General features: G+C 46.3%; 4 protein-coding genes, 1 non-coding gene and 1 pseudogene across 9 annotated transcripts in view; 3 read left to right on the top strand and 3 right to left on the bottom strand.

The window, feature by feature from the left end:
• Trim40 (tripartite motif containing 40) overlaps nt 1-6,497 on the top strand; it is a 9,715-nt gene extending 3,218 nt beyond the window's left edge. Inside the window, exons 3-6 of the mRNA XM_032889312.1 lie at nt 4,535-4,630; nt 5,376-5,594; nt 5,968-5,990; nt 6,165-6,497. Of these exons, the coding sequence (XP_032745203.1) occupies nt 4,535-4,630; nt 5,376-5,594; nt 5,968-5,990; nt 6,165-6,231 (405 nt within the window). The 3' untranslated portion in view covers nt 6,232-6,497. The remainder of the gene's footprint in view (nt 1-4,534; nt 4,631-5,375; nt 5,595-5,967; nt 5,991-6,164) is intronic.
• A 3,625-nt stretch (nt 6,498-10,122) lies between these two features.
• LOC116887616 lies at nt 10,123-10,675 on the bottom strand (annotated as a pseudogene).
• A 530-nt stretch (nt 10,676-11,205) lies between these two features.
• Trim10 (tripartite motif containing 10) lies at nt 11,206-19,063 on the bottom strand. The gene is made up of 6 exons (XM_032889222.1): nt 18,635-19,063; nt 16,261-16,544; nt 14,582-14,697; nt 14,407-14,505; nt 13,356-13,388; nt 11,206-11,747 (listed from the first exon to the last, which is right to left on the bottom strand). Exons 1-6 carry the CDS (start codon nt 19,061-19,063, stop codon nt 11,206-11,208), a joined length of 1,503 nt encoding a protein of 500 aa, XP_032745113.1.
• Nucleotides 19,064-22,279: 3,216 nt separating this feature from the next.
• Trim15 (tripartite motif containing 15) lies at nt 22,280-30,111 on the top strand. 5 transcript variants are annotated; one of them, XM_032889305.1, is made up of 7 exons: nt 22,280-23,191; nt 23,520-23,615; nt 25,393-25,623; nt 26,236-26,258; nt 27,864-27,979; nt 28,396-28,428; nt 29,270-30,111. In XM_032889305.1, the coding sequence occupies exons 1-7, from the start codon at nt 22,826-22,828 to the stop codon at nt 29,281-29,283; spliced, it is 879 nt and encodes a 292-aa protein (XP_032745196.1). In that variant the 5' UTR covers nt 22,280-22,825; the 3' UTR covers nt 29,284-30,111. The 5 variants fall into 5 exon arrangements, 4 of the variants coding, with proteins under 4 accessions (XP_032745196.1, XP_032745194.1, XP_032745195.1 ...); XM_032889306.1 differs by having other exon boundaries at nt 22,563-23,191; nt 29,180-30,111; XR_004386233.1 differs by having other exon boundaries at nt 22,557-23,191; nt 27,864-28,428.
• On the bottom strand, nt 29,754-52,564 carry Trim26 (tripartite motif containing 26). Its single transcript, XM_032889315.1, has 10 exons — nt 52,429-52,564; nt 52,112-52,200; nt 39,400-39,903; nt 39,208-39,303; nt 37,809-38,039; nt 36,383-36,400; nt 34,451-34,473; nt 33,913-34,028; nt 33,678-33,710; nt 29,754-33,301 (listed from the first exon to the last, which is right to left on the bottom strand). The coding sequence occupies exons 2-10, from the start codon at nt 52,136-52,138 to the stop codon at nt 32,619-32,621; spliced, it is 1,731 nt and encodes a 576-aa protein (XP_032745206.1). The 5' UTR covers nt 52,139-52,200; nt 52,429-52,564; the 3' UTR covers nt 29,754-32,618.
• On the top strand, nt 47,366-47,499 carry LOC116887791. Its single transcript, XR_004386286.1, has one exon. It is a non-coding gene; the product is annotated as a small nucleolar RNA SNORA51 (small nucleolar RNA).
• Nucleotides 52,565-69,923: the final 17,359 nt, after the last annotated feature.

Raw genomic sequence — 69,923 nt, 5'->3', positions numbered from 1 at the left:
ATCTGACAGTAATAACAGGGAGAGAATTGTGCTCCCTGGCAATGACCTTAGTTCTTAGAACTCCTCTGACTTCCTCTAACTGGCAGGGTCATCCATAGTTTTACATATTAGAGGTTGTGTGTTACAAACATTTTTCTACAGTTCCAAGGCTATTTGGAGCCGGCAGACCAAGATTAAGCCTGTAACCTACTGGCACTTCTGGGGCATTTGGTGTTTCAAATAGGGGAATTGATAAGTCTGTTGACCATGTCCTCCCCGTGAACGCTTTTTAAATCCAAAGTTGTTGGCCTAGAGTATCAGGGTAGAACACCTGAGGGTCTTATTCACTTTCTTCTTCAGAAAACCCCACTTGAGAGACAACTTGGGGGACCGCCTTTCATTATGTGTGCTAGAGGAGAAACAGCAATACATCTGTGCTTCTAAATGTTCGTTAAGAATATGCTGTTTAGAAATATTTTGTTATGATTTTCATTGAAGTTTTCCTTTTGTTGTTTAATAGTTATATGTTCTTGTTACAATTTTCGATTTTTAAAATACTTTTAAATATTTATATTAATTCATTTAATCCTGTTCTGTTGTTAATTGCATTCCTTAAGAATAAAAATTGATTTTTTTTATCTGTTGAAAACACACACACACACACACACACACTCAGAGAGAGAGACAGGCAGACAGACAGACAGACAGACAGATAGAGAGACAGAGAAACACACACACTAGGGATGTAGCTCAGAGGTAGAGTGCCTGCTTGACAAAAATGAAGCCATGGGTTCGATCCTCAGTACTTCAAAAAAATAAAAATAAAAACAATGAATTATTGTGTGTCTATATGCTGTGTTGGTCGGGATGTGTCATGGCATGCACATGGAGGCCAGAGGACAGCTTTATAAAGTCAGTTCTCTCCTTTTACTATGTGGGCTGTAAAGACCGGGCTCAGATTGTGAGACTTGGTGGCAAGTGCCTCTACCCACTGAGCCATCTTTCTGCTCCTGCCACCTTTCCCTATGTCTTGTTTTTACCATCTAAAAATGTGTTTTGGACATTTCCCCATTTTCCCCCCATCAGTGCATCCAGATCTCTTGGACATCTTTCAACAACTGCCTTTTGCCTGACCCCATGAGTAGAGCAAAAGTTAGAAAACTGGGTTGCTCACAGGCTATTGTTTTTACGTTACACAGAATGTCATGATGAATATATTTTAGCGTGTGTTTTGGAGAAGTTAAAATATCCAAGATAATTCTGGTGAAAGTATAAGCTAGAAATGTAACTTTACCTTTTCCAAATTATAGCAAATTGTCCCACCACCATTTGTTGAGTCCTCCATGTAGATCTTGTCCTATCCTATTATTCCTTGTATCCTGCCTGTGTGCCAACCCCCTCTCCTCTTCCTCCTTCTCGTCTCCTCTTTTTCCTTCTTTTTTCCATTCTTCTTCCCTTCCTCTTCCTTCTCCTCTTCCTCCCATAGTACTAAGGATAAAAATTAAACCTAGGGTCTTGTACATGCAGGTGAGGTAAGCATGCTATGCTAAATATACAGTCTTCTCTTTTCCTTTTTATTTTGAGACAGAACCTTACTTTTTATCCCTGTGCTATAGCCTCCAGAGTAGCAAGACTAGAGGCATATGCCACCAGATCCACCATGTTAAGCTGTTATATATTTGTAATATGGGCAGGTTCTTTTTTTTTTTACTTTGTGTAATTTAGTTTATTTTTACTACATGGTGCCTGCTATATGTGCACAAGTGTTTTGCCTGCATGTGCATCACGCGCATGCCCGGTATATGAGGAGACCAGAAGCCATCAGGTCCCCTGGAACTAGAGTTAGAAGCGGTTGTGGGCTGCCATCTGGGTTCCAGGTCCCCTGCAGGAGCAGCAAGGGCTCTAACCACAGAGCCATCACTCCAGCCCCATTGTTTGTTTGTGTTCCTCCAGACAGGACCTCACTCTGTAGTCTCAGTTCTTCTGTAACTGATGGCAATCCTCCTGCCTTAGCCTGCTGGGTGCTGGAATTACAGATATATGTTACCACACTTAGCTTTTCTTTTTTCCGCCATTTTGCCCAGCCCAAAACTTCTTGCTAGGTTCCATCATTTTCTTTCCAAACCTTAGTTCTTTCTTTCTTCTCCCATTCTTTTCACAACTAATCGTAAAACTCAGGTCTAGGGTTTGAACTCAAGGCCTCACACGTTATACCTCCTTCTCAGCATTGGTCTATTTTTCTTGTCAGTTACCCAGAAGATTAATGAGTCAAAGGCATACCTTGTATACCTGCTAATCTGCTAGAGAAACCTGTGTCCTCTGGGGACGTCAAAATGGAATGGTTCTGATATTTCCTTATGATGTCATATCCTTAAGATGAGTTCTAGTCATCCAATGTCTCCCGTAGAGTGGCCTCACCCATTCCCTCATCCTGCTGTCTGTATATTGTGGTTGCATCCCCAGCCCCAGGATCCCAGTCTCTAACTCCCCTCTGCTTCAGAAGTTCTGACCAAGCGTCTATCGTCACTCAGCTTCTATCTAACTTCTGTTGTCAGCCAGATCTGCATATTAATGCCCAAGACTGAGAATGACCGTTGCCAAGCAGATACACAACCTGAAGCTTCAGGGACATCATCATGGTGGAAGCCGAAGCTGACCTCTCCCTGTCTGCCCTGTATATACTTCTCCATCAGGTCTTTCTATCCAAGAGTGAAGGCTGAATACTCTTTTATCTTCTTTTTCCTTTTTTTCCCTTGTGGAGCTGTGGTTTGAACCCAGGGCCCCACACATGCCAGGTAGATGTTCTAGCACCGAACTCCTTCCTCAGCTCTGAAGGGTAAACTTCCAAAATCTTTCAGATAGTTGGCTTTTAAAGAACGTTGTCACCTTGTGGAACAACAGACGAGGGAGTCTAAATCAAAATTGAATGTACAAGATGATTCAGAAAGGTAGAAGAGTCATGTTCTACTGTGACTATTAAGTCTATAGTAGGGGAGCAGGGCTTCCCATGAGTCAGGTGTGCAAGGTCAGGGCTCCTCCATTGTTGAATGATTAACTCAAGTCTGTGCTGTCTGTACGGTGTCATGCCAGGCATTGGGAGGAAGGGCAAAGGTGATTCATGACTTCAAGTCCACCTGTCAGTAGTAACAGGAAGTGTAGAAAAATGAATACGGATACTTGGTCTTATAAGGAAGACGGTGAGCGTCTGCTGTGCGTACGTAAACAAAACCAACCGCACTTATCAGAAAGGCGGACGAGAAACCAAAAGAACTGCAAATGTTTATGCTCTAAGAAGGAGAATAATCGGTCCTTCCTAGAGTGACCAACCAAGGCCTGGCGAGAAGTGACTCGGAGGCTGAGACCAGACAATGAACTGCACCAGGACGAAGACAGGGTGTGGGGAGCAGAGGCAGAATCCAAGTTCAGGGAGAATTCATAGTTAGGGTTTGTTTAAAATTTCTTTAATTACTTTCTCACGTTCACGTCCAAAGTAATGGTTTGGAGCCAGGTGTGGTGGTGCAAACCTTTAGCCTCAGCAGTTAGAGGCAGAGTCAGGCTGATATTTGAATCCCAAACCAATTTGAGCTACATTGTGAAACCCTGTCTCTGCAACAACAACAGCAGACAGACAGACAGACAGACAGACAGACATGTACACGCACATACACAGAGAGAGAGAGAGAGAGAGAGGAGGAGGAGGAGGAGGAGGAGGAGGAGGAGGAGGAGGAGGAGGAGGAGGAGGAGGAAGGGGATGTGTGTGCTTTTGCAGGAGTTGCAGGTTAAGCAGTTAAGAGGGAATATTGCTTTTCCAGAAGACCTAAGTTTGGTTCCCAGCACCCACACCAGGTGGCTCACCTCACAACCACCTGTAATTAATTCTGTCTCTATGGGATCTGGTGCTGCTGCTTTTCTAGGGCTCCTTGGGTACCCTTTTACACATGCACATATTCATATACAGACACATATTCGTACACATAATCGAAAAATAAGAAAAACATCTTTAAATATGTTTATAAAAGCAGAACTCTATCTTACTCGTTTTAAACACGGTAAATAGTATCTTGCTTCACCCATTTAGAGTTACTGACATTATTTATATCTGCTTTCTTTAAAAAGCATTGTTTGTATGTATGTGGGGTGTGTGTGTGTGTGTGTGTGTGTGTGTGTGTGTGTGTGTGTGTGTGTCTCCTTGGAAGTCAGAAGAGAGGAAGGTATTGAATTCCCTAAAACTGAAGTGACAGGCAGTTGTAGCTGTCTAATGTGGGCAGGGGGAACTGAACTCAGGTCTTCTGAAGACCAGCAAGTGCTCTTATGTGCTGAGCCATCCCCCAGAAATGGCTTTGTCTTGTTTTTTTAAAACAGGGTCTCACTACGTAGACCTGGCTGGCCTCAAACTCAGTACAGTTGCCTCCGTCCCCGAAGTGCTGGGATTAAAGGTGAACAGCACCAGACCTGGTTTTGGTGTTAATTCTTAGTATCACCCAAGGGCCCACTGTGCTCTGTGGAGGATTCCCCTGTGGATACTGCCTCACCCTCCACCTGTGTCTATCTCTAGGAAAGACTCAATCGTAGAAGCAGGAAGCTCAGAAAGGACCTTGGGGACCTTCAACGGCTGAAGGCTCAGGAAGAGAAGATGCTCCAGGCTCTGCAGGTAGGTGTCTGAGTTGCAGGGATGGTCTAGTTCTGCAGGGCCTCTCCCTTTGTTGTGGACAACTGTCCCTGGAGCGGTCACAGTTGTGGAACTGTGATCATGCAGGTTGAAAAACTTGGTTTGGGGCTTGGTTTCAAGATTGGTGAACAGAACGAGAAGCCTTCTCACCTCCTTGCATCTCTCTCTCTCTTTTTTTTTTTTTCCTTTTTTTTTCCGGAGCTGGGGACTGAACCCAGGGCCTTGCACTTGCTAGGCAAGCACTCTCACTGAGCTAAATCCCCAACCCCCTTGCATCTTTTTTTTATTTCCTTAAGGAGGAACACCTATTTGCCTTGGTACTCGGTGAGAATCAAGACAGATAGTTGATTACTCATGAGACTTCAATCTGTTCTTGGCAATCATTTTTCTATCCCCCTCACTCACTTGGGTGCTCTTTCCTCACTTCCAGGGTTGAAATCAGACATTAAAAGAACATGGCTGAGTGGTGTGTGTGTGTGTGTGTGTGTGTGTGTTCCACTGTGGCAGGACCCAATATCTATAGATGTGCTTGAAACTATGAGGTGGGAAGCAGGGGGCTTTGTGAAAAGTCCAGTTGCTTCTGAAGTACAGTGCTTGCTGGTGAGGCAAGGCTGTGTGGGAAGAGGAATTGAGGACAGTATTCCCACCTAGCTGTCCAGTGCATAGAGAGCCAGGAGAGAGCCCTCTACCAACAAATCTCAGGGTAGCTCCTCTTCTGTGCTTTCAGGTTGATTGGGGGAGCCACAGGCTAAGAACTGAGCAGCAGAACCAAGACCAAACCGAGCAACAGCAGAAGGCCCTCCCTCGGCATTGGCTGGACCAACGAGAGGACCCACCAGAGGAGGTGGCCAAGGTCTTTAACTTCTCTGAGGCAGTAGCACAGCTCAGCATCCTGGTTTCCAGTCTGGAAAGGATGGCCAAGGAACTGGACGCCAGCACCCTGAAGGTGTATTTCTTAAGACACCCCCAAACTCAGAGAGGGATTCTTTGAATAGTAAACAGCCTGCCTATAGGTTCCTTCTGGGAGGTGTAAGGGGGGTACTTCTGAGATGTGTGGTAGTTTCGGTGTGGACATGCATGTGTGTGGGTGCACGTGGTCTCTCTCTCTCTCTCTCTCTCTCTCTCTCTGTGTGTGTGTGTGTGTGTGTGTGTGTGTGTGTTGAGTATGGCTTGTACAGGGCTACACCATGATACAACGGAGTGAGAAGGGGTGCTATGCTCTCACGGCAGCACGCAGAGTGGCTCTCCAGCATGAACTAGGAAGGGTAGTCAGTGGCGAGAACCTAGTAACTGACTGATTGTCATCTTATTTTTCCCAGGATGCCAGCGACTTACTGGACAGGTATGAACCCCTTTCCCTCGGTCCCACATATGAAGACACACGCAAACCACACAACATAAATGTGTATATGGGCTAAATTAAAGTCAAGGAGACATACTTGGTACCATCATATACTACATGACCAGTGGAAGAGTCAGTAGAATATGAATGAATGAATGATTTCTTTGTCTCTAGGAGCTCGCAACAGAAACTAGAAGGACTTCTCTCTCATGTTCCTCCAGCCAACTCTAAGCTCAGTTAGTTCTTCTGGTGCGGTCTCACCCCCACAATTCTCGTCTGATGCCTTCGCTTCTGACACTAGGACATAGTCTTCTTCCTAAGCCAGACTTGAACCTGTGGCTCCCACTGCTTCGGCCAGGCATTTCAGATCTTCATCATGTCCAGGGATATTTGCACAATCTCCATGTGGCCGTGCACTGGTGGTCTTACCTGCTGCCCGTGGTCTCGTGTGGGTATCAAAGCATTTGGACGACACGACAGAGTGAGCTGGCCTCAGCTTATGGAGCTTGGCAGATTAACTAGGGAATATTCCTTCTGACTCTGAGAGAACCTCCTGTCTGTACAGCCTCCATTATTGTTCATTCATGATGACCGTTGAACGCGGGCTCCAGGGTGATTTCCACAGTCTTCACCCTCATGTTCCTGTACATGTAACTTTGTCCTCTGGAGTACGAGTGGCATCTATGACTTGCTTCTCATCAAAGGAAGACAGCAGAAGTGGTGGTGGTCCCTGTGGTGACCACGGACTCTTTCCTGCTGAATGGACTCCAGATGCATTCCAGAGACTCTTCTTGCTAACGTTAGTGATGTTGAGGGGAAAGATATGTGGGCAGTTTCTTGTTTCCTAGAGCAGCCTCCATTTTCCAGATGACAGGAATCAGGGGGTCTGGGGCTTACAGTTGCAGTTAAACCCTTCTAACACCACAAGTAGATACTTCTGGGAACTGAAAAGGCCCCTACTAATCACCCTGTCCCCGCCCCATAGTTTCCATAAGGTCTGGAAAATGGTAGGTTTTTTTTTTTCTTATTTCTGCATCTGTTTTTACAATAAACTCTCTTATTATTTAAACCAACTGGGATGAGCCTCTTTTCTCTGTGATAGAAGCCTTTTGCAAGGTAAGTAAAGAAAAATCAGGAGTTAACCTGCGGATGCCAGGTAAAATGTGTGACACTTCTCTGGGGTCTGGTAATGAGCAGTTGGGAGCCTGGAGAGTGTAGACAGACTGTAGCTCTTCCTGGGGAAGCAAATGGAGTGTGACTCCAGCAAGAACAACCTGGAGGTTTATCCATCACCTTACTGGGAAGCCATCAAATCCATCTACCCCCTTTAAAAGGGAGTAAGCTTCAAGTTACCCAGGGAGGAGCATACACTGATAGATTGAAAGAGTATCTTCACTCTAGAAGTTTTACTTCTCAGTTTAAGAAATACAAATCAAACGGGGTTGGGGATTAACCCCCGGGGTAGATACCTTGCCTAGCAAGCAAAAGGCCCTGAGTTCGGTCCCCAGCTCCGAAAAAAAAAAAAAAAAAAAAAAAAAGAAATACAAATCAAGGGATAGAGAGACAGCTTGGCTGTTTCGGAGCACAGACTACTCTTCCAGAGGACCAGGGTCCAATTGCCAGCACCCTTATAATGGCTCACAACTGTTTGAAATTCCAGTTATAGGAGATAACACTTTCCTTGGGTCTCCACAGATAGATACTAGTCACATAAAAGTAAACAAATCTTTTTAACTTGAGAGGTAGAGGCAAGGAGATCTCCATGTTCCAGGCCAGCCTGGTCTACATAGTGACGAGTTCCAGGACATCCAAGGATACACAGAGAAACTCTTAACTTGAGAAACCAAAAAAAAAAAAAAAAAAAAAAAACCAACCCCCAAAACAAACAAAAACAAAAACAAAAACAAAAAAAAAAAAAGGAAGAAGGAAAGAAAAGAAATACAAGTTTGAATTGCTGTCCCTTGTAGTGAGCATTAAAATACTCACCATGGCCACTCAACCACCAGTTTCCAAACAAGACAACTTGGAATAGTGTTTAAGAGCTCGGAAGTCAGACTTGGACTATCAAGTTCTGGTAGTATGATCTCAGATGTGCAAACAACCAAATTTCCCAAGCCTCAACTCTGTTCTCCTCCTCTTTCTCATTCACTACCCACCACCATGCATGTATGTAGGCGTGTGCATACAGGTGAACACACACGCGCACACACACACGCTACCTCTCTTCCCTCCTTTTCAACAGAGATTAATGTAGCTCAGGCTAGCATCAAATTGCTATCTCACCGTGTAGCAGACTTTGAATTCATGGTCTTCCTGCAGACCTACAGACAGCACATGCATATAATACTGCACACACCTGTTTCCTTCATGTTAAGCAGGTCATACTAAAGACCAGGGAGATGGCTCGGTCAATAAGGTGCTTGCTGTGTGAGCATGAGGACTGGAGTTTGTAGAACTCCATATGGAACATATGTGAACATATGTAAAAGCTATGCAGCTGCCTGTAATCTCAGCAGTTGCAGGGAAAAGTCAGGAGAACCCCCAAACCAACCTGCTAGCTAGACTAGCCAGAACTTGGGGGGTGAGCTCCGGGTTCAGCAAGGGTGAGCTCCAGGTTCGGGAAGAAACACTAAGTGGAGAGTGATCGAGGGCAATATCTGACATTGACCTACCTCAGCACCTCCCACACACCCCCACACACATGCACAACACACACACATGCATAAGTGTACCCACACATATAACCATGCATACACATAGACAAAGCACACACACATAAAAAAGAAAAAAATGAGAGATGATAATAGAGTATATCTCACAGAGTTACCAAAATAAGTACGATAGGGGGTGCGATGTTTTATAGCAGGAAGAGAACTTCATTTGCACATACCTTAGAGGTTCATGGTCATTTTAAAGACTCAGTACAAAGAAACAGGAAAATACATTCCATTTTAGTGCATCATGAGGCTTAGGGGCTGTGAGCATATTTTGGCATTATGCAGACACTCATGTATACCATTATACATTTTACATTATACATTTTTAGATATATATTTTGTAGGAAATATTGTACACCCTGAAGAAAGTCACTCCCCTGCATCACTCCCTCCTCTGAGCAGCCATTATGCCCAGGCAAATTCCTTTCACAGCAGCCACCACACTTTTACTTCACTGTCCTCCCAGTACCCCATTTCATCAGATTACCAACGGCTACCACGGGGGGATGTTTCTCTCTTCTTTCTGAATTCCAGAACCGACTAGCTAGCCATTGTGTTACAGATAAGAGCAAATAAGTTTCCTAAGTTAAACATGACCAAACTTTAGAGGTTAAAATTAAATCTTTCATGTCTGTCGGGTAGGTGTGATGGATGACCATGACTCAGCATAAATAGTGAGTCACGCCGATGTATGTGGATCCTAACAGAGCCAGCTTGGCAGTCCTACAGTGTCTTCTCTGGGTGTTGTATTGATTCTGTAACCAGTTTTTATCTGAATTCACCGAAGAATAGGATGGTATGGTGGTTTAAATATGAATGGCACCCCCTATAGGGGCCATCTACTTGGGTCCCAGCTGGTGGAATTGTTTGGGAAGGATTAGGAGGTGTGGCTTGGGAGGGCTTTGAGGTTTCAGAAGACTAGTTGTGTTCTGAGTCTCTCCTCTGCCTCATGCTTGTGGATCAAGATGTAAGCCCTCAGCTACTGCTCCAGCACCATGCCTGCCTGCCTGCCTGCTCCAGGTCCTCTACCATGATTCTCACCCTCTGAAACTATGAGCTCTAAATAAACATTCTTTATAAGCTGTCCTGGTCTTAGTGTCTTATTGCAACAGAAAACTACTAAGAGAGACATTTTGCTTTTGTTTCTTGCCAGGAATCTTTTGATTCTGAATGTCTGACCCCACCCCATCCCCCTTTTTACTGCATTCAGTGCTTTTTATTTTTGTTTGAAGCTGAACAGACAGGATTAACACACCAAGCAACCCCACTGGGCTTTGCTCATACTGGTTTCATTGGGGACATGACCCTAAAAACATATCTTTGAAGATGCACTGTGCCTGGACTCAGAGTGTCTCCTTGTTGAACTTCTTATAGATGATACTAGCCCTTTGCCCTCCCCACGAGGAGGGAAAATATCATGCTTTGCACAGCTTGACAATATGGGATCCACAGCATCTCCACTTCCCAGACAGATGCTAGTACAGCTTGTGCACATAGTCATCCATTCTGCTTGGTAACACGTGCCAGCCACCAGGGCTCTTAGGTGGTATTTCTTGTATGAGGCTGCTATATCGAACTTTCCATGGTGATCTTCAAACCTCTTGGTAAGGATGAGTTTGTCACACTTCAGTCGCCTGTCCCATTTGGTACAACAGCCAGACATAGCAATGGAGGCTGATACCTCTGGGAGGCCCAGAGTCCACATAAACCAAGAGGACTGTGCTGCTGCTGTTGGCCACCAGAAACCCGTGCCACTCCTTATATTTGGAGTCCTTTCTGTGGGGACCATGTGGGTTTGTGAGGACTAAGGTGTTGAATTTCCCTGGGTCAGCCCTTGAAATGGGATGGGCCTATTCCTAACCCGGGTGGGCACTGTACCTACACATCCACCTCCACCTGGTGCTGGGGCCATTCATTTACCCTCTGCAGGCTCAGCAGCTCAGCCCACTGGCTGATGTCAGCAGGCATGGATGTGGCTAGAGCCTGTGGGAGAGTCCACACTGGCCCTGAAAGTCTTGCAAGAAGATGTGTCGAGAAGTCACAACAGAGGTATGATGGCAGATCAAAGAAGATGCTTCCTTTTCAAATAACATTTTTATTTATCCTTCCAGTGTTCTTGAAGATATGAATAAATTAGCTAATATCTTTTGAAGAAGACAGAATGAAGAGGCAAAGTTTTGTTTGAAATCACGCAGCCGGGCGATGACAGGGCTTCATCTGGAATCCAGGTCTTTAGGCTTAAAACCCAGCACTGTTTGTACATCCATGTCTGTGCCCATTGATGACAATGGTGAGAACAGCCTGCAGCAGCCAAGGTCCCAGACACCCGGAGCATCTGATGGACACCGGGGAAAGGCTTGAACAATGAAGAAACTAAAGGTCCTACTACCTTGTCCCTTACTAACACACGCCATCCCAACTATCTAAAAAATTCACGTTTGGGCCTGGAGACCCAGCCAAGGGTCTGCTCCCAAGGGTGCTTGATTCTAGTCTTGTACTCAGAGGAGGGAAACTGTACTTTCCTGACAGCTCAGGGAAAAACTGGACCCTCTGCCCCAGAGTCCAAAAAAAGGAAAGACCTTCTGCGTGAAGAAGGCAGTGAAGGTATAGATATGTTCTTGGGTGTCGGCATTGACAAAGGTCACCCAGCCTACCTCATAGTCAAGAGACACCTGCACCTTCCGGGGTTGCTCCTCCAGGGCTAGCCTTGTGGGGAAGGAACCCAGAGCTGAGACAAAGCCCCACGCCAGCCTCACTGCCCATATTCCCTCCTCTGGCCTCAGCCTCACTTCTCCCTTTCTTCGTACATCTTCTTTGACCACACCTATAGTGCAGCTGCCTCCGTGGGCCAAGTCGACATTCACCACCCAAGTGTGTCTCCCCTCTGTAAAGCCGCATTGGGCCAGAACGCAGGTGGCTCGATCAAAGCGTTGTGGAGTATCTGGTGAATTCTGCCATTTGTAGGAGAACTGAGCCTTCCGGTGGTCCTCAGAGAGGAGGAGCTTGGGGTGCGAAGTCTGGGGGTCTAGAGAGATAAGAGCTGTGAAATAAAACAAGGAACATGAATGTCAATAGGTCATTGCTATGACCTACTAGGATGGCCTAAAAGCTTACTTCCATACCTAAGAAGCTGGTGTTGAACCAGCTGTGTGTTCCAGAGCTTGGGTAACACCAAGGAACTGGTTAGACCTACAGACTAAAAATCTGCATCCTAAAAGGATGTCAAGGGGGTGCATGTACATGTTAAAGTCAGAAAAGTCAGTCACAAAGAATATGCTGCCATTGCTTGGTCTGACATCCTCTGGAAAGCTGCACCGCTCATGACTATCAGTCGAGCCTCCTGTTGGTGAAGCACACAGGCTCCCTAACACGCAACCTGCCTCACTCGTGGGCACCCTCACAAATTGCATCCTCATACATAGCCACCCTGACACTCTGTAGCCTAAACCATGGTCTCTCACCTCTGTAGCTTCCCCTCAAATACGGCTTCTTTGAATGGGGCACAGTAATCCTGACAAAAAGCCACTTTCACACCCATGTATCCTCCTCACACTCTCTCTCACTTTCTCCTCCAATTCCCAGCCAACCTCACACACGACCTCCCTCGTATACAATCAGCCTCATACCGACTTCCCTCACACAACCAATCATACATCTGTACACACAGTCTCCCATCTTCACACAGTGTCCTCATACGTGTCCTGACTCACACACTACTTCTCTCACACAAAGCCAGCCTCACGCAGCTTTTTATACACAATGCCCCTTCACACACTACATACTTCACACATGGCCACCCTCACACATGGCTTCCCATTACACCCTTCTCATACATGATGCCTTCCCCAACAGTTTCCCTTCAACAACAGCCTACCTCCCACCCAGCACTACCTTCTGGTAGTCGCCCTCCTACATAATCTCTCTTGCACAAAGCCTTCCTCATGCAACTGCCCTCGCACACACACACACACACCTTCTTTGCACACACCCTCTTCACACAAAGCACTCTCCCACACAGGTACCTTATACACAGCCATCTGACAGCTTCTCCACACACTGATGCTCAGGCACAGCTACCAATGCAACCAGCTTCACTCATAGAGGAGCGCATGTGCATCCAACACACACACACACACACACACACACACACACACACACACTCCCTTTAAAACAAGCATCCCTCACGTACAACTACCACCATACCCAGTAACTCTCATGCAAGGCCTCCTCACTTCACCTCCCCTCCCAAACAGCTTCCTCGTACACAGCCCCCTTCAGCCACAGCTACCTCCACTCAACGACCACTCTTCAAATCATCTCTAGGTTGTTTATGTTGCATAATATAATGTAAATGCTGTGGAAATATTTGCTATACTACACTATTTAGGGAATAATGGGAAGGGGAAAATCTTACCATATTCACTACAAACTTGTGTTTTGTTTTTTTTTTTTAACCTAGGGATGAATATGGAATCTATGGATATGGGAATGTATGCATGCTTATATGCACAAGTGTGTATGCTACATGTGACGAGTGTGGGTGTGTGTACATAATTATTTAGCGCACACTGCAGAACCCAGAAACACAGTTTCTCTTTCTCAGGACTTTAAAAAAACATTCTCCCCATCCTAATGCAGGGTCACTTACCTGGCTCATAATCCAACTCAAAGCAGAGTTTTTCTGTGAGGAGGAAATAAGGACAAGATGAGATTTCATTGATCTCAAAACCGCAGAAGACCCAGTGGCAAGGAGGGAAGGAACGAAGAGAAGAATGGAGGTGCAATTGTCTAGACCAGCACTTACAAGTTTGCTTACATCCGGTCCTCTTAGGACAATCACTGCGATTTCAAATCCAGACACCCTGGGGCAGGGCTGCAGAGACACAGATGTCTCACAAGGGGTTACGGATGCCCCTGGCCTAGAACTCAGGGACAAACCTGCTCCCCACCTCTGAGCAGACAGGGACTATGGCTGTCCTGCCTTCTTCTATTGTCACACACGTATACATACGTAGGGAATAGATAATTAGTCAGCCTTTGATTAGAGTAAAACTTCCTCTACCGTCTAGTTCCTCTACTGTGAGTTCGTGGAGGAAGCGGGCTTCCAGAAATGTCCTCCCGGGGGAACGTTTTTTGTGGGCGTGACCTTTAGAAATATGTGACATTGTTCGTGATTTCACCATTGGTAGGGAGCAGAAAGCCACAACATTTCGAACTTTCTAGGCTGGCTGCCATGATGACTCCCTCTTCTGGGAAGGGAGTGTGACTCAGTCCCTGTAAGGGTGTCTCAGTTTAGACAGCCATTCCAACAAAAAGAAGAAGAGGGAAAGCCAGGGCACGTAGTCCATCGTAGAGCATTTCACTACTATACGAGAGCCCTGGGTTCAACTTTCAGGAGTGCAAAAAAAAAAAAAACAACAAAAAACAAACAAACAAAAACAAACAAACAAACAAAAAAAAAAAAAACAGCGACAGGAAGCAAAGGAAGAAGGAAGAATCAACTTCCAGGGTGAGGCAAACCCTGCCACCAGCTGTAGTTAACAAAGGTAACCATCAAAACACACAATGCATTACACCTGCTACTGAGAACCCTTGATGATGTAGGGTCATGGATGTTGTTAACCATTATTTCCTCAACTACGTCATGCCAACCGGTCAGATTTGTTTAATAGGTTGATTCCCAACTCCCAAGTCCTCACTTTTATTATGTCTCTTCACCACCGCATAATCCCGAGAGTTAAGATTTTTATCGGACTTGGCAAATAAGAAAGTCAAGGTACGGAAGTAAATGAGATGTGCTAAAAAACACATAGTACAATCATTTGGCAGGGAAGGCAGGAGGCCGTTCCTAAGCCCAGGCTGTGGTCTCCTTACCCAGAAATATCTTCATCTCCTGCCGCAGGAGCATGACCTGTTGGGGGAAGTCCCGGATCCTTTGGCCCAGTCCTGGGGATATAGCCTCAGTTTTCCGGCCCTTTCTGGTTTCACATCTAGGGGCACAGAAATGGCAGAGTCTGGGAATTTTAAAAGATCTTTTAAAAATATTTAATTTTTTAAATTAAGCAAAAATTTAAAGTGCAAAATTAAAAACATACTTAAGGGGTTGGGGATTTGGCTCAGTGGTAGAGCGCTTGCCTAGCAAGCACAAGGCCCTGGGTTCGGTCCCCAGCTCCGGAAAAAAAAACAAAAAACAAAAAACCTTAAATTAAAAAAAATAAATCTTTTAAAAAATACTTAATTTTATGTTTATGGGTATTTTACCCGCATGTATGTATATCACATGCATGCAGTGTTCATGGAGAACAGAAGAGGGTATGGGATCTACTAGGTATGAACTATTGTATGGGTTCTGGGAACTGAGTCCTGGGCCCTCTGCAAGAGCAGCAAGTGCTCTTAACCACTGAGCCATCTCTCCAGCCCCAGAACTATTCTCTTTTAATGAGGTCCCTAGATGGCCATCTTCTTCTAACAAGGCGGAGGAGTGACTTCCTACACAGAGACTTGGATCCTCTCAGACAGACCCCACTGCTGCAAAAGTGGGTAGATCTATGGCAGTATCTGAGAACACATTTGAGCATTTGTAGATCTATACATGGCTGTACCCTACATTGAGAGTGTGGTTTATCTGCATGGCAATAACTAGGTGGGTGGTGTGTGGATGGATGTCTATGGGGGAAAAAAGGAGTAGACACTATCACTAACCTTATTAGAGTGCTTCTGATATCCTGGGAGAAGGAAGGAGGAAAGGAAAGGAGGAAGGGAGGGAGGGAGGGGGAAAGAGAGGGAGAGGGAGGGGGAAAGAGAGGGGAGAGGGAGAGGGAGAGGAGAGGGACTAGGGGGGCAAGGAAGGGGGAGGGGGGAAGGAGAGGGGGGAAGGGGAGGGGGGGGGAGAGAAGGAGAGGGAGGAGAGAGGAGAGGGAGGGAGAGGGAGGGGAGAGGGGGGAGGAGAGAGGGAGAGAGAGAGAGGAGAGAGAGAGAGAGAGAGAGAGAGAGAGAGATTAGGTTCTGTTTTTTTTCTTTCCCACTTTTGTTGTGACCGTAAAATACAAAATACTGTATTCCCATCCTTGGACATGAGGACCAGAAACCAGCAATGGCTCCTTTGCTTCGTGGACAGAGTTGGTGATATGACCTACTTCTCGCTATAGGCAAAAGTAAGCAAGTCTTACACCAAGGTATCTTATATCCCAGGACCCAGTACATCTCCCTAAATCCTGCTTCCAGGACCCCAATAACTCTTCTCTTTCGGTTCAAGGAAGTAAGACAGTCTAGGAAGAACTTTCTGGCCAGCGGAGGGGACGTTCAAGTTATAAAAATTTTACTTTGGGAGCAGCACCTGGCAGTTGTTGGCACGGTGCTCGATACTTCTCAAGAGCAGCTTCCACCTTTTTATACCGCCATATCCTCATGTCTACGGATGGCAGGAAAGAAAAACCAAGACCAGAGAGCACAGTGACCAGGCAGCTCGTGGGGAAGCATAGCCTAGAGTTCAACCCCCTGTTCCGTGTTCCATATCCGTCCGGGATGCAGAGACATGTATGTAAAGGAGGTACCGACTAGGCAATGACTCCAGAGACCCTAGGGGTGAGGGTAGGCCAGGCCTCACCGTCAGCAGCCCCCTGGCTGGCCGCTTGTTCTTCTCCTCCAGCTCCTCGATCAGGGTGCTGAACCGGCAGATCTCCCTCGTGGCCAGGGAATCAAACTCTTCCTGCTGCTTCAGGATGTCCCCGTCCAACCCCTCCAGCTGCGCCAAGAGCACAGTCTGCTGTCGCTCCAGGAACCGGCTCAGATGAGCAAACTGTGAAATCACCTGTTGCCTCTTGGTGGCTACCTGAGTCTGAGAAGGGAAAACAAGAGCCACAGAGGATATTTTACTCTCCTCCCATCCATCCTCTTCCTGTGGCATCTCATCCCCGCTTTCTTCCCTTTCCTTATAGATTCCCACTTCCCTCTTGATCTACACACACACACACCTCCCATGGTTAGGTAGTAAAATCAGAGCCCCCTACTCCCGCCTTCTCCCCTGTCCCTATAAGGATGTGGAACTGTGTTCTTCTTGCTTGCAACTCCATTTCCGGGAGCCACACAGCCCAGCATCGTCTCCTTATCATTGTCACCATGGCTTCTAAAAGGGGCTTAGAGAAGACCCCAGAGACGCCTGGCCTCTTCTTGCCCTGCACACTGTGCACACACCCCTAGGCTGGCTGTTAGGGGTAGGATCACGTTAATTCCCGCAGTGATTCGAGAAGGAAATGAACCGTAATCTCCATTTCACAAGCGAGTAAAGCCAAAGCTAGAGAGTCGATGGAGGAAACAATGCCAGAGTCAGGATCCAGACTCAAAGCACCTTCAAGTCTCTGCTCTGTGGACCTCAGACTGTGGAGGAAGGAGCCGGGCCTGGGGAGGGTGGAGACGTACCAGGAGCACTTGTATTCTTTTGTTTTCTCTTGATTGGGTTTCTTGAATCTCCTCTCTCTCTTTCCTTAGACACACGAGACACTTCTGTATTTGTTCCTGGGTAGAAGGAGCATGAAATACTAAGATGGGGGAAAAGTAACTGTAAAGGAATGTCATTCCCTTCAATCGGTGGGAGCAAAATGCCCTGGAGATGAGTGTGAACCCCAGCACCTTGAGATACTCAGGGACTTCGTTCTCGTTCTGATTTTGAGGCTGGATCTCATGTAGCCCAGACTTAACTCAAACTCAGTATCTTCCCACCTCCGTTTTCCAAACATTAGGATCAAGGAGTAAGCACCACCAGAGCTGGCCTTGAGTCTTATGACTCTTGCTTTGTGCCCCAGAGATTTTGACCAGGGTTTCCCCCATTCTCATGTATCATCAAAGGTCAGGACTTTGCTTCCCTCTTTGAGCCCCCTTTTTTCAGGTTAAATTACTACTTTCTTCTGCATCTGGCAAGTATCACCTACGGTCTGAGCTCCACGTGTTCCTGAGTGAAACTGAAATTCTGTCACCCAGAGGGGAAAAAAAATGCAAACAGCGCCTCCCTTTTTATTAGAATGATAATCTAGAAATGATACAAGAAGGGATTTAGATGCAAAAATAATTGATCCACGGTTTTATAAATTGTTCTAGAGTTAGGAACAAGCAAACACACAACTATCCAAGTGTGTGTTTAGAAACTGAGGTACAGCTCAGTTATTAGGGTGCTTGCTTGGCAAGTAAGAAGCCCTGAGTTCAACCCCTAACCCTGAGAGCGTGGCAGCACATGCCTATAACCCCAGCGTCCAGGAGGTAGGTATATATATATATATATATATATATATATATATATGTCTGAGGCAAGTTGGTCTTACTATATCAAAAGAACACATTGCCACATCATACATACAAACGCCTGCTTATGAAAGAATACGGCAGAAAAGCAACTAAAACCAGCAATGTACTCATTAAATGAAGAATGAAAGTATATGCCACGAACAGTCACCCAACTAGCTCATTCGCAACAGGAACATTCGGTGACATGCTTCAAATAGAACACGCTCAGACCACCCCTCCACAAACGAGCTGTTCGCTCTTGTAAATATACAAGCATCATCAGTCCCTAAGATACAAACTTCAAGCATACTTAATTGATACAGGACACAGGCACACAAGACGCACACACACACACACACACACACACACACACACACACACACACACACATCTGATGGCTCATTCGTTTGGAAAGGATTTACTATGGCCCACAAGGAAACAACGTAGAGCTCTTAATTAGAACCCTGTGCTTCTCTGTGCTAGAGTACATGCCTGGGAGATTAAATAAGGCGAAAGAATTTGGAGTCAGGATACCCCATCCAGCCCAGAATCCACACCACCTTTCCCACCTTTCTACTTCCCTTAATCCAATCCAGCTCCCCTGAGGGTCCCCCCAGAGCCCTTTCCTACCCTGCAGGGATCCTCTCCTACCCTGTAGGGACCTGCTGCGTCCTCCAGGAAGCGCACAATGTGAGCCCCATGCTGTCCGGTCTCGCGGCATACCACACACAACTGTGCCTCATCCTCCTCGCAGAAGAAGTAGATTTTCTCCCCGTGTTCCGGACAGGCATCCTCCACCTCCAGGCCTCTTGTGGATGCCAGCTGAAGGCGCTCGATATTCTCCACCACATTGGCCAGCTGCCAGTTTGGCCGGAAGCTCCCTGGACGGAAGGGCTCTTTGCAGAGCGGGCAGCTGAGGGACTCCTCCGACTCTGGGCCTGGGATCTCACAGAAGCGAGTGAGGCAGCCACGACAGAAATTGTGGCCACAGTCAATGGTGACTGGCTCCCTTAGGATGCCTTGGCAGATGGGGCAGTTGACCTCATCTGCCAGGCTAGTCACGGAAGGAGCTGAGGCCATGTCAACCCTACTGGGCCTTCTGACTCCTGGAAGTCACCATCTCTCATCCACGTCAGTCCTGAACACCAATATAGTCACACACACTCGGACAAGGGGCTCAGTTACATCTCTGGCACCAGAACCCCTTGTTCGACTCTCCTGGGAGCAGACACACTCCTGCCAACAGCAGAGATGTAGAAATAGCAGAGGAGGAGGGCCCAGGAGCTCACAGCATCGTTAGTTCACTCTCCGGACCAGTTCCTATGGCCTGGGTCTCACTGTCTCTTTCTGTCTTTCCGAAGCTGCTCACAGGAAAAAAAAAATGTGTATTCTCTCTGCAGTCCACTGTTGAAAGAGATCTTTCCTTTGGGGTCAGGGAGGAGCCTGACTCACAGAGGACTGCTGCCACCCCAGCTCTTCAACATAGCCACCTGTCTCCAGGGAGATTGGAGGTATCAGCCAGCACAAGTCCAGTGGGCACGGGAGTGTGGGGACTCAGATAAGGCTCCTGAGCTCGGGTGTACACGGCACAAGCAACTGTGGCGATGCCTCTATGGGCCTATGAGAGGTTACTGAAGAAAAAAACATGCATGGGGAAGGAAAAATAGAGCCAGCATTTGTTTGTTTGTTTTTTTATTATATGACTACACATCTCCCACTGATAGAAGGAAGCACTTTAAACAGCTTATTTATTTCACCTCAGCGCTATCTCATCCTGCTGTTTGGACCTCCATTTTGCAAGCTCCTCCAGGTTCCCTCACCTCATCCAAGGGGAACCAACAGAGCACAGGCGACTGGGATCTATCTGGAAGTCAAAGCTATGGGTCTTCCAGGAGATGAAGTCTACCAGAAACCCATAGCACAACCAGACACGGTGGCACATGCCTGTGATCTCAGCACTTGTTATCTGGAGATGGGAGAATCAGGAGTTCAAGACCAGCTTCCACTTTCATAGCAGCTTGGAGGCCAGCCTGAGCTATGTGAAATGAGCCTTGAGGAAAAAAGGAGTCAATGAAAGCCACAAAGGCATATATGCAATATAGACATTTCTAGTTGCCAATATGAGCTGGACCCCGGTGGAACAGGATTGTAAAGGGACATTTGGGGAAAGTGGGTGATTTGAATATTGACAGTGAACTCACTAATAGGTTGCTAAAGTTCTTCCTTAAATTATATAGTTATTATTATTATCGTGTGTATGTGTGTATGTGTGTATGCACTGTATGTGTGTGCTTGTGTGTGTATGTGTGTAATGCATGTATGCGTATGTGTATATATGTGTGTGCTTGTGTATGTGTGTGTGTGCATGTGTATGTATGTGTGCATGTGTGTATGCATGTGTATGTATGTATGCATGTGACTGTATGTTTGTATGTGTATGAGTGCATGTGCATGTGTATGTGTATGTGCATGTGTATGTGTGCATGTGTGTATGTATGTGTATGTGTGCATGTGTGTATGTATGTGTATGTGTGTGCATGCATATATATGTATGTATGCATATGTGTATATGTGTGTGCATGTGTATGTTGTATGTATGTGTGTGCATGTGTGCATATATATGTATGTGTGTATGTGTGTGTGCATATGGGTGTGTGCATGTGTATGTGTATGTGTGGGTGCTGGTATCCTGGCAAAGATGTAGAAATCAAAGGACAACTTTGTGGAGTAGATTCTCCCCTTCAATTATGTAGGTCCGGGGGATAGAACTCAGGTCTTTGGCAGCAGTTGCCTTTACCTGATGAGGTATCACACTGGCCCATGCTAAACTTTTTAATGACACTGTGGTTGTATGGAGGAATTTCTCATTCTGAGGAGATATATGTTGTCGGATTTATGGAAGAGAGAGCAGATGGCCCAATAGTCAACAAAAGTCAAAAACTCACAAAGGCATTCATGCCAACATTTCTTCACAGTATCAATAAGTTTGAACGTTTCTCATAATAAGGGTGAGAAAAATATTAAAAGATAAAAAGAGAGAAAATAAATACTAGTAGTATGTTTAAGTTAGTCCAGTGTTCCCAAAACATTATCTGAGCACAGAGTCAACATAAAATACTAAGTAATATTTCACATTCCTTCGTAGTGATGTGAAGTCTTTTATACATACAGCACACCTCAGCCAGGGCTGACCATGTATAACTAGACAGCTGTTCTAGGCATGTATTGTAAGGGAGAAGGTAGGGCAGGAAGGGGTGTGTGTGGAACATGAAAGTAGGTGGGGATAAAAAGGCCTGGCTTTGTCCACAGGGCAGGGGAATGCCTAGGGACCGTGATGGCTTGTCCACAGGGGAAGGGAATGTCTAGGGACCATGGTGGCTTGTCCACAGGGGAAGGGAATGTCTAGGGACCATGGTGGCTTGTCCACAGGGGAAGGGATTGTCTAGGGACCATGGTGGCTTGTCCACAGGGGAAGGGAATGTCTAGGGACCATGGTGGCTTGTCCACAGGGCAGAGGGATGTTTAGGGACCCTGGCAGCTTGATCTTTGACTCAGTTTTGGGAAGAGCACAGGGCTGGAATCCAAACACTCCAATAACCCCAGCCTTGTGACGGTTAAACTCTCCGACCCTTAGAAATCCTTTTTACCTCTTTGTTTGTATCTCCTTCCCCACATTTGTCCCAGTGAGTTGTTATCAAATTGGTTGATCTGGAGTAATTTCTAGGGGATGGGAGTGGTGATGGTGGTGAGTACATATTGCTGGAGCTGGGAAGATGGCTCAAGGGTTTCTTGCTGCTCAATTTGCTGCTCTTGAGGAAGACTCTGGCTGGGTTGTCAGCATCCACAGGAAGACTCACATTCCCGTTCCCCGGGGATCCAATACCCTCTTCTGCCCCTTTAGGCATTACACACAGTGGGGCACAGACATACAGGCAGACAACACAACCGTATACATAAAATAATTAGAAAATAAAGTTGAGGGGTTAGAAGATGGCTCAGCTGTTAAGAGTGGTCGCTGCGCTTTCAAGTAGGAGTCATAGCACCTCATGTTGAGTAACTCCCGACTGCCTACAATTTGAATTTCAGGGGGTCTATCTGAGAGAAACTGTACGTGTGGACACACACACACACACACACACACACACACACACACTTTTTTATTTTTTTTAAAAAGGGAGGAGACCTTAAAATTGAAATCCAGTATCACACAGGCTCTAGGTAGTGCTCAGCTTGTGCATTAGGAGTGCAAGAAAGATCCGCACCGGCAGGGGAGGGAGGGGAGGAAGGGGAGGAAGGGGCGGCGGGGGAGGTAGGCGAGTAAAGAAAGGTCAGAGGGGAGGAACGTGCTTTTGGGCTCGCAGTTCGAAGTCAGTCTCAACGCCACTTGCTGGACTTTGATGCTACTGCGGGCCTCCTAGCTCGAACTATGGCTCTCACCTGCTCAGCCTGACAGGAAGCGGCTCCTCCCCAACGGTCCCACCCCTCTGTAGCCAAGAGATTCCAGGAAACCCCATTTCCAAGTGACCTCATGATGCAATACGCTGCTCCCCACCCAAGGAACGGAAGGCGACAGGAGTGGAGAGCTAGGTCACCTGCAGCCACTGGGAAACGCTGGGTAGTCAAGACGCCCTGGAGTTTGGACCTGCTTTGCTGCTGGGTTCTGGGCGTGGCTCAGGCGCAGCCAGGTGACCTCGGTGAGCTGACATTCCTGCCTTTCTTTCAGCCTCGGATTCCTTTGCTTCTGTGACAGTGACGCACTTAAAAGTGACTCAGTTTCAGGGAAAGGAAATTGGTGTGGAGAGAGACAGAAGACTGCGTGGACAGGCAGAGGAAGGCACGGTGATGCCCTTAACCCGGTCCCTGCGGGGACTCCACCAAGTAGCCTGTACTGTCTGCACCCGGCCCCTGCAGGATGCGGTGACCATAGCCTGTGGACACGCTGTCTGCCTACTCTGCCTCCCGCGCGCCCCAATGGGGGCCCAGCTGCTGTGCCCGCTCTGTCAGGGGGCAGAAGAGGAGAAAATCCAGACCGCAGTGACTCCGGTGTCCCTAGGTCCCCTGAGCGAGACCTGCTGCGAAGAGCACGGAGAGAAGATCTATTTCTTCTGCAAGACAGACGCGGAGCTGCTCTGCGTGTTCTGCAGGGAGGGCCCCGCCCACCAGGCACACACTGTGGGGTTCCTGGATGAAGCCATCCAACCCTACAGGGTAAGGAGCTGAGGCACTGCTTCGTGGGGGCAGGATGGTGACTTGATGTGGGTGAGTGAAGGAAAAGAGATAGAGATGTGCCGTCTAAAAACCTCTCTGAGTTCTCCTTGCTTCTGATATCCTGGCTGGCGCTATCCACACTTCACTCTACGCTTTCTGTCTCCATAGTGCCACCCGACCCAATTCCTGTCCTAGATGGTGATACAGTGAAGGTCAAGGATTAGGACTCTGTCCGTTGGAATCCCTCAGCCTCAGTGGCGTGTCCACGACACAGCGCACAGTATTTGCCAGTTGGATTAGTCACTGACCCTCTGCTTTCTGCTGACAGGATCGTCTCAGGAGTCGGTTAGAGGCTCTAAGAATGGAGAGGGACAAGATGGAAGATAGGAAATGTCAAGAAGACCAGAAGCTCCAGGAGGTTCTGGTAAAGACCACGCCTCTGGCTGTCTGTCCCTATGTTGTATTTTGTTTGTTTGTTAGGTCTCATGTAGCTCAGACTGGCTTCGAAGTCGGTCCTTAGCTGATCCTATTGTCTCTGCCTCCCAGGTGCTGGGATTACAGGCACCCTAAGAATTGTTTGCGCCTTACAAGATATCCAGATCAGGTTCTTGTGCGTGCTGTGCACCAACTATATTACATCGCCATGCTGCTCTCTTGGGGGTTTCCATCAAAGATGGGGGAAGTCTGTTAGCTGGTGTATCTGTTACTGGGCTGAAAAGTGCTTGGGACATTTCTAATTCATCTTCCTGCGGCCTCTGGTGTCTCAGGACATGGCACCTTCTAATCCAAGGCATATTTTATTCTTTTTCTACACTGGGGGAAACTGGGGTCCATAAAAGTGGTGCTTTTAATGTTATGTGGCAAATCTGTTATGAAATGACTAGAACTTAGATCTTCTGACCCAGGTCCATGGCTCTCCTGGTTCAGTATACCCACTGGAAATATTATCTTCAGCTGGGAAGCCTGTGATGGGTGTCTGTTAGTGTCTAGGTTCAATGAATGAATGAACCTAGACTTGAATGAAGCAGCTAGATTTGGCTGGTTCTTACCACTTCCTTCATGACTCAGCCATCAAGAGGAAAATCCACACCAGTTACTTTGACCCCAGAGACCCAAGAGTGTTCAGACAGAAAGTTCTCTCCAACATCTCAAATCCTTTTAAAACATGCCCCATAGTTGGTGGCTCTGATCCTTTTGCCTTAATTCTTCTCTAAGACATTACCATAGTCATGCTCGGGCATATAGCTCAGCGTGAACAGTGGTTGTCTCGAATACATGGAGCCCTAGATTCAATACTCGGCACTGAATGGAATGGGAGTGTTCTGTGTCATGGAGTTAAGAGGGTCAGAGGCTCAATGTCATCTTTGACTTCATGGTGAATTGAGTTTGAGGCCAGCCTAGGATGCACGAGACATAGAAACACATCTCAAGAAAAGAAAGAAGTTAATACTCATATAAGTCTCAAGTAGATATGGTGGGTGTGGTTAGTTTTATTGTTGTCCCTGTTTGTTTGTTTGTCAACTTGAATTAAGCATGGGGCATCTAAGAAGAGGGAACCCTTCCTAAATGAGGAATTAAAAAAAAAAAAAAGGCAGCTGAGAAAAATATTTCCTTTAGACCAGCTGTATGTAGTAAGTCTGTGAGACATTTTCTTGATTAGTTATTGATTTGGGAGCGTCCAGCCTACCCTGGGCCAGTGGTCCTGACTATGTAAGAAAGCAGGCTGAACATGCCACGGAGAACAAGCTAGTAAGCAGTGTTTGTTCACAGCCCCTGTCTCTACTTGCTTGAGTTCCTGCCCTGGGTTCTTTCCATGATGGACTGAGATGTGAAAGTAGAAAATGAAACAAACCCTTTCCTCTTCAACTTTTTTTTTTTTTTTTTTTTTTTTTGCCAATGTGTTATCATGGCAACAGAGAAGAAAACTAAAACAGTAGGATATCACAGCTATGAAAGAAATTTTTTAGTTCAGTGGGACTCTAAAGTGTTCAGTATGACATTGTTGCAATCCCCGGCTAAGACACCAGCATAGATCTCATCTTCTGCAAGTTTATCATGAGATTTTTTCTACCATTGTATTAAAGAAACAAGTCCCAAAACGGCTTACTCCTTGTCTCTCTTAATCAATAGTAAGTACACAGATGATCCTTATGGGAGCCAGTTCTGAGCCCCCCATCCCCACCCCCTTGATCTCCTCACAGATGCAGGTTGAAAGCAAGAAGCAACAGGTAGAAGCTGCTTTCGAAAGGCTGAAGCGGGAGCTGGTGGACCAGAGGTGTCTCCTGTTGACCAGGCTGGAAGAACTAGAACAGCAGATCTGGAAGGAGAGGGAGGAGTACATCACGACAGTCTCCCAGGAGGTCGACCGGCTGGGTGCCCAGGTTGAGGAGTTAGAGGAGAAGTGTCAGCAACCAGCAAGTGAGCTTCTGCAAGTGAGAGACTCCACGATCCTACCACCTAGTGGGACAGCAGAGGGTTAAACAGGAAGTGGGTGGAAGGTGATAGGGATTACCTCGAATGAGAAGGTGTGGGGGAGGGTCCGATTTTTATGGCCCGAAAGACTAGAGAGCTTCCCAAGGCATGCTCTTCCAACTTCCCCACTCTCTTAGTTTTTCTAAACATGGGATGGAGTGGTAAGCCACGTAAGGAATAACCCATGTGTGGTGCTGAGCATGGTTCCTGATACACAGGAAGAGCACCATCAGTAGCCTTGCGTGCCCCACAATCCTGCCCCACATCAGTTCCAACTTGGAGCTCAGACTGGTCTCTGCTCTCTACCATCCATCTCCTAATCACTGGGGGCAGAGAGCATTTAGGATACAGCTGGAACAGAGCAACCGGGGCAAAGGAACTGTCTGGCTGCAGGGTCCTACCTACTTTAGTCAGGAAACATGAAGTCAGCAGTGAAATGCACACTAAGTAATGAAGGGGCCCCAGCACTCTGGGTAGGAGTTTTTAGTTGATGTTAAGACAGAAAGATCTCGAGTCCCTGATTGGAATGGCCATGTGGAAACTAAGTGCATGTTTTTGCATTTCTTTTGTAGGATGCCAGACTCAACCAGAGCAGGTAAGGCTCTCTCCAGTCCTGCCTCCTTTATGTGTGTCTTATGACACTGCAATCCATCTGCCCCCTTGTGAATGTTTGCCCAGAAAACACTGATGGAGACACAGACCACTCCCTCTCTTACTATCAGCTTGAACTCAGTAAACTGGACATTGTGGCTCATGCCTTTAGTCCCGGCACTTGGGAAACTGAGGCAGACAGATCGCTCTAATTTTAAGGCAAGCTTGAGCTACAGAACGAGGGTCTATTTCAAAATAAACAACTAAATAACTAATAAATATCAATTTTTTGGTTTTCGTTGACCAATGTCAACTACGTGGGTCTTTGAGACACACTTTGACCCTCGAAGCGAAGTTACCTATAACAGTCATGGATTTAGAATAATCCAGATTTAAAAAAGATTATTTGTATTTTATGTGTTTGTTTTGCTAGCAAATATGTCTGTGCCCCATGTGCATGCCTGGTGCCAGAGGGAAACAGAGGAGGCAGGAAGGTGCCCTAGAACTGGAATTACAGATAGTTGAGAGCCACCATGTAGAAGCTGGGTGCTGAACTGTGGTGTTTGGCATGGCCAGCTCCAGAAGTATCTTTTTTTTTTTTTTTTTTTTTTTTTTTAAGATTTTATTTATTTTATGTATGTGAGCACCCTGCTGTTGTCTTTAGACACACCAGCAGAGGGCATCGGATCCCATTACAGATGGTTGTGAGCCACCATGTGGTGGCTGGGATTTGAACTCAGGACCTCTGGAAGAACAGTCAGTGCTCTTAACCACTGAGCCACCTCTCCAGCCCTCAGAAGTATCTTTAATCCATGAAACACACCAGTATTTTGCTATTTGAAAATACTAAAGCCATTTTTAAGTGTCTCCAAGCATGCTTCTTAAAGAGTGTTAGGTTAAAGTCAAGAAGGATGTGGTGGGTCTTATGTGAAGGGGAAGCTGAGAGAGAAGGACGTATACAAAGTCACAAGGACTGCAGAGGGACCAGAATCCACCTTCCTTCCCAGCTCTTTTCCCATTGTAAAACCAGCACTCGGATAGAAAGAAAACTGTGCAGGGCTGTTTCTCCCTCATATTTCCCCCTAGAGGTAGAGAGGGGTGATGCCATCTGCCCCTTTCTGCTGGAACAGACTCAGGCTCCAATGCTCCGGAGGAAATTAAAATTAGTCCCTCCCGTGTCTAATGAAAAGCCCTTCACTTTAGGAACCATTCTTACCTAAAGAAGGTGAATAAATTATGCTTTATCTAATCTTCATAGCAGATACTAAGATCGTCCTTCAGTCTTTTTTTTTTTTTTTTTTTTTTTTTTTTTTGCCCTGTGTCTCCCAAGTATTACTTTGGAGGGCTGGAGAGATGGCTAAACATGATTGAAAAACCGACTGCTGCTTTTTCAGAAGACTGCAGCTAGATTCCTAGCACCCAGATGAAGAAGCTCTCAACCTGCTTTTAACTCCAGCTCTAAGGCATCTACCATGCTCCTGACCTCTTAGGGAAGCCACACCCTCAAGCATGCAGGCACGCATGCGCACACACACACACACACACACACGCACACACAGATAGAACGAAGTATTTTATTTTTGGAATTTGATTTCCAACTTGTCTGCAGGTATGAGATGAAGACTTTTGTGTGCCCAGAGGCCATTTCCTCTGACCTCATCAAGAAGATTAGAAACCTCCACAGGAAAATACTCTGCCTCCCAAAGATGATGAGGACATTCTCAGGTACAAGGGCTCTGGATCCCGTTAGGTGTTCTACCTTCCACCTGCCTCCACCTTTCGACTTCAAAACCTGGTTCAAACCACCAAGCATAGTGGCACCTGCCTGCAATGTCGGCACCAGGGAGACCGAGGCAGGAGGATCTTAAGTTTCAAGACAGCTTGGACTACATAGTGAAACCCAAACAAAAATAAGCAAACAGCTTGGGTTAAGCATCTTCTCTCCTTGCACCTTCCTACAAGACCTCACTCTACTCAGAGAGCAATTCCCCAGATTGTGGTCTCCTCTATCCAAGGACCAGGAGATACACTTCTTTTAAGTCTTGTATCCCTGTCCTCACATTGTAGTCAGGACATCCTCCCCTTGGGAGTATCTGTAGGAGATATTAAGTCTCACAGATCTTTGTTTCTGCTTTCTTCAGAAAACTTGATGCACCATCTGGAAACAGATTCAGGTAATCAGCAAGTGCTCAGGGTTGGGGGTTGGGGGTTCCCTTGATATCCATTCCACCCATGGCCACCAACAGCAATGAAATGTGTTCACCTGGACCCTGACTGTGTGGGGGTCTTGGGTCTATTAAGCCTTTTCTCTCCACCATTGCTCCTACACTATAAAACCATTTGAGGATTAAATGAATTTATACAAGGAGCTCAGCACAGTACCGGGCACACAGTGACTGGTGAATGTTCTCAGTTATGTGTATAGATATTTGTCCAGAATTATGCAAGACTTTCTGTAGATTTGAACAAATATCATGTATTAAAAACCTAGTCATTTGCTGGTCATGGCGACACAGTTACAATCCCAGCACCTCGGTGGTGGAGGCGGTCAGACTGCCTCAAGTTTGAGGTCAGCATGGGCTAGAGTTAGTTTTAGGCCAGCCTCAGCTACAAAGACCGTTTCTGGGGGTGGGATGTAGGGAAGGGCTGGGGTCTAGGGATGTATTAATAGCTTCCTACTAGGGCTTGCTTGCCTACCATGCATAAAACCCCAGTGCCACAAAAAAGGGACCTGGAGAGGAAAGAGCAAAATTAACATTTACTTTCAAATTGGCGCTTAATTGTTCCCAGAAGCACTTGCCTGTTCTTATATTGATCCCTATTTCTCTACCGTACTGTAGAAACTTTATCTAGACACCTGGTTAAAATGCAGGCTCTTGTTGGGGTAGTCTAGGGCAGGGCCCAAGATTTTGTGCTTCTTTACAGGCTCCTAGGTACTGTGCTGCTGCTGCTGTCCCGGCTACTTCACTTTTAAGAAACAAATCCTCTGACACAGCTATCACTTCTGTCCTCCAGAAACAGAAGCCTAGGAAGCAGGCAGCGATGGACCATGTATCATCCTGAAGTGAGGGTAGGGGGTCACTCTGGACCCTCAGACCACAACCCGGAGCCCAATCCTCTCTATAATGGCCACCTGAGTGGCAGCTGCACCGTAAGAGTGGCCCCAAGGTGAGGGGATGGCAGGACCTGGGCACTGAGGACAGTGTCCTCACCGTGACACTTTTCCAACTGGCTAGCACCTATCTGCCATGCAAATGGAGACACAGCTGTTCTGTGCGGCGTAGACGTGGTCACAGACTACCAGGTATGGGAGAGACCCTGCAAACGTCAAATACCAAGGCACCAACCGCCATCTTTTTCCAACCCTGTCCCACCTGGACAAAGTTCCTGCCGGCTGTGGAAAGACTGAAGTGGAGGCAGTGAATTGTGGCAGACAAGACAGCAGCCGGAAACCCAGCTCTGTGCCTAGCATTCAAAAATGAGGTCGGAACTTAGGGTCTTGGAGTCTTGTACAGTTTTTAATGTGTTACCACATTTAATCCAGTACCGTCAGCACCCTGCAATCCCGTTCCTGGACACGGTGATCTCTCTGGAGAGCCAGAAGCAGACAAGGCAGGCATTGCTCTAGACACCAAGCAAAGCCATGAGCCAATGGGATTTAACAAAGTAAAAGTTTCAAAATGACCATTGTAGGGTAACCAGGGCTGTTTGGCTTGTACTAATTTATAATGACTTTTGGACACAAAGCTGGAGATGCTTTGGGGCCTCAACAAATCTGGGTGGACCCCAAAGTGTCCCTTCAGGTCATTTCTCTAGGTTTTAAGAGAATGTTTTAATAAAATAAGCCAAGGGCCTTGTGTTTTGTGTCTAATCTGTTGGTTGTGGCAACTTAGAAAGATGGAGTTGGGGTGATTCTAGTTTCAATCTTCTGAAGGGTGAGGTGTTAAAGGACTGGCCACAAGAGTGGACTAATTAGGAGGTAGTGTCTTTAGGTCACTAGGGTAGCTGTGGAAGGAGACTCTCAGGGTCTGGTTCATTCTGTTTCCCAGCTGATGAGATGTGTGGCTGTGCTCTGTCAAGCAAGCCTGCCAGGATTGGTTACCATGACACGGGCCAAAAGCACTGAGACCACTGATCATGGACTGCAACTTCAGAACCAGGAGCTTAAATAAACCTTTTTTCTAGGTTGCCCCGGGTATTTTAAAGGTTTTTACCCCTCCTTAGTGTGACGGTATAAGGCTTTAAATCTCGCCATGTGAGCCTGAGGCCAGCCATGTCTACATCGTGCGTGAGATTCATGTCCAGCTCCTCAATTGTAGGTATGTATTATGTATGTGTGTGGTTCATACGTGTTAGAACAAGGAGTAAGGATACAAGTAAGACTCCCAGACTCTTCTGTAAAACAGAAACAGGCCACAGAGATATATCATGAGGCAAAGAACCCCACAGGAAAATCAGGAGCTTAAGGCAGTAGAGCAATCCTGACATCCTAGAAGAAAACTACTTTTGAAGAATTCCTTAAGTGTACAAGTGAGATAAACATCTCCCAATGTTTGAAAATGCAGCTTCCAAACTCATCTCAGAAGTTTTTAAATGATGTGTGACAGAACCACAGTTAAGTTAGGAGAGGAGACACAGGGTCCAGAAATAGGACCAGGGCTTGGGATGCCTGGGGGAGTGCTTGCCCAGGATGCGAGAGACCCTGGGTTCAGTCCCCAGCACTTAAACCAGGCATTAGTGGCACCCACCTGGAATCTCAGACCTTAGAAGGCGAGACAGGAAGTTTAAGGTCACCTTCAGCTACACAAGACTTAGGCTAGCTGGGCTACAGGCCTCAGAGGGAAAAGATCCAGAACCCCCAGTTTAGTGACAAAAGGGAATTTAAAAAGCTGTCCGCAGGGGGAACAATCAATGGCTCAGGTTCAAGTTCATTCCGGTAGGCACCAAGATAAGAGGAGGAGACAGCCCCAGACGACTGTCTTTTGAGATTTCTGACCACTGAGAAGAACGTGTAGTTTATTCAGTAACCAAGACACAGGAAATGAAGGGAAGGAGAGAAGATGATTAGCTCTAGGAACAAAGAGTGGTGAGGGAGCCACTGTGTGTGTAACTAGTGACTCAGGCAGCATGTGAGGCATACGGAGTGTTCTGTCTCGAGACGGTGTGGGGTGTGGCTTACTCTGAGGCCACCGAGATCCAGCGTCTGGGAACAGTCTATCAGGAGCCAAGAGGAGCTAACACTTGCACAGGCTGAAGAAATCTGGAATGTTTAAGGATTAAAAGGGGGGGGGCATCATTTTGGCTAAGCAGGAGCTCGGGTTCCACCATGGGCACCAGCTGGGTCAGCAGGGAGATAATGCAGGCCTTTCTTCATAGGAAGACCTAGGGCAGAGGTCCTCTATATTCCTCATGGCCCGCTCTCCCCTTCTGCAATCCCTCTCCTAGGAAAGTGAATCTGGACACTCTGTAGTGCCAGCAATGAGGTCCTGACCTCCTGGGTACTTGGCCTCAATGTTCTTAGCTGAGCATCAAGACCAAGAGGCTGGGGTTGTTTTAAAGACTCCCTTCACAAGGACTAACTGTGCAGAGGTAATCAGAGGTAATTTATTGACCACAGTTACTATCTGAGCCATCGTACCTAGATGCTTTCTGAGACACAGATGTCCCTGGGGAGTCCCACCTACTCAAGGTCTAGGTTGGGAGGCCATAGGCTTTGGGAGCCACGCCAGGAGATGATTCTACCAGAGCTCCAGGACACAAACGTACACGGCCTCGAGAACTCGAGTGGATCTTGACTACGTCCATTCTCGAATCTTCACGTATTTAACTCTGGTGGGGCAGGAAAAGTGAGTTTAAGATGGCCAGGAAAGGTAGACAACAGAGTGGTTTTGGGCAAGGGGCTCCTCAAATCTGAGGACAGCAAAATGGCTTCAGATGTCATTGAAAGTCTTCCTGTGAGGGCTAACAACTGAACCAGAAGATGATGCTGCTGCTGCTGCCCCTGCTCAATAGAGAGCCCAGAGCCAAGACAAATGGGTGTTCAGGAAAGAGACAGTCATTTGGTCTTCAGATCAGGAAACTTCAGAGGAAATGAGAAGCTGAATAAGAAATACAGTTAGGGTGACAGTGCTGAGAGAGACTTTGGCCGCGGCAGTGAGGAAATGGGTGGCAGTGGATGTGATGTCCCTGCTCCACTCTCCTCCTCCCAGTGCTTTGGCCAGGAATGTTCCTCCACTACATAGCTTTGGGATCCCAGAGAAGGGAAGATTCCATGGTGTGGGATCCAGGCAATATCTTCATCTCAGAGTCCTGGCATCTCAGAGAAGTAAAGCTTCCGTAGGGTGACCCAGGCAGGGTCTGGTGTTCAGGGTCTCAGCAGAAGGCGTGTTTCCGGCCACTTGAGCCACAGGAAGGGAACCAGGCGCCGAGTGAAGGTGGTCGTGAAGGTATAGATGAGTTCCTGGGACTCTGCATTGGTGAATGTCACAGTGCCCCCTTCATAATCCAGGGCAATGCCCACTCTCCGGGGGCGCAGCACCGGGAAGAGCTGGGCCTCTGGGCTCGTGTTGGCCCAGATGCCAGAAGGGGAGAGTCGAAGGGCCCACACGCCATCCTCTGGCCGGAGGGAGAGGTTCCCTTTCCTCTTCACGGAGTCTTTGGCCACTCCCACCATGCAGCTTTCCTGAACTTCTTCCTCCTCTTCCTCTTCCTCCTCCTCTTCTTCCCCCAGGGATTCATCTTCCTCATCTGTTTCCCAGTCTTCATATCTGTCCCCATAGCCAGGTTCTTCATCTTCCTCCTCCTCTTCCCCTTCTTCTTCCTCTTCTTCCTCCTCCTCATCCTCCGACCAGCCTTCTCTGTCCAACTCGACCTCCCAGTATACCTTGCCCCAGGTGAAGCCCTTGCTGCCCAACACTCCTGGCTCACAGTCAAACTGCTGGGGGAGCAGGCAGTCACTCTGGTACTGGCCGGTGTAGATAATGCACTTGCAGTCCTCTGAAAGCTGCAGGTATCCGCTGGCCGACTGTGGGTCCAGGGTGACGCTTACTATGGGACAAGGGAGGAAGTAAATGTCAGTGGTGGGCTGGGAAGGGGTGACTAGTCTCCGTATATCGGTGCTGTCTCACTGCGCAGTTCAGAGAGCACTCTTTATATCATGGACTCTGTGAACCGTGTCCCTGAGGTACGTGGTACACAAACGTAGGTCTGCGCAGGATGAACTCTGGCCTGGGGCTGCCACTACTGTTTGCTCTCAGAGAAGGACCTTACGGTGTGTGACCTGTGACCTCAAAGGCTCAGCGATACCGCAGACTACACTGGAGAATGATCTGAAATAATGTAAGGGGATATGGCCGTCTGTGGGCAATTCCAGTGAGATGAGGATTCCACAGGGTAAAATAGGAACGACCTTCTGTTCACTCACCTGTCTTATACTCCAAGTCTCTCAGCAGCTTGCCTATGGAGGAAAAAAGATAGAAATGACTTGCAGACCCAGGAAACTCATTTCTTACTTGGTATTAGTTCTGGGACAGGGCTCTACTGGAAAAAAAGACAGCTCCTTGGAAGGCTGAGATGGGAAAATATGGTTGGGAGAAGCCAGAAAACCTCCCAGGGTGGCAGAGCCTGACTTCCGATCTGGTGCTTTTCCCAGTGCTTACCTTGGAACTGCCTCAGGCCTCGCTGCAGAGAAAGAAGTTTATCTGAGAATTCTCCCGCCTTTCTTTTAACCATGTGAGGGATGGCTTTCCCAATCCAGAACTTCTTCCGTGGGTACCTGAAAGAGTGACAGACACGACAACCGGTCACTCAGCTCTTCTTGCTTTTCTGCCAGTGTTCATGACAGTTACAAGGCGAGCAGGGAAGATCTGACTATCCCCAATCAAGGGCAGAAAAACTGGCTCAGACACTGCGTGAGCCAGGACATAAGACTGATTGCCAGCAGATCTCACAAGCAGGCAGTCTGCCTGCCCACCCAGGCTTTTACTCTCTCACTGCGCTCGGGTGAAGACCATGAGCCCAGTTAGACTTCGGAGATCGTGTTGGGAGACTCTAATCCTCAAAGGTTGTACTCTTCCTTGAAAGCCATGAGATAAAACAAGGGACGCTGTGCTGTTGATACTCTATACTCTCACTGTTTTCATAGCCATGGAAGTGGGCGGGGAAGAATGATGAAGATGAGCAAATGAAAACTCTTACTTGTTGGCGAAGTCCTTGGTATCCTGCAAGGAAAGAAAACACAGGCACCAAAGTGAATTAAGTAAAACTGTATCTACACAGTCAGTACCATGTAACAGGCAGGCATGCACTGTATCTACAGTCAGAGCCATGTAACTGGCAGGCATGCACTGTCTACAGTCAGTACTATGTAACAGGCAGGCATGCACTGTAGTCTACGGTCAGAACCACGTAACAGGCAGGCACACACTGTGTCTACAATCAGAGCCATGTAACAGGCAAGCATGCACTGTATCTACAGTCAGAGCCATGTAACAGGCAAGCATGCACTGTTGTCTACGGTCAGAACCATGTAACAGGCAGGCACACACTGTGTCTACAATCAGAGCCATGTAACAGGCAAGCATGCACTGTATCTACAGTCAGAGCCATGTAACAGGCAGGCATGCACTGTAGTCTACGGTCAGAACCATGTAACAGGCAGGCACACACTGTGTCTACAGTCAGTACCATATAAGAGGCCCTCAAAAGCAAACAAAGCACTCATGGCTCCCTCCCTTAGGGAACGGACAGTCTAGTAGAGCATTAAATAAAATAAACAATGGGCTGGAGAGATGGCTCAGAGGTTAAGAGGCTGCTCTTTCAGAGGACCCAGGTTTGATTACGGGCACTCACATGGCAGCTCACTACCATCTATAACTCCAGTTCCAGGAAACCTAGTGTCTTCTTCTGGCTTCTACGGGCATCAGCATGCAAGTGGTATATGGACATACAGTCAGGTAGAAACACCCATACACACAAACAACATAAGGTCAGACAATGATCAGAGGTGACAAGCGATCTGGCCTCTCCAAGGAGACACTTAAGCTCAGGTTTGAAGAATGAGAAAGCCCTAGCTGGTGCAGACGGATAAGAAATTGGGAAGGGCTTAGAGACGAGGCAGGGCCAGCTCACACCAGGCAGGATGGGGTGACTGTGAATTTGACTCCACGTACAGTGGAATGGAAAGCAAGTATCCCCCAGCACTCGCCCCACTCCCCACCTTTAAACATTTGTGTGTGCACGTGTGGTATACCACAATGTATGCGGAGATCAAAGGACAACTTCTCCCCTTCTTTATAATACTAAACTCCCTGAGCTCTGGCCTGACATGTGACTAGCCAAGAAATTAGTATTTCCCACATTCCCTACAACCAAGTCTGGTCATGTGACTAAATGACAATGGGGACATAGGAATAAAAAAACAAAACAAAACCCAAGACTTCCCAGTCTTGTTCTTTAAAAAAAAAAATTGCTTTCTAGTTCCTTTCTTCTCATTGGCTGAAGTCTGAACACAGCGGTGAGCTGAGGAGTCCAACGTAAATCGCATGGCTGAGAACAATATTCCCGAGACTAGATAGTCAGCTAGAAATAAGCCAGCTCCTGGATGACCTCATGGATGTCTCTAGACCCTCTCCTCTGAACTGCTGCAAAGACAGAAGGAAACTTCTGCTCTCTATGCACTACTAAGCAGCAGCTAGCTGAAAGCCAGTGGCTTGGCTACTCCTTGGTGAATGGTGGCAGGAGGCAACAGGAACAGGGAAGGCTATCCCGGAGGTTGCTGTGGATCAGGGATTCGGAGATGGCAGCAGGGGGCACAGAAGAGACCCTGAGCATCCCATGACTGTTTTAGAGCATGGATCACTGAGGAAAAGCACCCTGTGCAGGAGGAAGACAGTGGTGCTGTCTCCCCATGAAGGGAAGACAAGTGCCAAGGACGCAGAGGGCAGGGCATCTTGTGAGAGGATTCTTTGGTGAGTCTGAAACTCCACAGGTCTCTGTGTTGACCCATCTGCTTCTTCTTTTCACTCATTCCACAAACCTTTGCTAAGTGATTCCTTGTGCGAGACAGACACTGATCTAGAAGCTAGAGGTTGCAATAAGAAAAAAAAAAAAAGAAAGAAAAATCCCTACCTGTGTAGAGCAGGCATCCTGGCAGACAAGAGAGTGAAAAAAAATCAACATGAAAAAACGTAACATCACGCCGTGTTAGTAAGCGACGGTGCTACAGAAGTCAGTAGGGTAAAAGGGGCTGGGCAGAGGGCAGGCTGGCTTCTCAGAGAGGTACAATTTGGAAAGCAAACGCAATCAACCAATCAACACAACCGTAAAACTGTGGCTGTTAAAGACTGTTCCAGAAGGTTCAGGAGCTTTGCTCCAGGGAAACCTGAATGAAGACAAAAGCTGCTGACGCCAGCATTCTGTGTGGTGGTTTTAAGCAGATTTTCTCTCCTCAGCACTCCTCACCGTGGCAGCTTCAGGGGGCAGAGCTCTCAGGCACAGACAGGGGCCTCTGCATAGTAGCTACTCCCAGGGTAGATCAGGGGACAGACACACTGGTGACAAACCCCGGCACTCTCAGCTGCTCCACTCACAACCCACATGCACACATGAAGGGCTGCTGGGAAAGTCCTTGAAGGGAATGAAAGGAACAGGGCGAGGGAGAGGAGACAAGTGACCCAGAGTCTGACCACAGAAACCTAGAGAAGAGGCAATGTCTGGAGCTAAGGAGGAGGCCAGGGGTGGGGTGGGGGTGGGGGGCTGGACAAGAAGGAAGCGTATAGAGCCGGGGAGCAGACACCAGCTTTGAGTTAAACCTCATTCCTAATCTGCCCCAGGGTTTGGGCCAGCCAGTCCTCTTACACATGGCTCAATCTTCTACAAAGAGAGGCCTCCTGATGATGCAGCCTGTGCTAGGGACGAGCATGGCCATGTCTTCTCCCCTGGCTATCGATGTGCTCTGGAACCCCATTCCCTAGAGACCTTTGTGCGTCCTCGGATGGCAGGAAGGTTCATTTCTGACGTCAAACCACGGGGCCAGGCAGAAGGTCCTTCTCCTGGTTTACATGGAGGGAAGGTCCAGCCCTCCCCTTTTTGGTAGGATGCTAAGGGTGGTGATTCCTCCGGAAAATACTAGGAGGAAGGGGCTTATCCGTGCAACCAAACAGCCTGCTCTCACTTTGTGTACTGAGACACCTCTCGGTCACTATTCTCCAGGTTGATGCTCTATGGTCCAGAGGAAACCTCCCTCTATCTGTCTTCTATGACATAGTAAAACTGTCTCAAAAAACAACACATATCTGCTTTGTTACCTAGAGGACTCAATGGAGGTCTCATGTCGAGAAGCATGACCTTCAGTTCTATGGCACTTTCTTCTAGATAATTTTTTTTGTAGATAATGATTATTTCTATAAAGCGATGTCATGTCATCGTTTAAGCTTACATGGTCTCTGGAGTAAACAAGGAGGGTAAGACTAACATACTCATATAAGACTGAGAGCCTAGGAGGGGGAATTTCTTCAAAGGTCACACAAAAGTGGTGGGCCCACAGGCCTCTTACCTGCATCAGCTCCGCAGCCGGCTGTCGTGCCTTGCCCTCCAGCTCGGAGATGACCAGAGTCAATCGGTCAAGCTCACTGACTCCCCGGGTCTTGAACTTCTCCCTGCCCTCGGTGAGCAGCTGCTCCAGGGTGGCCAGCTGGTCTAGCAGGTGCTGTTCCCGCTTCTTTAGAAACTGGTGGCCCTGCTTAAATTCCGCCACGATGTACTGCCTCTGCTCCTGCAGCTTCGTCTGGAAGGGTAGGAGGGGACAGGGTGCTTGTGTGGGGTTCCTCTGGGAACTGGGGTCCCCGCTCAATCCTCTGGGGATGCTTGCTTGTGAATGAGGAGTCACCGGGATGCTCTTGCTCTACTCTCTTCTCCTTGAGACTTGTCAATCTGTCTATTCCCTTCACTGTTCTCAAAGTCGACTCTGCCCGACTGCTCGGTCACTAGGTGACCATTATGTCTTGGGACAATAAAAGGTAGCCTGTGTCTCCCATTACTGGCATGTGACCCTTCTTGATAATACATGTTGCCTCTTTCAGGGAGCTCTGTTTGAGGGATGAAGTCCAAACTCAACCAGTCCCCTTCCGCACTCTCGTAACTCTGTATATATTAAGTGTACCCTATCCCTCCAAGTGGGACTCTACCCTGTCTCCTTGGTGAGGCTGGAATGTGAGTACTCGGGGACCACATCCTGACCTGCAGGCCGGAACTGATGGAGTCCTCAGTCCCTCTAAGTAAGTGAGGGTGTCCATGTACACCAGGATCTAGAAGTACTTTGTGGACTTGAGCTCTTTCTGGCTTTATCGTTCACAGCGTGGCTACACGCTGATAGGCCTGACCCCACTGCCATTTTCCCAACACACACATACTCTCCCAGAACTGGTCCTCCTTTATCAGCCATCTCTCCTGCCCTGTCCAATCAAGAATGCACAATGTACCACCAATCTTTACTGCGCATAGTGGGTCCAAGTCTCACTAGGCGGCCTCAGTCGGAGCCTGCTCAGAGCTGCTCAGGCTTCTTCCTTGTGCCTTTCTTCTCGGTCTCTACCCAGAAGCTAGCACCCCCATCTCGAATACCCCCTGCTGCCCTCTACACTGGAAATCACATCTTCCCTCACTTTCAGGGAGCACAAAATTATTCTCAGTCCCCTTAGAGAAGAGCCGCAGCTGCCAGATACTTTGCCTGTCAGATGAGAAATCAGGCCCAAAGTCTGAGACATACAGCAGGCCCAAATGGACAGCCAGCATCTGCAAGGGACAGGGCAGGCCAACCAACCCTATCCTTGGTTAATCCCTAGTTGGCTGAAAGCCGACCTAACAACCGTACTTTCAAAGCACTCCCAGAAACATTTCCCACCCGCCCCGCCCCTCCCTCAAACACATAGCAACGCTCAGCTCTGATTTCCACGTACCAGTGCAGCCAGAATATCAGCTTCTCCCTTGGCCTGAAAGCCCTGGATTTTGTCCCTGTCTCTCCTCAGGGTGTTCAAGTGGTTCAGAATTTTCTCCTAAGGAAAGCCATGGAGAGAGATGAGTGTCCTGAGCTGTGGTAGGAGGGACACCAGACAGAACCCTCCCGCCTCCCAGGCCCTGGGAGGACTTACTCTGTGAGGCAGGGCAGCCTTCTCCACCAGGACTGCAGTGTGGGGGCGGTGCTCCCGGGACTCCCGGCACATCACGCACAACAGTTTACCATCATCCTCACAGTAGTAATGCAGCTTCTCCTGGTGCCGCTCACACAACTTCATGTCCTGCGGCTCTTGGGCCAGCTCTCCTGGCTGCTTCCCATTGTCTACCTTCAGCCGTTCAATGTTCTCTACAAGGCTCGCAAGCTGCCACACTGGCCGGATGTTCTCCTTCTTAAAGGGCTTTTGCAGAGCGGGCAGACTGGGCGGTTCCCCGATATGCCGGCGAATATCACTCGTGCAGCTGCGGCAGAAGACGTGGCCACAGTCGATGGTCACCGGGTCCCGCAGGTAATCCAGGCAGATGGAGCAGGTTACCTCCTCTTCCAGACTCCTCAAGGGGGCTGACACTGCCATTGCACCCTTAGCTTGGGGGGGGGTCTCTGTTCCCTGGTGGGGGTCCTTCTTCTTCAGAGACCAGACCTGAAATCAAGAGCAGACTCAGCAAAAGGAGGAAGAGTGGTACCCTTGTGGGAGTGTTCAAGCTAAGATCACAAGGGGAGCCGGGAAGGGCAGATCCTCTGTGGCTGCCCTGGGTTCTGCAGCTATGGCCCCTTAGAGACACAGAAGCTCGGCTGAGGAAAGCTGTCCCTATCAACCTTTGCCCTCTTCTTGCCCCTGCGACAACAGAAAGCACACTTGAGTATGCCGAGTCTCAGTTTATCTATCCATAAAATGGGAGGAAGCCTATAGGGGTTTCTAAACAGGTTACACAAGAGAATTCTGTTAGAAAACACTAGGCATAGGCCTGGTTCATAGAAGGAGATCCAGGAGAGAACCCGGAGCGCCCTGGCCTGTCAACCACTGGATGAGATCTGAGCTGAAATTGAAAGCGGTATCAAGAATGCAGGTCCTGCCCCACCCTATGGTAGGTACACAATGCCCACACAGGGCAGGGAGGTGGCTCTGCTGTGGACACAGGAAGTTAACCATGCAACATTTTGCAATGCTGGAACAGTAATACTGTCACCGACAGGTACCACGGGCATCCAAGAGCAGAGCTCAGTGGACTCTGCTAATGGTGAAAATGGTTGACAGTAAATACATGGACACAAAACTGCAGCCTGAATAGCCCGAGGGAAAAATTACAACGCCGATTCCTTAAAAGATCTCATGTGGAAAAACATAAAAGTGCTCAGCAGGTAGGGAACCAGGCTGCTGAGAATGTGAACCAAAACACCCTTGGTTTAGACACGTGTGACTTTTAAAAAAGATGTAATGAGTAATAAAAAAAAAAGTACATATACCAACCTGGAGTGAAACGGAACTGGCAAATGAGGAAGTATCGAGTCCCCGGAATGTTGGGGGAAGTGTTAAGGGCGTCTGATCTGATCTCTTGGTTTGCTCTTAAGGGAAAGGCCTGGCCCAGTGTTCTCTCCATTTAACACATTGCTGAGTTTGAAAATATGAAGGGAAACGAAACTGTGGGGTGCTTGTGGGCCAGAAGCTCTTTCTAACCAGTTGCAGAATGGCCTGGACGTTGAAAAGCCAGGCCAGCTTTTCCTTGTTTTCTGTTTTTTGTGCTGGAGAGAAGCAAGCAGTTCTAAGGACAGAACTTACAATCCCCTAGGATAGAGCTTAGCTACTATTCCTTCTTCTCGTAAAATATGACGCCTTCGCCCCTACGTACCCACATTAAACCAGCTCACGCTGGGTCCAGCGGGTCTTTTGATTTAAGTTGAACAAAAACTACTTAGGTACATGTACAGTATATTATAGTTAACACCGCAGGGCTTACAGAAAGATGGCTGGCTAATATGTGGAACAGATACCAGGGCATAGCTCTGAAAGCACCTGCCCAGTATTGTTTAGAATCAGGAGCGAGCTCCTCAGGTAACAAGGGAGTGGGGGGGGGGGGACACACAAAAGTCTTCTGCAACTGCCAGTGTGACAATACAAACGTCACCAACAGATGACGAAGCCATTAGGTGAAGAAGGGTGTGGAGCAGCCCCTACAACGTCAATTTCCTAATATGCCTCCATGAAGGAGAGATCCAGTGGTCACCTTAACCAAGTAACCAGGCCAGCCAATCCGGCACAGGTTTCCTGAGGAGGAACCATATGACTTAAGCGCCGTCATCTGACGCTGGAGAGATGGCCCAGAAGTTAAGGAGCACTTGCTGATCTCCCGGAGGACCCAGGTTCAATATTCCTAGCACCCATACAGCAACCCACAACTGGCTATAACTCCAGTTTTAGGGGATGGGATACCTCTTCTGGCTTCTTCAGACACGTGGCAGACAGACAAACATGCAGGCATTTAGAACATTTCCCATCAAAGAAGTTAAAAAAAAACAAAAAACAAAAAAACCCAAGCAAATAGCTATGAAGTTTATTTGCCAAAAATGTTTGACTTGATTGAACTTGATAAAAACTTTAGATTTAACTTCCAGTGTGTGGGGAGCATAGGCAATTAAAAACATACACACACACACATACACACACTATATTATCACAGAGGAGGTGTTCATAGCACCAAGTTAAACCACATAGCGAGGAAATAATCAGACGGATTCAGAATTTGGGGCACCCATAGTCACAGACCAATTGGTCTTTTAAAAACCCCAATGTAGGAATAATGTGATGGCCTAGGGGGTCAAGGCATCTGCTTCCAAGTCTGACAACTTGAGTTAGATCACTATAACTTAACTCACACGGTAGGAGAGAATCAGTTCCTGCAAGTTTCGGCGTGTGCGAGTGCACACACGTGCACACACACACACACGCACACACTCTCTACTCTCACACACTCTCTCACACACTCACACACTCTCTCTCACACACGCGCACACACACACACAGAGGCAGGGAGAGCATGCATGTAAATTAAAAAAAAATCACAGTAATAAGCAGGTGCAAAAAATAAAATCTATCCGGAGTCTGTCTTTAAAAGGTAGTTATAACCGCACTTCAGGGACTATCAAGAAAAAAATTTAAATGGAGACGACCGTAATGGCAGGGTACTGAGAGCTTCAAAACTACATACAATCTATATTGAGATGGTTTTCACAGAACTGTACGAAAGAAGAAAATTTGGGGAAACAGAGGTTATGGCTTTCTGTTAACCACCCAAGTTGTCAAAACCAGAGTACTTAAAACCTTGCCTAACGCTCGTACTGAAATAATGAGTGGGTTTAGAAAAACCGAAGCCAATGTTAACTGTACAGCGTCTTTTGTTTCTGGGTCACCATCCCGTGACAGTCCAACCCCCACTGCCTAGCTGCAAAGGCTCACCTTGAACCTGTTATTTGTAAGACCAGAGGTATAAACTCAAAAACTTCAACAATTCAGGCTCAAAGTTCAGGTTCTAGAATCCAATAGCCAGGTGATTTCACACTCAGGACACTCTCCTGAGGAAACTGAGGATTGGTCCCGTTAACCATGATACTGAAGGACATAGGGCCGGGAAGCTGTCCAGGTGCCCAAACTTCGGTCCCAACCATCCCACTTTTCTCTCCCCAGCATGATGTAAAATGGAGCCTGAGACCAGCTCCTCCGCTGGATAACCCCGATGAGCTCATCTACGCAAACAGATGGCTTGTTAAACTGAGCAGAGGTGACAACAGGAAAGGGGCGTGCATTCTTCAGATTTGGTGGAAAGCACTCTAGTCTTTACTACTATGAGTGAACTGGAAACATTCCTGTTAAGACAGCAATTCTTGCTTTTCATGGATGGAAGGAGCTCAAGCTTGCGGAATTAAAGAGGAAGAACGCTGGGGGACAGGGGTGAGGGAGAAAGGGGAGACCAGGTGGGGCAAAGCACACCGTACCACTTTCCCGTACCTGTTCTGTCAGGCCCTCCATAAAACTAGTGTTTTGTTTGACGAGGTGGAGCCAGGACTAAGCAGCTCAGGCTGGCCCTGAATATTCTATCCTCCTGCCTTTGCCTCCTGAGTACTGGCATCACAGGTGCATACCTCTGCTGGATTCTAAAAATACTTTCCCCGTACCATGATCTACCATTTTATCATACACACCTGACCCTGTTCTCTCTGATCATATCTACAAGTTTCTGAAAGATTAAACCATTATCCTCCATAGCCCAGGCACAGCCATGAAGCCATCAGAAGTGAGTGGTCTGGGCCTTGTTTTTTATTGGCACTCTAACAGAACGAGTCACGGAACCTCGACTGGAGAATTGCCTAAATGAGAGCTGTTAGTTGATGTAGGTGGGCGCTGCCCACCGTGGGCAGTGCTATCCCCTTGGCAGGCAGTCTAGGGCTGTGCAGCTGAGTGCAAGCCAGCAGGTGAGCTAGTAAATTGTGCTCCTTTAAATCCTTCCATTCCTGCACTGACTTCTCTCAGTGATGGGCTGTGACCTGCAAATGTTAAGCTGAAATAAGTTTCTTCCTCTTCAAGTTCTTTTTGGTTAGAATGCTTTATTGCAGCAGCAGAAAAGCAAATTAGAGAAGCTCACCACCACTCCCTTTACTCAGAGGAGTATTCTGAATGGACAGGAAGGAAATGACTTCCTATTATGTTGTGCCTAAAGTCACACACCCCGGGGCAGCAGATCTCAGGCCCTCAAATAAGCCAGAAACCAACTACACTTCCACAGAAGCAGGGAGGCCTGCAGTATCCTGACACTCAGAATTTGGGATTCGTTCTATCCTTTGCTGAGTCTCCCTTTATCCTCAAACCACTTCTCCCTTAGAAAGTTCTTAACCTACAACAAACTGGTTGGGGGTGGGGTGGCACTGTCATTTCTGGCAACACAGTGGATTCTGGGCATGATTCTTGGCTGTGAGAATCACTGTGGGCTGCAAACACTCCAAAGTGGTGTCGTGAAGGTCCACACCTCTGAGGCAGACACCTGTGTGACTGCTCTCACCCCTGAGTATCCAAGCTCTGGACCCACACTTCTTAACACTTGCAATTTTTGCTCTAGGTGCTAAATTCTCTCCCCACTCCTATGGCTTCTTCTGCCCTATATCTAGTTCCTCACTCCCTGCTTCCTTAAACTCCTACTAAAGCTGGATAGAGATCCCAGAAGACAATGGATCTCCAGGTATGGACTAGCACCCAGCAAATAGGTTTGCAGCCTGACACTCAGGGCTCTTACAATTACCCCAGCAGCTCCTCAAACGTGTCCCTGGGCCTCCCAACAGGAGCCCCTTCCTCCTGCCATCCCAGAATACTTAGTTTAAGGCTCCGTGTACTGTGAGCCTCACAAGGTGCCGATTAAGGCCTATTTATTTCTCAATCTAGAATTAGTAAATTCTTCCAGAAGTAAACTTCACCCAGCAATCGCTAACAAACCTGGAGAGAGTTTTTAACAAACCTTCAGGCCAAAAAAAAGCAAGTGATCTCGCTATATAAACTAGAGAAATGGCTACGCTCACGCTCGCTACCAAAGGGGATATTCCACAATACTGTAGCCCTAATTATGGCTATGGCTGAGTATGTCTGCCCTGGGAATCCTGGTGACTGTGGCCCACAGCTTAAGCATTTTGGATTCTAGTGAAGTGTGGAGGTACACATCTGTAATCCCTGCCCTTGGGAGGCTCAGGCAAGAGGGCTGGCACACATTCAAGGTTAACCTGGGTTACATAGCAAGACCCTGTCTCAAAACAGTAACAAAAAACAAGACTCCTTGCACTCCTGCTCTTCTCCTCTGGCCTTGTACTGTTTTCTCTGGCCCAGCTCAGCCAGGTAACAGATTCTGAATTTCATCCTCACAGTCCTGGGAAACCACTGAGGGTTTAAGCATGATTTATTGAGTGCCTACTGTGTTTCAGGTTAACTGAGGTTAAATGGGGAACAGAAGAACATTCCTTGACATTGAAAACTGACATGTGTCTAGTGACTGCAGCAATGAGATCCAACACTTCTCTCCTCTGCTGGCACTACTGCTCCAGTTGCCGGTAACAGCGGTCTTCCTTTTTGTCCCTCAAACATACCCAGCCTGGTATAAAGTGCCAATGTGGTTACTGGTTAAAACTCCAGAGGTGGCTTTCTAGCACCCCAGGAATAAAGTCAAGACTCTTTTCCCTTCCCTTTCCTCCTGAGAGCCTCCAGCTATTAACCCAGACCTAGTCCTACCTCCCAGCTCACTTCCTGCCACTCCCACCTTCAACTCTGCCTCAACCCTGCTTAGTACCATCTCTTTGCACTATGACTCCTTTTCCTGCTGGAGTCCTCGGCTGAACACCACCCCCTCTGGCAACTGACCATAGGACGGCAGACTGTATGTCTCCATCGCCCAGTCATAGTATACAGGGTTCACTCCACATAAGTTCAGGAACTAGGTGAGAAGACGGTTGTGGGGGAATTTACTTATTATAATGGTGATCCCTCACTCCCTTTTCTTTAGCTTTACACCTAGGTATGCGTCCATTAACAATGTGGGCTACCCCCCCAACCCCCGCCCCTGGCACACCTCGATTTTTTCATTTCCAAGCATGGGACCACAATGTGGAATTTTCCATTTTTCCCCCCTTTCCAACTGGGTGGAGAGTTTCACTCGTGTGACCATGACTGTGCTTGCTTTGCTCTGCTGTTCTGTGACTTTAATTATTTACTGTTCCCACCTCTGATGGCCATCTGGGTTAAGTCTGGACATTACGGACGCTGCCCCCGTGACCCTACATGTACACACACAAGGCACGTGGGCTCTTGATTTTGCTAGAATGAGCAGAGCTGTTTCCAAAGCAGCTGTGGTAATGTACATCCACCAAGGAGCTCCACGGACTCACCGACACCCGGTTGCCACCCGCTTTACAAACGTAGCCAGGTCGGTGAGCAGAAAACAGAATGTCATCATGTGTGCACAACGCAAAAGGAAGCAAAGCGGACGGCAGGAGGGAGAACCAATCACAGAGCAAGGAATTCAAACACGGGGAAGATAACCGTGCTTTCTGATCCACTAGAAAATGTTTACCTGATGGGGATCAGGAGCCTACACCCTTCATTCCTTTTTTTTCCTGTGGTAACTTTCTCTTTGGTTCCTTTCGGGGGAGCCCATCCTTATGGTGGAGTTCTCCCTCAGTTGCAGGGTGAAGCAAAAGTTATCAGTCTTAGGTATATCAATAAGTCATATCCTTTGGTTCAAGGAGAAACACAAGTCCATTGCAACCAGTCACAAGGAGACCCAGCTGGGAAAGGGGAGAAATTCCTGTGATACCTCAGGAACTTTCAAGAGGTGAAGTCATTGGTTTTATAGCTCCTAGAGCAATCATCCTGTTAATCTTTTCAGAAGTGAGCCAACCAGGGGAGATGAAGGGGGAAAAGCTTATTTTGTCAGCACTTTTTCAAATCCTGGGCCCAAAGCTAGCCCTACCCTTAAACCTGTCAGTTCTATGAGCCAATAAACCTTCTTTCTGCCCCACCAGCTTGGACTAGTCTGGAAGTTACTGGGCCGAAATACACAATTTACGGAAAAAAAAAAAAAAATCAGTCAACCAACTGAGACAGGTCTTGCAACCCAGGCAGACAGACAGAGGACAACCAGACCTTTAGCCTGCTCTGGGACATCACAACTCCTGTGGCTCCTAGCATTCTGAGTAGGGAACGCAAGCCTCATCTTCTACCACCCTCTGCAGTCAATCAAAGTCTGCACCCAAGGGGCCTAGTGTGAGCCACCTGGACGTTCACACAGCCTCGGCTGCTCCGCTGTTCAGCACGAGGCTAGATCGAGTCTTGACTCTCCTGAGCTTCTATATTGTTATAAAGAAATAAAGGTGTGGGTTTCAGAGCTGTTCACAAGACCGGAAGTAAGGTTCAGCAGATGTGCCAGCATAGTTAATGTGCAGTATTAAGCCATTGCTACTAACTTGCTATGTAGTCAAGGCTAACTTAAGACTCCTATTCTTCTTTCTCTACCTCCTGAGTGAGGGGATTCCAACCAAACCCCAGCTAAACCAGTGTTTCTACAATCAAGGATGGTGGCCTCCTCATGCTCAACGACAGGTCGTATTCCTATTCTGTGCGTACAGAAAGAGGAGGCAGAGTAAACCTACCCCATGCACATCTCAGCCCAGGCTACTGTACCTGGTGCGTCTTGTGAGAGGGGAGAGCTTGTGGGTGGGGGTGGGGTATCACAAATGGAAGGTAGGGTACAGTGGCATGCAACTTTGATCCCAGCACTGGGGAGTCAGGGCCAGAAGCAGGTGGACGTCTGAGTTCTAGGCCAGCTTGGTCTATACGTGAGTGTTGTAGGTCAGACAGGGATGGGGTGAGGCTCTGTCTCAAAAAATAAGTAAATACCCACGCGTGGAGTCAGAGAACTCAACATCCACCCATGAGAGGAGGAAGCTCTGACTATTCATATTGGGTGGCGGTGAATCAGCAAACTAATAGGGAGTTTCCATTTTTCGTCAACGGTGAGACGCCTAGGACACTCTACCTTAGCATCTCTGACACGTAGTCAGTGACATGTATCATTTAACTGGAAACATAGTCCTCCATGTAGAATATAAACCAAGGGTATACCAAGCAACTGAAGGGTCGGTCACATATTTGATGAGTGGTGTATTAGGATTCTCTAGAGTCACAGGACATGAAAACGAACACACACATATGAACAATCACACATCACACACACACACACACACACACACACACACACACACACACACACACACACACACAGGGTTTTACTGAATGACTTACAGGCCGTGGTTCCTGGATAGTCCAACCATGGCTAAAGGCTGTGAAGAATCTAGAAGTTGCCCAGTCCTACAAGGCTGGATGTCCTCATATAAAATTCCAGTAGAAGGTATGGCCCACATTCAAGGTATGTTTTTTCCACCTCAAGATCCAAATTAAAGGTCTGTGTCTTCCAGACTTAAAACCTAGATCAAAGTTACGTTGTCTTCGTATCTCAAAGGTACGCACTATGAGTAGATTAACCCTCTTCAAACCAGACAGGAAAACCTCTCACAGGTATGCCCTCCATTTCTGGGTGGTAGTTCATTCCAGACACAGTCAAGGTGGCCAACCAAGAACAGGCACCACAGGTGGTCTTTCTCCTACAGAGCTCCGAAGGATCGCCTTTCTAATATGCGTCTCATTCTGTTACTGCCTTGCTTCAAAACACACAAGGCAGGGCATTCAGCCCCAAATCCTGATCGATCTTGCCTAGTACTCCAAAGTAAGAATGTAGGGAGAGAGAGACCCTTCATGTGACATACCCCTCCCTTGTCCTTGTATACTCTGTTCTCTCAGACACAGCTCGGCCTTGAATGCCTCCCCCATCCCCCATCCCCATTTCTGCTCCTTCCCAGTTAGTTCTGTCTTTCTATGATAACACTCTCACACTGTTTTATAACTGATTTTCTTTTTCTGGTGTTGGTGGATGGGTATTCTCACCTACTCAGAATGGGAAAACTAGAGTCATACCTCAGTGATTTTTTTTTTTTTTTTAAATCTCAGCAGCAGGCCCACATCACAGAACCATGCCTATAAAACGCCACTCCTGGAATCAGAGCCCCACTGGCTTCTCTGTTCCCAATTTTCACGACACCCTCAGATCCCAGCTTCACAAACCAGCTTCAGCAGCAGGATCTGAGTGTTAGACGTTTTCTGCCACATGCAAACGGACTCCCCCCACCCCCGCTCAGGGAAGGTCAGTATTCTAATATCCCGTTTCCATCAATCTGGATGAACTCTATTTCATCCTAAACGCCAGTCTTAAGCTAAGCCTTTGTTTGCTATACACTACATCTCCTTGTGTATTTTCCATTGTGATCCTGGGAGCATTAAGCCCCCCCACCCCACCCCCTCAGAAGCCTTCAAAGGTTCTATCTGAGGTTGCAGAGTTCTGCAGTAACAGATCCAGGCTCAGTCCTGCTTGTTTTCCTCTTGTAGCAAGTAACAAGTCATCCACCACTTTTGTACTTCAGTTTTCTTAGCTGCCCCCTACCTGTTCTTTTTTTTTCTTTATCCCAAGATAGGGTCTCGCTATGAGTCTTTGTTGGGCCTGCCACTCACTATGTAGATCAGAATGGCCTCTGCCTTTAAGTGCTGAGAATATAGGCAATCACTTCATCTAGCAAGACTGTTTCCTAACCTCCTCCTCCTCCTTCCTCTCCTCCTCCTCCTCCTTCCTCTCCTCTTCCTCCTTCCTCTCCTCCTCCTTCCTCTCCTCCTCCTCTTCCTCTTCCTCACAGCTTTAGATTTATTTTGTGTGCACAGGTGTCGTCTCTATGTGTATGTATGTGCACCACATGTATGCAGTGCCTGCAGAGTTCAGAGGACGGTGTTAGATATCACGGAACTGGAGTTAAAGATGGGGGATACTGAAAGCTGAACCTCGGTCCTCTGGAAGAGCAAGGAACCCTGTTAACCACGGACCCAACTCTACGGCTCCAGATTTTCTTTTCTTTTGACAAGGAAAATTGTTTGGCCAAGTTGTCTGAAGTTTGGAAGGTCATGTATATACAAGTGTTTGGATGCCTAAAAGGCGTCATTAAGAGAGAGACACAGAGGGTTGGGGATTTAGCTCAGCGTGAGGCGCTTGCCTAGCAAGCACAAGGCCCTAGGTTTGGTCCCCAGCTCCGGAAAAAAAAAAAAAAACAAAAAAAAAAAGAGAGACACAGAGGGCAATCAGCTTTCAATACTCAAAGCAACAAAGCGATTTCAGCAACAGAACAAAATGCTATTGGACCGTTATCCGATCTTGTGAATACCAATACTTGCAAGCCCATACTGATGTACATTAAACAGATGAACACATTGAGGAAGTGGACACATCCCCCATAGAGAATAATTTAAAATCCGTAACCCCCTAATTCCTTAGAGGGACAAAGTGACTTCCTTCTGAGCAATACTGTATGCAAAGGGGGGGGGGGAACTGCAATGCAAAACTTGACACTGTAGAAAACCAACGGGCACTTAGCTGGATGAACAGGTCCGTACTTAAATCCCGACAAGGTGAAATCTGTACTAAGGTGTGCTGAACATGGCAACCTAACTCCATCCTTTTAACACACAAACCCAATCTCAGAAGAAGGGCTCTCAGAGTATGAACCCCCAAAGGACACACACGGGCTGGACCTAGGCCTCTCTGATATGTAGCAGATGTGCACCTTGACCTTCATTCATGTGGGTCCTGAACGATTAGAGCTGGGGCTAACCCGAAAGCTGATGCCTGTCTGTGCAGTATGTTCTAGCTGGGCTGCCTTGACTGGCCTCAGTGGGAGAGGAAGCACCTATCCTCTCAGAGACATGAAGTGGTGGAGATTGGAGGGGATACCCAGAGGGATCCCCTACCTGCTCAGAGGAGAAGGGGGGGGAAGGACTGTGGGAGGGGGTAACAGGGAGGGGACAGTGAACAGGATGTAAAGTGAGTAAGAAAAATAAAATTTAAAAGAAAAAAAAATATGAGTAAGACATATACTAGAAGGGTATCGTCCAAACATAAGTCCAGGTGCTGTGCCCCAAAGGTCCTAGTGAAAAGGGCTTGTTTCCTTGCATCGGCTCTACTGGAGAGCAGTACAAACTTTCCGGGGAACTCTTTGGGGTACCAAGATAGCATCCCAGAAGGAAGCTGTGGGGACGCTGATGTATCACATCTCCCCTCTTCCTGGCTGTGACGTGAGTAGTTTTGTTCCTCGGTGCACTGCTCTTTATGTGCTTGCTGCCTCACCGTGGGCCCAGATCAACAGGTGCCAACGGATCGCATGTTGCAACTTCTAAGCCTGTGAGCTAAAACGAGCCTTTCTCTTCCTGTGTTAGTTACCTGAGGTTTCCATTGTATAAGTATCTCCCCTGAAAACTCTGAAACCAAATCTAAAACCCAATGCAGGGCAGTAACCTGGATGAGACTATGGGGGGGGGGTGAGAATTTGGGTGAAAAGGAAAAGGTGTGTGGACTTTGGCCAATAATAATGCGTAACCTGTTAACGAAAGGGGAAATCAGTTGGGAGTTACACAGAAGCTCTACACACCGTTCTCTCAATCTTTCTGTAATCTACAACTATTGTAAAAAAAAATTAAGTGTATTAAGGATCGCGGCTACGTATGTGGGCAGATGCCTGTAATCTCTGTAATCCAAGCACTCAAGAGGCAGGAGGCTAACCTGGGCTACCATGGTCAGTTTCAGACCATTTTGGATGCATGGAGACACCTTGTCCTCGTCAAATTTCAAATTTAAAAGTTGCAATTTTAAAGACATTAACGAAAGCTTGCTTTTAGAAAATGTGTATATTTTTGTTTGTTTTAACTTGGGAGGAATACTCTAGGCATCATGAATCCATCTCACTAACAAGGGGTTCAGGCATGCATGAACACATGTCATTCTTCCCTTCTTTCACGAACGCACAAATGGTTGTGCTGTCAAAATCTGGAATGTACTGGGAATTTTTTAAGCATTTTCTACCATTCACTTCCCAAAGTTAAATTTATACACTTTTTCGTTTATTTTCTTTTTTTTGGGGGGGGGAGGGGGTCGAGACACGGTTTCTCTTTGTAGCCCCCGTTATCCTAGAATTCATTCAGTCTGTAAACCAGACTGGCCTCTGCTTCCCAAGCGCTGGGCGTAAAGGTGTGTGCCGACACCGCCAGGTTTATACACTTTTCTTTTCCTAAGCTAATTAGGCGATAAATCATTAGGGATAACGCACAGCTCCTGGTACAAGTAGTTAAGCCAGTTTACTCTGACGATAAATAAATTAAAAAAATAAACAGATACATAAATATAAGACCTGCCTCTGGTCATGCACAGCTCCAAGCCACCAGGTGGAACGTCTTCCGGGTCCCTCTCACTTCTGGCTCTGGGGACTAGAAGAGACTTAAGAGAGTCTGGGTTGGACCTGAAGAGGAAGGAACACGGCGAGCTCAGGGCGAAAGGCCCAGAGGCGAGCCAGGGACGCGGCGCGCACGCGAGCTCGCCGTCCCGCGCGCCCGGGCCTGGTTAGCCCTGCCCAGGGCCCTGGCCGCTTTCGCGGTCCCCACCCGAGTCGCGGGGCGGCTGCTCCTCCGCCTCTCACCAGTGCAGGCCGCACTCACCCGCGCCGCGCTCCGGGCCGGATCGCTCCTCTCCGTGGAGCTGTTCCGGGGGTAGGTCCTCAGCAAGCAGCCGGCACCACAGCCTCCCCGCCCAGCAGGCTCCCGGAGCTCCGTGCCCTCCGCCGAGATTTCTCTGGGACCAGCCCTGGGATTGGCTCTTGCCGAACTCCGTCCTCCAATGGCAACTTCAGGATGATTGACGTCACTGATCACTGGGCAAATCCCCAGGCTGCGGCCAAAGAGGTGAAGCGGCCGGGCCCGAGAAAAGGAAAGTGAAATCGGAAGCGGCCAGTGCGTCACGGTTGTCTTCCAGCTACTGAGGTCACGCGAGGCCTCTTGTGGGTTAGGGTGCAGGAGCCCCCCTAGCTTTCAAGACCTCATTTCTGACTCCCTGTCGTTAGGGGTGAGCTGGGGTTTCTGCAAGGGCTGGGTTTTAGATGGTGTTTCTTCCTCAGGGCCTGCCTGTAACTAAGACCAGACCAGACATCAGTCTATCAAGTATTTCCAGGATCCATTGCAAGTATTACCATTTTCAAAGCTCCTAGTTAGAATGAGGCATTTTCAACCAAGTCAGGTGCTGTTCCCGCAGTACAGAACAAAGTACACACACACACACACACACACACACACACACACACACACACACGCCACCACCACCACACAGTGATAGTTCAGCGGGTAAAGGTGCTTGCCCCCAAACCAGATGACTGGCATTCAATCCCATATCCCCACATGAGGAACTCCGAGAACGTCCATTCAGGTTGTCCTCAAGTTCCACGCAATGTAGCACTTTGCCTCTCCCCACACTAAATAAATACATGTAAAAACACGTAAAGATCTTGACGCTAGGGAAACAAGCATTAGAGTTCAATACCAGCCTGGGCTACGGAGGGGGAAATTTGTCGAAAACCGAGAAAAACTACAGAACCTGCAGTATCCGGTTCTGAGGCCCTCTACAGGAGTTTTGACAGCCTCGGCAGACCCACAGCCAAGGACTCAACCACGCCCACTAGGCTGAAGGCCCAATTTGCACACTGCTTTCTGCTCTGCAGGAAATATCCGCGTTTCTTGCGGCTTCCAAAGAAGTAGTCTAAGCTGTACGTGAGCTAAATCCTAAGCCCTAACATTTCACCTCTCCCTTCTGCAGACAGGACGTTTGGAGAGTGCTTTGAGTTTCCTGTGAGCTGTTGGAGGGGGGTGGGGCGCAGTTCTGGATGTGTGTGCTCTGGACTCTGATCTCAGCACATCTAAAATCACTCGATACTTGATCTTTTAGTTGATATTGGGGGTGGAGACGTTGTTTTGGTTTGGTTTTTCGAGACAGAGTCTCACTTTGTAACTCTGACTGTCCTGGAACTCGCTCTGTGGGCCAGGCTGGCTACGTTCAGTATGGACTCTCCGCTCTGCCTGTGTTTCCTCTAAGTCTACAATAAAAATCTTCTCCATACTTTAAGAGTAGTAACGTCAAGGAATGCTGCAAAAAATCGCGTTACACCACAGACCTCATGGAAAAGATTTATTGGAAGTGGGGCGTAAAGCAGGGCAGGCTGTGAGGATGCGGGCTTTGTAATAGGGGGTTATGGAGCATGCGCATAATGAAAATACAGGACAGTGGCAAAGGTGGAAACAAGCCAGGTCCCGTTGGTCTTTAGTAATGATGAGGATTAAAGGGTGGGGATGGAAGAGTACTTGGTTCTGGAAAGTGGGTGGCTCTTGGTTGACTAACACTTGTTTTTCCTTCACTTTGTAAGTGGGTGCCCCATCATACGTTAATCTATTTTGATTTATTTATGCTTTTATCGATAGCATTGTTTAAAAAGATGTGTGGGTGTGGAGAGATGACTCAGAGGGTAAGAGCAATTGTTCTTGTAGAAAACCTGGATTCTACTCCCAGCAACCACAGGGCAACTCACAACTGCCTTTAATTTCAGTTCCGGGGGATTCTGAACCCTTTCTGACCTCTTTGGACAACAGGCATACAGACAGGTGGTGCCCATACATGCATACAGGTGAACTATTCATGTATAACATAAATAAATAAATAAATAAATAAATAAATAAATAAATAAATAAATAAGCCATGGTGGCACACTGGAAAAAACCTGTTTCTGGTTGTGGTGTGGCTCAGCCTTGGCACATACCTTTATTCCAAAACAATGAAGGCCAAGTTTGCAGAAGGAAGCACCTATGTTTGAAAACGATGTCTTGTTAGGTGGGAAAGTGTTGGATCAAATAAAGATTTGATAGAGTAGGATATGGCCAACTCTCTCGAGAACAGAGAGGAGAGAGAGGTGACTTAAGAGAGTGCAGAAAGAGTGGAAGAAAGTCTTTTTTTTTTTTTTTCTCGAGCTGGGGACCAACCTTAGGGCCTTGCGCCTGGCAAGCGCTCTACCCTGAGCTAAATCCCCAACCCCGTGGAAGAAGTCTTACCAGGAGGGTTTTACAGAGATAGGTTGGAGAGAGCCAGCTAGACACAACGGAAGGCAGAACAATCCAGAGAATGAAAAGGAAACAGAAGATTGGAACAGATTGCCAGAGTTAGTTTGAGGTCAAGCAGAGCAAAAAAAAAATCAGAGGATGAGAGAGAAGCCAGATAAATCAGTCAGCTTGGAGAGGAGTTTGAGCCAGAACAACTGAGTTGACCATCCAGCCAGAGTTCAGAAGGAGCCACCATCAGTAAGCCTCCATCTGTGATGACAGGTGACTAAAAGTTATTTTTACAGAACATCTCTATAATCCTAACACTCTGGAGGCAGAGGCAGGTAGATCTCCGAGTCCCAGGCTAGCATGGTCTACAGATTGAATACCAGGAGAGGTAGGACTGCACTGAAAAACCTCATCTTAGTTTTTTACTGCTGTGAAGAGACACCATAACTAAGGCAAGTCTTGTACAGTACAACATTTAATGGTTCAGTCCATTATCATCAAGGTGAGAGCATGGCAGCATCTAGGCAGGCATGGTGCAGGCAGAGCTAAGAGTTCTGCATCTTCATCTGAAGGCTGCTAGTGGGAGACTGGCTTCCAGGTATCTAGGACAGGGGTCTTAAAGCCCACAGTGATACACCTACTCCAACAAGGTCACACCCACTCCAACAAGGCTACACCTCCTAATAGTGCCACTCCTTGGGCCAAGCATATACAAACCATCACAAACCTTGTGTTGAAAAACAAACCAAACAAAAATAACTAAATCTAAATTTTAAAAAAGTTTTATTTTTACTTTTTGTTTATAAGTGTTTTATATATGTGTGTGTATGCATGTATATATGTGTGTATGTATATGTATTTTATGTATGCATGTATGTATGTTTATGTGTGTATGTGTATGTATGTGTGTATATGTGTATATGTATGTATGCATGTATGTATATGTGTATGTATGCATGTATATATGTCTGTCTGTATGTATGTATGCATGTATGTGTGTACATGTGTGTATGTATATATATGTGTATGTGAGTATGTATGCGTGTGTATATGCATGTATGTATGTGTGTATGTATGTACATGTATGTATGTGTATATATGTATGTGTATATATGCATGCATGTATATATGTGTGTATGTATATATGTGTGTGTATGTATGTGTATGCATGTATGTGTGTATATGTGTATGTATGTATATGTATATCTATGTATGTATATGTATGCATGTATATGTATGTATGCATATGTATGTCTATGTATGTATGTGTATGCATGTGTGTGTATGTGTGTATGTATATATGTGTGTATGTGTGTATGCATGTATGTGTGTATGTATGTGTATGTATGTATATGTATATATATGCATGTATATGTATGCATGTATATGTATGTATGTATACATATGTATGTATGTATGTTCATAATATGTATGCCTAGTGCCAGTGGATGCCAGAAGAAGTCGTCCGATTCCCTGGAACTGGGAATTACAGGTTGTTGTAAGAGGATGAAATGGGTGCTGGGAACTGAACCCAGGTCATCACTAGGAGAGCAAATGCTTTTAATGCTGAGCCATGTCTTCAGTCCCCAAAACCATCTTGTTCATTTCTTTGTAACCATGGCATTTTCTATCTTCCTCCCTTTTAATGTAGCCTCATGAGAATTGCAACAAGGTTGTCACTCAATAAATAGAGCTACACACCCCTTCTCTCTGAGAGATCCTCAGGTATCCACTGCCCAGGTCTACACTAGAGGGGAAAGAATGTCACAAAGTCCCGGAGAAGCTAAACAGTCTCCCCCCCAGTATACCACCCCTGTTCTCCTCCAATTATATTCTGCTTGCACGGTGGCGTGTACCTGTTACCCTAGCACTTGGGAGGATATTTCAGGCAAGCCTCCCTTTTATGGTGAGACCCAGACTCAATACAAAACAAAGGCAAAATAATAAGACCTTCTGGGTCTCCTCTGACTTTTGTTTGTTTTTGTTGTTGAGACAGGATCGGTCCAGCCTTGAACTCAATGTGTAGCCCAGGCTATCTTCTAACCCCTGTTCCCAAATGCTGGGATTGCAGGCATATGTCACCACATCTGGCATCTTGTTCACATAGTGTAAAATGTGGGTTTTACATTTTTATGTTTTTCTCTTACTAGTATATCTTTTGTTTCAGTAGATTCAGCCATGAACCTTGTCACTGGGGAGGAAATGGTATTTATTTTGTTCCCTATCCATGGTTTAAGCTTACTGAGTTAAAACAATTTTTTAAGAATCTCGAAGTTTTGGGTTGAAGATGTAGAATTTGGGTAGAATGCTTCCGTAGCATAAACAAAGCCCGAGTTTAGTCTCCAGCACTGTATAATGCGGGCATGGTGTACTCCCCGCTATTGAGAACAAGCAGGAAGGTCAGAAGTTCAAGGTCGTCCTTGGTGAATTAGGAACCAACCCGGGATACATGAAACCCTGTCTAAAAATTAAAAACAATGACTCCGATTCCTCACACTATTGCTGATGCCAAAAAGCACTTGTTGATAAGAGCCTGGTATGGCTGTTCCCTGAGAGGTTCTGCCAGCCCCTGACCAATACAGATGCAAATACTCACAGCCAACCATTGGACTGAGCCTGGGGACCCCAGTGGAAGAGCTAGGGGAAGGACTGAAGGAGCTGAAGGGGATTGCAACCTCATAGGAAGAACAATATCAACTAACCTGACCACCCAGAGCTCCCAGGGACTAAACCACCAACCAAAGAGTACACATGGAGGGATTCATGGCTCTAGATACATATGTAGCAGAGGATGGCTTTGTCTGACATCAGTGGGAGGGGAAGCCCTTGGTCCTGTCGGGGCTCGATGCCCCAGGATAGGGGATACTAGAGTGGTGAGGCAGGAGTGGGTGAGTGGGTGGAGGAGAGCACCCTCATAGAGGCAAAGGAAAGGGGTGAGAGGAAGGATGGGATGGGTGGTTTGTGGAGGGATATCATTTGAAATGTAAATGAATAAAATGATTAATAAAGAAATTAAAAACAAACAAAACACAACTCATCTACAAAAATGTTGGGGTGCTTAGAAAAGGCCCCCAAACAACCGAGCTCAAAACTATAAGCTTCCAGTGAGAAAGACACTGTGAAGGATACATGGGTGTGAACATGTGTCTCTAAAAGGAAAACTGAAAGCGTCAGGAACTGACTTGAGTTTTAAATGTATACATCCACTTTCTAGCAGAGGTTTACATGAACGAATTTTCAGCCTCTACGAACTGGCAGCTCCCATGCAAAGAACGGGCAGCGGGCTTTCAAATAACAGGTTTAGCCGTCCCCTTTATGAGGAAAAAGGACATTTTGCATTCAAGTGGCATTAACTGCTGGGTTTGGAACAGAGAGATGTGTAGGCCGAGCCAAGCTCTCATGTGACTTGGTTTGTCTTTTTAAATACTTTGTGTTCCAAACGTGGTAACTGTTATATGAAATGTCCTTTTAGTTCAAAAGTCAGTGAAAAATGGATTGTATAATATACAAAGACAATCTAGCCTAACAATTACTAAGTAATGGTAGAGTCATCCCAGAATGTTAAATAAAAAAAAAATCACCATAACGTTTTAAAAATTATTGTGGGGGTTGGGGATTTAGCTCAGTGGTAGAGCACTTGCCTAGCGAGCGCAAGGCCCTGGGTTCGGTCCCCAGCTCCGAAAAAAAAAAATTATTGTGGATCAAAGAAATATATTTTTAATTTATTGTAGGGAATTTTAAGCCTACATAAAAAGAAATATTATGAACCATAATATTGTGAATATTACGAATTGACTTGAACCATTATGCCGTTTGCCAACAGATTTTGTTGTTTGCTTCTCCATTCTGATAATTCTAAGAAAAACTGAATATCTAAGAAAGAATTCTGAGCCTACTTCACATCGTCTACAAATCTGTCCACATACTTTTCTAATAAGGACTTAGCTTACGTAACAAAATAACATCACCGAGACACAAAACTATTCTTATAATCACTCAATAATTTCATAACTTAATTTAATACCAACTTTGTACTTGAGTTCTCTGATGTTATTAAAGATGTTTTTTTACAAGTACAATGTTAGGATTTTTTACTTTAAAATTTATTATTGTTGTTGTCGTTTGGGGTTTTTTCTGATAGAGCATTTCTCTGTGTAGCCCGGGCTGTCCTGGAACTCTCTCTGTAGACCAGGCTGTCCTCAAAGTCACAGAGATCTTCCAGCTTCTGCCTTCCGAGTGTGGGGTTAAAGGCGTGTGCTGCAGTCACCAGGCTTCTTATAAAATCCATTCAGTTGAGAACAGTGGCACAGGATTTTAATAACAGCACTTGAGAGACAGAGGCAGAAGCAGATGGATCTATGTGGGTTCAAGGCCAGCCTACTCTACATAGTGAGTTCTAGGACAGTCAGAACTATATAAAACTATTAGCCAGAACTAATGAGTCTGTCTCCAACAATGACCCCTACCTAAATAAAATAAAATAAATCTCTCCCTTCCTCCCTCCCTCTCTCTCTCTCTCTCTCTCTCTCTCTCTCTCTCTCTCTCTCTCTCTCTCCTGTGTGTGTGTGTGTGTGTGTGTGTGTGTGTGTGTGTGTGTGTGTGTGTGTTCTGTACAGGTGCTTATGGAAGCCAGAAGAGGATGTCAGAATTCCCTAGAAATGGAGTTACAGGTAGTTGTGAACTACTTGATGTGGGTGTTGGGTGTTGGGGTTTGGTCTATTGCTATGTATTGTAATGGTAAATTTTATACCAAAGGTCTAGGCCTAGGAGTGGCTTCTCATGTCCACAAGCTTTTGTTGTGCAAACCTTGTTCCCTGATTTAAAACTATTGCTTAAATAAAATTGGCTACAGCTGGTTACTAGAGGGATTAGAGGTAGGTGAGTTTGGAGTGACATGGTTAGAGGAAGGGAGACCAGGAGGAGAAGAGGAGGAAGAGAGATAAAGCCACCCAGAGGAGAGATGGACGGTGAGCACACGTCCAGGAGAAACAGCAAGTATTTGGGCCACACCACTGGGGAGGTAGCCAAGGCCAGCTGAGAGTAGATTAGGGGTTACTCCCCAGTAATTATCAAAGTCAAATAAAATAATCATAGTCTGAGTTTTATTTATTTGTAAGCTAGTTGGGGATAAGCTTACATTGCTTCTCTGGAAGGGCAATAAGCTCTCTTAACCCCTGAACCATCTCTCTCTAGCCTCCAAGTTGTCAGAATGTAAATCCAAACAAAGTTAATAGGATATGAAAAAAAAATAAAACAAACAAACAGAAACAAAAATCCCCTCAAACTTAGACGTACACAGAATAATAGCTATACGTCCTTTCTGTGTGATACTAGAATATCTCTCCCAGGGCCACATAAGAGCCACCTGTTTCTCATGGTGTCTTTTCTTGACTTACTACTGTAAGATATTTACCTCTGGATAACCTGTGTTGATGACGTTTCTTGATGCTGAGAACAAAATACCTCAAGAGAACAAAGTTAAGGGAGGAAGAGTTTAATTTGACTTTCAGTTTTAGGGGGTATGGTTTATCAAGGCTGAGGAAGACAGCACTGTAAGGCTCTTAACTACCGGGAGACCGCCCACCCCCAAAGTGAGACAGGAGAACAGAGTTTGATGTAAATGCAAGAGGTTTATTTTCCGTCCTTGACCCGAGGCAGGAAGCTGGTACTTGACCTAATCTTGACTTGAGGCGTTGGGTGTAAAGCTGTGGAAAGCCCTTAGGGTCCTCATAACCTACCTACTTTCTTCCAGCCCTAGCCTCCTAATAGTTCTTTCGCTTCAGTAAGAACGAGGGTCCTTCAGCACCAGGGGTATAAGGCAGCTAGTCACAGTTTGTTGGCAGCCGGGCGACAGGAAGAAGACTGGAAATGGTGCGTAGCAATGAAACATTAACTCCTGCCCCCGATGATCCACTTGTTCTGATAAGGCTCTACTTCCTAAAGATTCTTCAAAACAAGGCTAACCCCTGGCTGCCCATCCTTAAAACACTTGCTTTGAGCCTACAGGTGATACTCAAGTCACGGCAACCCTTGAAATGCTCACTAAATACCCTTGGGCCATTTATAGAAAAACAGTTATCTGTGTACGTAATTCTTGGTCAACAGCAATGTATATGAACGGGTAGGAATTGTGTTCCTGGGCTGCAGAGAGGGCTCAGCAGTTAAATTCGCAGCCACTCGTAATACCAGTTCCAGGGACTCTGCCACCATCTGGCCTCTTCTGGTACTGCACACAGGTGATGCACTGGTATACATGCAGGACATTCTTCACACAATAGAAAACAAAATAATTAAAAAAAAAATAATTAAAAAAACCTGTGTTCAACAGAAGAAAAGTAGCCACAAAACAGTGCAAACTAACTACTTCTGGACTGTCTACTTCTGTCCTTGGTGTCGAACCTCTCAGTGGAGTCCGGTGACTACTGCCTTTCATGGACAGTAGTGAATAAATGAGGGGCTATGACCATACGCTTAAGAATGGCTTAGGCTCACCACTTGCTTGTGTTTTTAACACTCAACTGAGTAGTGTTTCGAAAGTTAAATGAGGGACTGGGGCGATGGCTAAGCAGTTAAGAGCACTGGCTCCTCTTTCTGAGAGCCAGAGTTCTATTCCCAACACCCACAAAGCTGCTGACAACCATCTGTAATTCCAGTTCAAGGGATCCGATGTCCTCTTCTGACATCTCTGGACACCACGCACGCACATATGTGGTGCACAGATATACAGGCAAAACACCCATGTGCATCAGATAAATAAATCTTTTAAAAATTAAAGACAACAAAGAAAACTTGAAAAACTACTTTAAAAAAAGTTTCCCTAGCATGTCTCAGGTTATCCCTGGTGATAACTCTGTATGTGTACTAAAGTGCTAAGTGTATGTGTTAAGTTTCAGTGTATGCCCCCTTGTGGAATTAAAGCTCTGTTTAACTGGCAATCAAAGAAATGTGGGGTTGGAGAGATAGCTCAAAGAACCAACCAAACCAAACTAAACCAAAAACAAACAAACAAAACAACAACAACAAAAACAAACCAAAAAAAAAAGTTAAGGGCTAGAGAGATAATTCAATGGTTAATAGGACTCTTGTTGGAGATGAGTTCAGTTCCCAGCACCCACTCACGACCAGGCAGCCTCTCCCACAGGGATGAGATACCAAGGCCAGATCAGCCAAACCTAGATTTAATAAAAGTTCTCCAATGCTTTGAACCCTCTTTCTAAGCCCACCATCCAAAGGTAGAGGAGAAAGGTAGGTGATAGGACATGGGGATATAGTAGACCTGTTCAGATGTAGATCTTTGGGGCAATTCCAATCTTTGTTGTCAGGATGCTAGCAGCTCAGTTCAGTAGTGTCACCAAACATGAATCAGCAAGGCAGCATGATCCAGCAGAAACAGCCAGGCCTCCACCGAATCCGCACAAGTCAGAAGAAGTGACCAGTCAGGATGCTAGGAGAAGTTCTGTGCCACGCCTCTCTCAACAAAGTGAAGATCAGCAAAGACTCGAGACCAACAACGCTTTGCACGGCTAGCAATGCAATCACCCATCATTGTCTGTTGGGTCCTACTTTTACCGTGTCTAAACGTCACATGTCCTCTCATAAGTCTGCTTCAGTAAACCATCCCATGGGTCTGCTTCGGGAAAGCATCACATGACACAACCAGAAGTTTCCACTTCAGCAAGTTGTGCTACACAGGCCACAGGGTGCCCTGAAGCCTGTAGGTGCTGGATGAGGGTGGTCTGAGGTTTTCCAGGGCAGCTCTGACCCCTTAACTGTCAAATTGGCAACTAGGGTATTGCCAGTGCTTTGTACTGAGAAATCTGGACCTGAGGCTCTGGAACCAGGTGTAGGCCACCATTGGGGTTGCTGGGACCTTTTCAGCTGCCATGCAAGACTGGGCAGGGGCACATGCTGGAATGCCCAAGAGCTTGTTCTTGGTACCTCCATGACCTCTACTGTCATACGGAAACACACAGGTTTCCACATTGTGACACCTCAGAGCAGTGTGTCGGGGACTAATTCAAGTGTCAAGCCTATTGTGGTCTTCAAAGGGCTGTCACCTCTGTGGATTTCCACGAGCACAAAATAGAGATCGTCACTGAACCTGACGGTATAACACCAGAGACTACAAGATAATGTCTTCCAGCTCACTCACTGAAAGAACCCAGGCTTATGTAGCCCAAGAGGATGGAGTATTTGGATCGACCACCACAGACATTTGTTTGGCCAAATTGCCTCCTTGCTCCCACACTACTAGTCATTAATTGTGTCTTGGACCAATCACAGCCTCCTGTCACTATTGATTCTCCACCAGGGGAAGTGCTCACTCTGGCCAATGTGATATGTTTCTTTTTTTTTTTTTTTTTTTTTCCGGGGCTGGGGGCCGAACTCCGGGCCTTGCCCATGCTCGGCAAGCGCCCTACCCCCGACCTAAATCCCCAACCCCCGTGATATGTTTCATGTGAGCTTCTTACTGCAAAAATCTTGGTACAGACAGTTTTGGTTAACTCTGGTCAGGGCTGTGCCTTCAGAAATCAGGGGCCAACAGCCGCTATCTACTGTAATTTCACTTCGGGATGGCAGTCTTTGCGATGGGCAGCTCCGATTGTCACCTAGACACAACCCATAATCACTCAGGAAGGGAGTCTCAACCAGGGATTATCTGTATCGGATTGGAATGGTGGGTGGTGGGTCCTTGTATCAGAGTCGAGAAGTTGAGCTGAGCACAAGTAAGGAAACGTGCAGCCATCTCTATGTTTTGTCCTTATATTGAAAATAGATTTTTTTCCCTCACATAATATATCCTGATAAGGAAGAGTATCCCCTCCTTCTACTCCTGTCAGTTCCTCCCCATTTCTCCTCCCATCTGGATCCACTCACCTTTTGTCTCGTTAGAAAACAAACAGGCTTCTAAGGGAAAATAATAAAGTAAATAAAATATAATCGGGGTGGTCTCTGAGGCCACCACAGTTAGCAGATGGATGATCTGTGGGAGACAAGAAGGTAGTTTGGCTTAACAAGACTATATAGCCAGTGTTGGTTCAAACTTAGGGAGTCTGACCCCAAGTAGTTTATTGTAGGCATATTCAAACACAACACAGTTTGGTGAAAAATTTTCCTGGAGATAATTGACTCAATCTTCTGTGACCGATAAGGTTAAGATGTGACTACCGGGGTTCAGGAGTTGCCTTACAAACCACACAGAGACCAATCTCAATGACACAGGAATGGTTTATGGTTTAATGGAGCATACACCCTAATGCTGATCAATATCAGGGCCACAGCTCAGAATTCGGGGGCTGAGCTACTATGATGAACATTTCTCAGGGCCAGCCAGCTTACAGAGGATGAAGCCACCGTGTGCTTATGTACAGGTTCAGGAAGTGCTGCCCTGTGGTCGGCTCTGACTCAGGCTACTTCAGCTAGCTAGACAGAACAGTTCCAACTGACCTTGATTCTGATTGGGCCTAAGGGGAGCTTACGGTTGTGGAATTTCTTAAAATTAACGAACTTCAGAACTCACAGAGCGTAACGAGGTACGAGGTCAGCAAGACCCTGATCTGTGTCGAGTTACTTCTCTGTGTCAATGACTGCCAGGCATATTGCAGCAACAGTATGAAATAGCTGGCGGGCATGGAACAAAATGGCTACAGATATGCTAGGGGGGCAGACCTCAACATCAACGACATCAAAACTCATTGTAAAGTCCATATGACATCTTCCATAAAGACGGTCTCTATAGATTGATTACATGTGACACCTTGCAGTTAAGTCGTGTAGGTATTTTCTTCAGCAATGGAGGCCTTGCAGCCAGTTTGTGGAGAGCAATCTACTATTCTTGGCAACAGCCTGGGTTGTTTGGGAAATCCCATGGGACTTTTTTTTTTTTTGGCTTAGAACTCAATTAGACAAGTTCCTATACGGGAAGCTTCATTTGATGTCAAGAAATGTGAACTTGAGCCTCTGTCTTCCCCAGTATTTGATGATTTCATTTTGATTTCCCTCATACATGTAAATATTTTAAGAATCTTGTTTCCACACTACCCCTCAAAATAGCCCTTAATTTTTAGCTGTCTCTCCATGTATTCCCTCCCTCATCCCCCTCTTCCTTCCACCTCCCCACTAAATCCTCCTGTTCCAGTCCCTCATCCATCCATAAATATTTGTTCTGCTTCCATTAATTATTTGGCCCCACCTTTAGTTCCTTTACTCCATTGAAGTAGAAACTTTAGGGTCCTTTGGAAAGTCAGTTGTGTCTGATGGTGTTTGCTGGGGGCAAACATGTAAAGGAACATTTCACTAAAGCAGACACAGGTGAAAGGATGTTCTGCTAAAGCAAGCACATGTGAAAGAACACGCGATGGATTCCTTGCTAAAGGCATGCATGTACTGATCTGCCTGACATTGTGTAGTTGAGCTCCTTTTTGCTGGGACTTCACAGAGAGAACTGCATCAAAAAAAAAAAAAAAAAAAAAAAAAAATTCTGGTAGTGTGTTGATGCTTTTGCAGACTCAGGCAGATTGGCAGAGTAATGTCAGCTGAGAGAGACTCACTGCTGAAGCAAGACAGGCAGTGAGGGAAGACCCATGGAGGATACATGATGTTTGGAGGAAAAGAAATAAGACTCAACAGACTGTGAGAAGGGCTTGCTTGCTTATAGAGTGCTGTGTTGTGCAATGCTTGTTGGTCTCAAGTCTTCGCTGATCATTCATTGCCTAGAACTTTTCCTGGCACTCCTGTTGGCCCTTGTCCTGCTGACTTGTGCCAATTAGGTGGAGGCCTGGTTGTTCCTGCTAGGTTGAGTCACTGCTGCTGATTCCTGTTTGCTATCCCGACACCACTGAACTGGAATGCTGGTATATCTGAGGAGTGTCTGTGAGTGGATTGAGCTGCTGCTGCTGAGCTGTGAACTGAACTTCTGATTTCCTGGTGATGCAGATGGGATTTGCTCCAAAGAACCATTTCTAACCAGGTCCAATCCCCCCTCCCCCGTATCCTTTCTTTTCCACTACGTCAGGTGGGCGGTGGGCTAGCAAGGAGGTTAAAGCATTATTAAAAGCAGGCGTTGAAAAAATTAAAGTTACACTCTATTGCTGGTTTTATAGATCATAGACATTCTGATGGGTGCAAGATGAAATCTCAAAGTAGGTTTGATTTGCCTTTCCCTGATGTCTAAGGATGCTGAACGTTTCTTTAAACAGCCATTTGACTTTCCTCTTTTGAGAATTCTCTGTACCCCGTTTTAAAATTGGGTTGTTTTCTTGATATCTAGTTTTTTGAGTTCTTTGTATATTTTGCCAATTAGCCCTCCACCAGATGTGTGGATGGTATAAATCTTTCACGTTCTGTAGGATCACACTTTAAATGACAGTGTCCTTTGCCTTACAGAAGTTTTTCAGTTTCCTGAGGTCCCATTTATTAATTGTTGATCTTACTGCCTCTGCTGTTGGTGGTCTGTTTAGAAAGTCATACCCGGGGTTGGGGATTTAGCTCAGGGGTAGAGCGCTTGCCTAGGAAGCGCAAGGCCCTGTTCGGTCCCCAGCTCCAAAAAAAAAAAAAAAAAAAAAAAAAAAAAAAAAAAAAGAAAGTCATACCCTACGCCAACACATTCAGGGCTACTCCTTACTTTCTCTTTCATCAGGTTCAGTGTATGTAGCTGGTATTCGCTACTTTGTGAGTTTCTCTCACTGTCTTAGGGTTTTACTGCCGTGAAGAGACACCATGACCAAGGCAACTCTTCTAAAGGACCACATTTAATCGGGGCTGGCTTACAGGTTTATAGATTCACTCCATTATCATCAAGATAGGAACATGGCAGCATCCAGATAAAGGTTGGACTGGGGGAGCTGAGAGTTTTATTTCTTTATCCAAAGGCAGAGAGGAGAAGACTGGCTTCCAGGCAGGTAGGGCTGGGTCTTAAAGTCCACCCCCATGGTGACACATCTCCTCCAACCAAGCCACACCTTCAACTAGTGCCACTCCCTGGGCCAAACATATTCAAACCACCACAAGCCCACACCCCACACCTTAGATGAAAAGAAAACACATTCTTAGGTTTTTTTAAAAGAACCCAAAATCCCACTCACTGTTACAAGTGTATCTGGTTTTATGCTGTGGTCTTTGATCCACTTGGACTTGAGTTTTATGCAGGGTGATAAGCCTGGATCTATTTGCATTTTTCTACATGCAGACATCTACGTATCTATCTATGTGTATAGAGGAAATGATCCAATTCTTTGAGATTTTGCAACTTGGTGGAGCACAGGCTTTTAAAGAATGTCCTTATCCTCTGGATTCCCTGGGTGTCTGTTCCTATATCTCCATTTTTATTTCTAACTTTGTTAATTTGGATCTTCCCTCTGGCTTTTAGTTACTTTGGGTAAGGGTTTGTCAATCTTACTGATTTTCTCAAACAATCAACTGTTTCATTGATTCTATGTATTTTTTTTTTTTTTTTGCTTGTCTATTGGTTTGTATTTTATTGATTTCAGCCCTGAAATTAGATTTTTCTTCTTGCTGTCTACTCCTTTTGGGTGTGACTACTTCTTTCTGTTCTAGAGCTTTCATGTGTGCTGTTAAGTAAGTTACTAGCACAAGATCTCTCCATTAAAAAAAAATGTAGTCACTTATTATTATGGACTTGCCTCTTAAAACCACCTTCATTGTGTCACGTAATTTTGGGTATGTTGTGTATTCATTTTCATTCAATTCTAGAAAGTCTCTAATTTCTATCTTTTTTTTTTTTCAGAGCTGGGGACCAAACCCAGGGCCTTGTGCTTGCTAGGCAAGCGCTCTACTACTGAGCTAAATCTCCAACCCCTCTAATTTCTATCTTGACCAAATTTTCATCCAGTAAAGAGCTGTGCAGTTTCCATGAGTTTATCATCATTTTGCTCTTTTCTGTCATGGTGATCAGATGGGACAAAGGGTGTTATTTCAATTTTCTTCAAGCTATTGAGACTTGCTTTGTATCTGAGTATATGGTCAGTTTGGGGGGAAAGTTCCATGAGGTGCTCAGAAGAATGTATTAATTTTGTGTAAACATGTTATCCATTTCGTTTATAACACCAGTTATAAACAGTTATGACACCAGTGCCCCTTTATTTGGGGCATAAATGTCAAGAATTGCAATGTCCTCTTGGCCAACTTTTCATTTGATGAGTATGTATCACTTTTGGTTAATTTTGTCTTGAAGTCTAGTTTGTCAGATTTTAAAATGGCTATACTGGGCTGGAGAGATGGCTCAGCGATTAAGAGCACTGACTGCTCTTCCAGAAGTTCTGAGTTCAATACTCAGCAACCCCATGGTGGCTCACAGCCATCTGTAATGGGATCTGCTGCCCTCTTCTGGTGTGTCTGAAGACAGCGACAGTGTACTCATGCACATAAAATGGCCACACAAGCTTTCTTTTTAGGTTTATTAGCTTAGAATATCCTTTCCCACCCTTTTTACCCTGTCTATCCTTGATGTCAAAATGTGTTTCTATTTCTTGGATGCAGCAGAAGGATGGATCCTGTTTTTATATCCATACTGTTAGTTAGTTTGAGTCTTTTTATTGGGGGAATTGATATTGAGAGATATTAATGAGCAGTGTTTTCTGATTCCTGTTATTTTGTTGTTGTTGTGTTTGTGTGTATGTGTGCCTGTGTGTGTTATCACTCTATTGATTTGCTGGCTTGCGATTATTTATTTATTGTGTGTGGTTCTTTATTTCTTGTGTGTGAATTCTTTATTTCTTAGATGTGGTTAGCCTTTTTTATTTGGTTCAGATTTTCCTTCTACTATTTTCTTTAGAGCCGGATTTGTAGCTAGATATTGCCTAATTTTGGTTTTTATCATGGAGTGTTTTTATTTTTTTTCACTTACTGTGGTTGATAGTTTTTCTCGGTATAATAGTCTAGACTGGCATTTGTGGTATCTTCAAGTTTTTAGAACACCTGTCCAGGCACTTCTGGCTTTTAAAGTTTCCACTAGGATGTCATTCTAATAGGTCTGATTCTCTTTGTTACTTGGTTTTTTTTCCCATCCCACTTTTAATATTTTTCTTTGTTCTGTTCTGTTTAGTGTTTTGATTATTATGTGACAAAGGGACTTCCACTTCTGGCCCAGTCTATTTGGTGTTCTGTATTGCTTTTTGCAACTTTATAGGTATCACTTTCTCCAGGTTAAGAAACTTTTCTTCTATGATTTTGTTGGAAATATTTTTTTTGTGACTTTGATCTGTGTTTTCTTTTTTTGTTTTTGTTTTGTTTCTTTTCTTTTCAAGGCACAGTTCCTCTGTGTATCCCTGGCTGTCCTGGAACTCACTGTATAGACCAGGCTGGTCTGGAACTCAAAGATCCACCTGCCTCTGCCTCCCTAGTACTGGGACTAAAGGTGTGCACCACTTCCACTCAGCTTGACCCGTGTTTCTTCTCCTTTTATTTTAGTTATTCTTAGATCTGTCTTTTCACGGTGTTCCGGATTACCTGAATGTTTTGTGCCAGGATATTTTTAGATTTACTGTTTTCTTTACTGAAGTACCGATTCTGTCTATGGTTTTGTTGAAATCCCTTAGATTCCCTCTTCCATTCTTGCTTTTCTGTTGGGGAGGCTTGCCTCTGAGGTTCCTGTTAGCATTACTAAATTATTTATCTCCACATTCCCCTCAGTTTGGGGGTTTCTGTATTGATTCTGTTTCTACTTTTAGGTCTTGAGTTGTTTTATTCATTTTCTTCCACCGTTTGTGTCTTTACATATTTCTTTAAGAGATTTTTATTGATTTCCTCTTAAGGACCTCTATCCTATTAATGAAGGCTATCTTTTTTTTTTTTGGATTACTTTGTTTTTCTTTAGTTCAAACGTCAGTGATCATATTTACAAAATGCAGTCCAAAGCCCTTAGTATGGCTTACATATTCAAATTCTGAACACAACCATTCTTTCCTCTCAATGATGCCATTTTTTTTTATTTTATTAACTTGAGTATTTCTTATTTACATTTCGATTGTTATTCCTTTCCGGTTTCGGCCAACATCCCCTAACCCCCTCCCTTCTATATGGGTGTTCCTCCCCATCCTCCCCATTACCAC

This window comes from Rattus rattus, chromosome 18 (assembly GCF_011064425.1).
Source record: "Rattus rattus isolate New Zealand chromosome 18, Rrattus_CSIRO_v1, whole genome shotgun sequence".
NCBI classification, from domain to species: Eukaryota; Metazoa; Chordata; class Mammalia; order Rodentia; family Muridae; genus Rattus; species Rattus rattus.
Note: the sequence above shows the minus strand (reverse complement) of the source record. Positions and strands in the feature narration are given on the sequence as shown.

Excerpts from the sequence above, each read along its gene's own strand:
- Trim10 (XM_032889222.1), bottom strand. The coding sequence starts at position 19,063 with ATGGCCTCAGCTCCTTCCGTGACTAGCCTGGCAGATGAGGTCAACTGC. Across the intron at positions 14,698-16,260 it reads CTGGAGTCATTGCCTAGTCG|ATGTGAAACCAGAAAGGGCC; the intron begins GTACCTCCTTTA and ends CTGTGCCCCTAG. Across the intron at positions 11,748-13,355 it reads TGAGTTGGATTATGAGCCAG|CTCTTATCTCTCTAGACCCC; the intron begins GTAAGTGACCCT and ends TTTATTTCACAG.
- Trim15 (XM_032889303.1), top strand. The coding sequence starts at position 22,826 with ATGCCCTTAACCCGGTCCCTGCGGGGACTCCACCAAGTAGCCTGTACT. Across the intron at positions 25,624-26,235 it reads CAGCAAGTGAGCTTCTGCAA|GATGCCAGACTCAACCAGAG; the intron begins GTGAGAGACTCC and ends TTTCTTTTGTAG. Across the intron at positions 26,259-27,863 it reads GCCAGACTCAACCAGAGCAG|GTATGAGATGAAGACTTTTG; the intron begins GTAAGGCTCTCT and ends ACTTGTCTGCAG.
- Trim26 (XM_032889315.1), bottom strand. The coding sequence starts at position 52,138 with ATGACCAGAGGCAGGTCTTATATTTAT. Across the intron at positions 33,711-33,912 it reads AGGCCTGAGGCAGTTCCAAG|GCAAGCTGCTGAGAGACTTG; the intron begins GTAAGCACTGGG and ends TTTCCTCCATAG. Across the intron at positions 33,302-33,677 it reads AGACTTGGAGTATAAGACAG|TAAGCGTCACCCTGGACCCA; the intron begins GTGAGTGAACAG and ends CTTGTCCCATAG.